The sequence below is a fragment of the Megascapheus bottae genome, chromosome 10 (assembly GCF_031878675.1).
Source record: "Megascapheus bottae isolate mThoBot1 chromosome 10, mThoBot2.hap1, whole genome shotgun sequence".
NCBI lineage: Eukaryota > Metazoa > Chordata > Mammalia > Rodentia > Geomyidae > Megascapheus > Megascapheus bottae.
In genome coordinates this window covers 36140155-36211489 of record NC_143518.1, presented here as the reverse complement: position 1 = coordinate 36211489, position 71335 = coordinate 36140155, and the positions used below count along the sequence as shown (strand labels likewise).

Sequence of the window (71335 nt, the reverse complement as noted above, 5' to 3'; positions counted from 1 at the left end):
ACACATCAAGTTCAACATGTCCAAAGTTGGATGTATTTGCTCTCCCAGGCCCTTCTGGAGAATCTACTTCTCTCCTTGTTCTCTTTGTCTCATCAAATGGCAATCCTGCCTGCTCAGAAAGCCAGTAGCCATTCCACCCTACCCTTTCCCTTCCATTTCATAGCCGGGTTCTACCAAGTCTTACCCATTCAATGTCATTCGTATGTCTCAGATTCATTCCCTCTCTCCCTTTCCATCTCCTAATATAAGCCAATGCCAGATGGCCCTTACCTTTAAATCCATTTACATTTGTCTCTTTCCTGGCTTCCCCCAAGCCCTTTTCCAAATTCCAACTGGAATAATCTTTCTAAACTATAAACCTAAGTTTTGCCATCCTGCCTCCCCCCACACACATATAAAGCTTTCACTGGCTGATATTTGTTCTTAGGATAAAATACGAACTCCGTTAAAAGGTTAATCGACCCCTCTGTGTCCCCTCTCCTTACCCCCACACCCAGCCCCCAGTCTGACTGTCAACATTAGGCTCCGTTCTCAGAATCTGCCTGGTATGTCTCTGTTTTCGTCTCCTGCTACTCCTTCCAGAAGATCCTCCAGTGCTTTGTGGAACAGTGTCTTCCTTGTATTGGGGTGACTGAATCGATGCCTGCCTCCCACACTGTATAGCAAGCCCAGGAAGGAGCAAGATCTGCTAAACAAGACAAAGTTGGTCTCTGCATCCATACCTTACAGATCTATAACCACCAATCTACTTCTTATGTATATAATTTTAGATAAGCCTGGAATTTTGTTTCTCTTCTTTTATGTCTGGTCTGTGGCTGTTGCTTATGGACAACAAATATATTTAAAACAAGAGAGACACGGTATGTGACCAGAAGACCAAAATCAGTTCAGAAAGGAACACTGTTTTGATGTTATCGCTTTGATCCACAAACAGAGAAGGAAATTACCTAGCTCAGGTGTGGTGGTGCATGCTTGTAATCACAGATAATTGAGAGGTGGTGGCAGAAGAATGGGGAAGGAAGATTATCTGGAAAACAAACTAAAAAGCAAGAGGACTGTAGGTATAACACAAGTGGTAAGGGGCTTGGTGAAGCCCTTTAAATTCTCAGGACCAATCCCCCACTCCCACCAAAAAAGGGATAAGGATGTGGGAAAAAAATGAAACTCACAATTCTTAAGGGAAATGTAGGCAAGGACAAAAGGCTTTCCAAGAAGATTTTACATTTTGCATGGGGGGGAAAAAAAAACCTTGTCTGGTAAATATAGATATGCTTTCCAGCAGGTGGCGCCCTGAACCCATTAATGTATAACCAGCAGCAATGGCCTAAAAACACATCAATATTTTAAGGATTAAAGCCATCTCCCTTTTCTGATATTTATATCCTAACCATCAGCACAGAAGATTGTAAAATGCACCTATATGCATGTACACAGGTGCATTCCTCCACTACGTAATCCATCTACAAGCCAGACACACCAGCATGCATGTGTTGAGTGTGTAAAATAAATGTGTATCTCAGAGCGACCTGCCTCTTCTCCTCCTGGGTCTTCAACATAGCCAATAAATACTCTACCTCTCTCCACTGTTTTCACTCTCTCACTTTCCATACAAATGAATGCACATTTCTGCACTCTTAAACATCCAGCCCTTCTCCCCACAACCCAGCCATCTATTTTGAAAGGAGTAACCAGAAGAAAAGTTGCCACAACCACCATCATCAGATGAAATATTGTCATTGTCCAGATAAGAACTTTCATTCCTCCCACACGGATAAGAAGAAATAAACCACTAGTACTCAAATCCCATGCTTTCATCTGTATGTTCTATCCAATGCCCCTTCTCAGAAACCTATGCTATCATGTATTCTGTGTGGGAGAGGGGGTTGTTTTTTTCATTTTGATTTTTGGGAGCGGTCTCCTTCTCCTCCAGAATAATCAAACTGTCAATCTCTCCATGACTGAATTCCCAAATGTCCTTCAAATACATTCCTGACCCTCCCGCTAAAAATCGAATCAAATAGGTGGAGCTCCTCCAGATGCAACATGCTGGCTGTGAGTTTATCCTTACTAAAACTGGCTTTGTTTTTTTTTTAACTATTCTGTTTATGATATTTAGTTTGGGAAATGTCCTCTAATAGTTAAAAATAAGAAAAGTAAAAGATATCCTTGTCAGATCCCTCGTACCCTCCAGCTCAACACCTCCTGGTCCCTTCTCAGGGGAACTTCTGAACGTTGCTTGCATGCATTCCCTTATTTTCCTGACCTCCTGCTCCCCACACCCCCACTTCCCATCTCATTTTTACCCTGAAGCTCCACAGGCGTGACAACAGCTCCATCATCAACCTCTATGTAAGTTAGTCAGAAGGACGTAGTCTCATAATCAGCCTTTTTTACTTCCATAGTATGTGATGCTCTATCAACCTCCCTTCCCCAGAAGATTATAATTATAAATTATAATATTCTGGCTCCCTTCCTACCTTCCCCCCAGTCCTTTTCTAACTCCTCCCTACTCCACTAGAGCTGAAAGCCCTGTTAGCTCATTCTTTGGCCCTTCTTCTTCTCTCCCTCCACTTTTCCTTGGGTGACCTCATCTGTAATGTTGGCTTCAAATTCTTCCAAAATGCAGATGAGTCTCAAAATTAGAGTAATTCAGATGCTGGCCCCAGCTTTCTGTTACTTAACAGTATGGTGAATATCCCCAAAGCACCTCAGTACTGAATCTACCATTATCTTCCTCAAATCGGCCATCTTTTATTATTTTCCAACTCTGCACATGGCATACAAACCAGCATCTTAGCCCCATCCTTGCTGAGCCTTTCTCCTTTGTATCATGTCCAGCCTATCAACAAATTCTCCATATAGCATCTCTCAAATACTTTTAGAACAATCTGCTCCTCTTTATATCCCACTACTAGCCACTGCCACCATTATCACCTTAGTCCATCCTAATGTGGCCTCTGACAACTCCTGGTGGCGACTTCTGACTCAGCTCCAGCATCTTTCCTGGCAGCCTTCCACGCTGCTCTCTGAGTAGCAGCCACAGTACTCTTTCTAAAATGCCTATCTGATCATGTACTTTGGCTTAAATCCCTCCATAGTTTCCTGGTTTCCCTTTTGGGGAGATAAAAGCAAATACCCTTGGAGGGACTCAAAGGCCTTCTGGATCTTTCTATCTGCTTCTCCACCCACCTTCATATCATATCATCTTCCTCTTATTCTTCATAGTCCAAACAAGCTTGCTTTTCAATTCATTGTCTGTGGCATTGCTCCTCCTACCACAAGAACTTGGTGGATACTGAGCCGTGTTCTTAGCCCATCCTTGAGACACTTTTATTAATGCCCTGGGAAGTCACTGTGGGGTAGACTCTCTCAGAAAAGCCATTTTGGGAGAAAAGAGCATTTGGATGAGACATTTATCATACAATGTTGTTGCAACTATCGATGGCAAGATCCTAAGAAAAGTATCTTTTTAAAGCCTGTCTGTCTGTCTGTCTGTCTCTCTGTCTGTCATCTATCTATAAGAGACAGGGTCTCACTACTACAATGAATTCTCCACTGCGTTCTCCTCCCTCCCCGCCTTAATTTTAAATGCAAGCAAACGGAACATTTCACTAGCAGGTGGCATCCATTGTAATGACAATAAAGAAATAACTCATTCCCAGAAAAAGAAAGTGTTCCAGGGACAATGACTCAATCGGTAAGTGGACACAGTTACCAGGCTGGTGGTGGAGGCCCTGCCCTGGGAACCACAGAGCCTCACAGGTCCCCACAAACCTTCCTGCATCTTCCAGTCTACCATCTAGGGGCATCCCAAATCCATCCAGATACCTCTTTTCCTCTGCTGAAGTCATCAACCTAGGTGGGCGGTCTCATAAGCCTGTGGGGAAAGCCTGGCCTATTAGCTTCATGTCAGTGGGCACCAGGCGGCTGGCACTGCCCCTCACATGTGGTTTGAAACACCGGGAGAAACATATGTGTGGCTACGATGCTTGGGGATTGGTGCTTATTGAAGAGAGCCAGGACACCTAGGACTTTGGCGTCCTACAACATACAAAAGCATCTCGCACCAACAGCAGCCTGTGGCTTGCATTTCTTTGGAATGACCTCTTAAATAGGTATTTGTTGGTATATGAGCTTGGGGTCATAAAGACAGAATTCCTTGCATGATTTATAACTTCCTAAATTCTGCAGGGATGTAAAGTCATGCCAAATACTGCACCTTTTGCAAGTTTCACTCTTGTTTTGCTTGGCAGTTTGGGAAATGGCCATGCTGGTGAATGGCGCCCCCCATGGTACTGGAGGTGGCATCGCAGCAGCCTCCACTTGCCTTAGTAGCCTTGGTGCTCGGGGGCGATTCCTCATAAAATGCTAGTGAAATTAACATCTCAAAACACACATTATTGGGCCAAGCTCCACAGCACACACCTAATTATGAGGGAGGCAGAAAGAGGAAAGTGGCAATTTGAGGGTAGCCAAGTCAAAAAGTTAGAGCGAGAGGAAAAACAAAAACAACTAAAGCATGCTGGGATGCACCAGAAATCTCAGCTAGGAAGAAAGCTGGCTCTGAGCAAAAACACCAAACCTATCTGTGAAACAACCACAGTAAGAAGGGATGAGGGTATGCCTCAAGGGCATACCTTTGAACTTGCAAGGCCCTGAATTCAAAGCACAGTATCACCTTTTCCATCTAAATCTCTTTTGTCCTCCCTCTCCTGCTCCTGCTCCCTTCTCCCTCTTTCCTCCCTCTTCTATCGCCCCTCTCCCCCACACACACTATTCATGTAGATATATTTCCTTTCTTACAATACCACTACAACAGCAAGTATATTTATTTGTCTTCATTCCATGGGTAGAAAGCCTATGTTGCCTCTGAGTTTTACTGCAGGTAGCAGTAGAGGCATGGGGAGATGGGAGACTTAATCAGGCAGAGTCCATTATGACAGGGTTGAGAATACTGGCCTCAGGGACAAGCCCAGGACTAAACTTAACTCTGAACTTGACTCTGCCTGTCGTCTCTTCCACCTCTCCATCTCTCCACACCACACTGACTTCCAGGTGAAAGGCTCTCCCCTCAAGGCCACGCTTTTGAAGATTTCATCCACCTCTTCCTCATCTAAGTCTTCACTCCCGGAGATGTTGCCTCCTCCAGGAAGTTCTCCCCACCCACCACTCTAGGCTGCACATTTCCACCCCTTCCTTCTATCTACATCTAAAATTCCATTGTAAAATGCATGTATGCATCTGCCGTGCGTGTGCTTGGGCCATAGGAATGTTCACTGGGCAAGGGAGCTGGGGCCACTTCAGAGCAAGGGCCTGGAATAACAGACAATAGCACTTGGTGGATATTTGTTAAGTGAATGATTTAATGCATGAAGGTACTGCTTGTGTTCCCTGCTCCCTAAGAGTTATGAGGAATCTTCTTCTCTCTCCTATCTACATAATTTATAGCCAATCTAAGTCAGCATTAATTCTTTCAAATATATCCATCAAATGCCTACCATATTTCAGGCACTGAGAATACACTAATAAATAAGACATCTGCCCACATACAGTACTTTACAATTAAGGATCAGCTTCAGTACCTCTGGAACATCTAAGTCCTCTGGTAAAGTGACTTTATTTTTTAATCTATTTCACTGTATTCTGAGTATCTTTAAAATATAATAATTGTGGTATTCATAAATGAGGAATTATACTTCATGCATTAAGGGAAAACTGTTATCACATAGAGCATTTTTTTTTAAACTAATGTGAGTGATCCTTCCCCCTCCCCCGTTCCAATGGAATTCTTCCTTTAGCCCTGGAGACATTATCCTTTAGAGATGGATGCACGAAGGCCAGACCTGGGAGATGTATCTTTGTGGAAGCTTCTCATTTTCTTAAATGCGGTGGCCTGAAGACCTCTCCACCCAGCCAGCTGAGATAAAAACCCCTCTCTGAGATACAGAGGGACAATCTGTCCTCGGAAGAACCTGCCAGCTAGAAACATCCAATCTATCTTCTTTCTTAGGTGTCCCAGGTCAGCGCAAGCATCAGCTTCTGGCACTCACCAGCCCGGAGGTTCCAGGCAGGCGCTGAGAGTTCAGACCCTCTCATTTCTCCACAATCTGGCCAGAAAACTTTCCCAAAGGCTGAGAAGACAAAAGCAATGTGAAAACCAACCAACATATAGCTGTGCAATAGACTTTCCCAAGCATTTGCACATTTGCAGGACAGTGTACTCTTGTGTCTACAAATAAACAAAGTAAAGTTGAGAGGTTTAGCTGCAGCTCACTCTGAAGTCCTCTCATTCCAGGTGAGGAAGTGAGAATGACAGGCTGCAACCAGGCTCTGGAAACCATGTGCAGCTTTTAATCTCATGGATATAGAACTTAACTTATACTGGCCACATATCCCCTCTCTGCTCCTGCTCCCATCCTATCCTCATGACTCTCTGAAGTCTGATCATTATTTCTAGAAAGCATGTAGACATGAGTGAACCTTCAATTGAACAGATTGTAGAACTGACCTTAAACAACGTACATAAAAATAATCTTCCTTTACAACTCTTAAAGTTGAACAGCCCAATTACAGTAGCATGAGATAGGGAGCAAAAAGGAGCAGTGCAACATTAAGTTTATGGTTGAAAAACCTGACACATCCCTTCCTTCCCTAAACTTGAATACTAACACACACACACACACACACACACACACACACACACACACACACACACACACTTCCCTACTTTTAGGCCAGGCTTACATCAAGAATAGAACAAGTTAATAATATACGAGATGCTCCAGGAAGGAGATTTCTAGAATTTCTGGTCTACACTGGGCTTCCCAAGGTCATATCCACGGGACTGGTGGGTGATGGTTAATATCTGACCTTCACTAAAGTAACTCAGGAAGGAGTTAATTCTTGGTTCTTACTGCAAGATGTTTGAGTTTTACTAAGTAAGACACTGCCAGAGAATTTCAGGAGTTTTAACTTCCTCTAAACAGGTCAATGTCAAAGGAGAAAGCAGCCTCCACTAGGAGTCCTTTCTCTGTCTCATCACCTCCCCACCCCCTGGCTTGGTTTAGATAAACCCTAACGTGTATCCTCCCATCTTAGCTCTGCCTCCTAGGAGGACAAGTGCAGGAAGGGCTATGTCCTCTGGTTTTCCATTGATAGCCCCATGTGGGATCATGGAAGGGATACTGATACCCTCCAGCAGTCAAGAAAAGGTGTCATCTTAGGTGTCCTGGGTTCATCCCAGGTGGAGGTTAGTTCTTGGCAAGGGCAGCTCCTTCTAGCTAATAGGCCAGAGGCAGCAGTGTATGAGGAAGAGATCCAGCCCTGCTCAGAATAGAAACCCAAGCTACCTCCAAACCTGACCAACTCCCAATCAGGCTGAATGTAGCCCTTTCCCTGAGACTGAGAAAGACAGCAGGAATGTATTCAAGATGAAAGGAGAAAAGAAAGCAGCTTATAGGAAAGTGAGAATGATTTTTAAAATGCCATTCATATGCAACTCTCCCTGCTTGCCCTGTGAGACAAAGGGCGCTGCAAACTTCACAATAAAAAGCCTTTAAATAGGAGACCATTAACCTTCTGGGGACAAATGCATCCAACTTCATGCTGCCAATTAGTGTGTTGCTGGATGTTTATTCCACTGAGACAAAGAGCAATGATTGCATGTCACCTTACAGATGAGATCGTGAGTGATGAGCTTTAGCCCACAGAGCCCTGGGAATGCAAAAGAAGCACTGATAAAGACATCACAAGCAATTATTCCCTGGAAGACCCGAACCATCTTGTAACCCCAGAGAACAGCTTGGACCAGGTGGGTTATTTCCTTAAAGCCCAGCTGGACCTTTCTCCCTTTATATAAAAGTTAATCTGCCCTTTCGTGTTCTCAGAGGTAAAAAATTAGAACCACGTTTATTTCAAAGCCTGTGACCCAGCACCTTTGTGGCTATGTGACAATTACCCCATCCTGAGGCAAAAGATTCAAAGGCTGTGTCCACAGAGAGATGCAGCATATATCTTGGTCTCTACTACACAATGGAAATCAGTTACAAGAGGAATACAGAAAGAACAGGGACAGGAGGGAGTGAAAAGGAAAGGGCTGTGATTCCCAAGCAAGAAGCTGTCCTTTCAATCTCCTGAGCCTCCAGGGAGGAATAAATATAATCATCAACCTAGCCTGACAGCATGCAGACTAAAAGAGAAATCTGCCAAGTGACCATCTCTGCCGGGACTCGAACCCGGAACCTCTGGATTAGAAGTCCAGCGCGCTCGTCCATTGCGCCACAGAGACCTCACCGCACACACAGCATCAGCACCAGAACTGAAAAAGCACATACCTTCTGCATCACCGAGCCATCTCAGCATCCTGCTCTCTGAGCGGTGGGGGGACAGGGACAGCTGGAAAATCTGGAGTGGAGATCCACCAGTGAGCTCTAGCAAAGCTTTTCTCTATACGGTGGGGTTCTGAGGATTCTCAGAGGATTGGAGGAATGTGACAGTACTCATTTTCCTATTCCCAGAATCCCCAATCGAGGAGGACGGAACTGGAGCCTGGAAGCTCCTTTCCTCTCCATCCCTAAGGGAGGACAGGGAAAGTCTCTGTATTCTCATGCTAATGAAGCACGGTAGTTCCAGCCTGGCTGTGGAGCTGGGCGAGCCAGCCAAAAGGCTGGAGCCACCACTGCCTCCACCCCTATTCCCTCGCTGTGGTTTCATCCCAGTCCAGCTATTCTCGCACAGGGGCTGGGCAAAGCTGGAGGATTCAGGGGAAAAACCTCCCTGGATCTCAGAGACAAAAGACACTGCTTCTGCAAAGAAGCAATAAACAGCAGCCGAGAAGGGTTAGAAAGCTAGGCTACAGGAGACTGGTCTGGTTCTGGGCTTTACACTGCATCTGACAAGCCCAGATAAATACTGAGAGGAGTCTGCAGTGAGCTGCCTCCAGCATCTTCAATAGAATTAAGGATGGAAGTAAAGACGGGACCGTATAATTTGTGTGAGTGTGTGTGCTCACAGTGTGTGTGCACATATAGGAAGGGAGAGTGAAGGTGAGAGCTCTCTGATGAAATACAGGTGGGCTTCACATGGCTCTCCCTCCCCTCCCCCATCCTCCACCAGCCCTAAGTATCTTCCAGTCTTTTCTCCCAGGCCCTCCTCATTTAAAACAGAATTTCTCTGCTATCTGGACTTGCTAGTGGCCAGCGAGTAAGCTAAACTGACCACTCCTCTCTACAAACCACATGTAAAAGACTGCTTAGGTATATAAAAGCATTTCTTATTTTTAAAGGTCTCCCAGAAAACACAATTCCATAGCCACTGTTTAGAATTTCCTCTCTGCCAGTTCTTCTGAAGGTTTACTCCAAGTGCTTCTCACCTCCCCGCCAGCTCATTTTCTTCTATTGGTCCTCAGACTCATTGGAATGATTTGCCTTCATGACCATAGGTTCACTGGAGAGGCTTGACTTGGTGTTCACTTCCCCACTCCCCTTGAAAACCGTTCTAATACAGACAGGGAGCTGACTCAGACTCTCCTTCTGGCTCCCTCTGGTATGTTTCCATAACACACAGTTCTGGACAGGGGCTGCAGATTCCAACACAGCCCCAAGATAGTTTTAGCCTAGGAGATCAGATGACAGACAGACATGCAGACAAATGTCTTCCTGTAGGGTGGCCATGCTTAGGTTGGAATAACTTTAAGGACTCTTCTAACTCTAGGACTGTGCTTAGTTGTCTCATTTCCTGCCCATTTCTAGGGCACAAGAATAAGACCTGGCAGAGGATATAGGGTAGCAATTCAGCCAGGGCAAGGATGGAAACAAAAGTCCTATTCAATCACCTGGGGAAAAGCAGCTACTCCCTCTCCAGGGAAACCTACTTGTTACACAGGACTAGAGACAGGAGTTCAGAAAAGTGACATTCATTGTCTAGGTCATAAACCTAAAGTTGTGAAGCACAGAGCAGTTCATTCTTAGCATAGGTACTGGGGACAGCTTCAAGAACCTGACCCATAGAGAGGAGATTGCTTGCACATATGAAAATAGAATAATATTGTTGAAAATGCTCTGGGAAGTTTGTAGGGAATAAGGGAGACTGTCAGAGGGGGGGGGAGATTGATTGGAATATATTACCTGCATACACAAGAATGCCACAAGATCCTAATAACTAATGTATGCTACAAATAAAAACAATAACAGCAGCAATAATGTATCTGACCCTCAAATGCTAGCTAGAGATGATATGAGTCTCAGTAACTCCCAACAAGATGTTAGTTTAAGCACAGGCCCAAGGCCACATGTCTATAGAGAAAAACTCAGTTCCATAGGCCAGCAAGGAGCCATTCAGGCAAGTAACTCTGGGGATGCCTCCTTCTGAACATGGTATTCCCTGTTACATCCTCCCTACATGTACCCCACAATCTCTGATCTTCACAAGGATAGGATTCCACAGCCTAGAAATCTATCAGTCCCCTAGTTCTGTAGAACCTGAAGGTGGAGTCTTGGTTCTCCATCTCCCTTCAGGAGCTATGTTTCATGATTGCAATGTGCTCAGTAGGTGCTGGGGTGTTCACAATGACTCCATATAAATAATGGCATGGTCCCGCCCTCAAAGATCCTGTGGGTAAATTCTGAAGGAGAAATTCTCCGCAATGAGCATATGGGAGAAGGAAGACTCAATTTATTGTCCCTCAAAGAAGGTGTCAAGTTGCCAAGTCTACCCAAAACCCATAACTCTGGAAGCACAAAGAACCAGTAAGCTTCTGTAGCAGGTTGTATGACTTATGAGCTCTGAGATACTGAGAAAATTTGCTTTTCTGATCTTGTATTTCCTCATTATAAAGGCAAGGCAATAACATCCTATTGGTAATGATAAACCAAGGTTTTATGATGGAAAGCATTTGTTCCTCTTCCTTCCTATAGTCTATAAGCTGTGATTCTCACCTCTATTGGAAGATCCTTCCTTTAACCTATCCTTCAGTACCCCACCAAAATCTCTCTCTTTTACTCATTCATTCTCACTGCCAATGAGTCCATTCCTGATCATCTATATTGGCAAAAAAATATTCTTGACTGTCTGACATCTCGTGTTTTCTTTTCTCACTCATAAATCAAATCTGCTTCTTGAGAGAATGAATACTGTCTCTTAAACCAGGCTTCGATTTAAAACTAAGGAGAGAAACAATCAAATAAAGCTTTAACTGAATAATAAGGATAAGCCATTCAAAATGATTGAAGACTACTTCTTCCCCTTCCTTTAAATGAGGTACATGCTATTCGGGTTTATGGAAACCCTTAAGAAGATTAGTATATTATCTTTTCCAAAAAAAAAAAAAAGGTGTACCGATTCAATTCTCCAAAGATGTATGACTCAAACATTACTCATGCCTCTAATTGGATACCACTCCGTGACCCTACAGACAAGCTGGTGATGCTCATACATTATCTCATTCATAAAGTGTTGCTGGGATACATAATATAAATGCCAAAAAGAAATCATTTTCCCTTTGGTTCAGGAAAAAAACACAATTAAATTGAACAGCCTGTGGGGGTCTCATAGCCTTCCTAAAAGCACCTCTGTCAATGGCTCCCTAGATATTAAATGCTAAGGGATGTTCCTGAAGTAAAATAGGGCATTAGATATGTGCAAAGCCCAGCCCTTAGACTCTATACTTCAACTCCCAGTCTCTCCAATGTTCCCACGCTGGGGGTGACTATTTGGCCCCCAAACCTCTAACAAGTAGTTTCTGAGTCTCATCTCATGTCCCTACCCACTTTGGTGTCTTCTTACTCTCACTCCTAGGAACAAGGCCCATTTCTCCTGGGATCACTTCCTGGGAAAGCTGAGAAAAGATGTTGTGGGTTTGTTTTTTCATCATCAAGCTTTACACCCTGTAGAAGTTCAGCCCATACTTGCTACCCTTTGTGGAAGGGTGACATGGACAGCTGAACAACACACAGGCCCTCTCATCCTTTTCAAGATCTTTGGTCCTTGTGAAATCCTGTTTCATGCTCACTCACCTGTTCCTCTCACCATGAATAATTTATATTACTAAAGCCTCCTAATCCTCTCCTTTTCCTCATGAGTTTGACTGCAGGCAGTCCATTCCCTCCCTCCATCCTTTCTTATTCTCCATGAAGAGGTGAGATAATCCAGGGAATTATTAAACTTGATCATCATACTAAAGAAAGAGAAATAAAAGGAAATGTTTCCTCCAATCATCTTATTCAACGTTCAAAACCCATTCTAAGGTCTAGTCCAATCCAATTGAGTTCCAGAGGCCTTCCAGTCTGCCCCAAAGTAGCCCCAGCCCGACTAATCTGAACACAGGAAAGGGAATCTCCCTAAGGAAGTCTAAGGAGTGAGAACCTAGTCAAGGGCCTCAATCTAAGAGAAAACATCTCCAAAGATACAATGTTTCTTTTTGATGAAGGAGAAGGAAGCCAGCAGTGTTTGATAAATGGAAGGGCTGTGGCTGCCATGTTCCACCAGATCCTTCTAAGAATTTGGGAGGAAACGTTCTCATGCCTCACTTAGACCCTCCAACAAATGACTGAAGAGCTTGTACAGTCTCTGGCTCCATCCCTCTCTCATCTTTAGGATGAGGGCATTCTGTGCCTTTGTCTAACTCCACTCCTCCATCTTCATATGTGTTCAGGTCCTCAGTCCTGACAGTTTCTTTCAATTCCCATCAGTGTTTCCTTCTTCCATGGAATTCATAATCTTTAGTCATTTCTCCTCTGTCCACATTGACTACCCCAACTTTTTTTTAATATATATATATATATATATTTCAGTTGTGTGGCTTAAGCTCAGAGCCTAGGCGCTGTCTCTGAGCTCTTTTTACCCAAGGTTAGCACTCTACCGGTTTGAGCCACAGCACCACTTCCAGTTTTCTGGTGGTTAATTGGAGATTAGACTCTAACAGACTTTTCTGCAATCTTCAGGTCTCAGTCTCCTAAGTAGCTAGGATTATGGATGTAAGCTACCACCACCACCGGGCCAAACATGTCTCTTAGTTCAGATTCTTCTCACCTTTCTCCATATTCTGTTTCTGGCATTCCCTAATTATTTCATTGTCTAGTCACTGTCTATAGGGTTTGTTTTCTTAGTCCCATTCCTCTGTCCTCATGTCCCAACAACACATACTCTTCCAAACTCACGGTGATTTACCCCAGACTCAGCCCATTGCCCCCCTCTATTTTTGGGGGTATTTTCTGTCTCCATTAAGCACCTTCCATCCTGAAGGTTTCCCTTGAGCTTCCCAAGCTTCCAATCCCTTTCTGTATACACTCTGCTTCTTAGCCCCCAAGTTATCAAATTATTGTTGGTATTGACCTTTCATCCTCAGGCCCTTTTTACTTCCTCCAAATTCCACCCCCAATACTTTACTCAACCGCCATCCTTTCATTTCAAGGCTGCTCCCCTTCTACCACCCGCCCCCCCTTTGTAGTCTTGTTCTTCTGCATCTCCTTCTACCCCATCTGTAAGGTACCCCATTCCTGAGAGGCTGGCTGGTTTTTCCTCTCTTCTTCCTGTTCACCTCCTGATGCCCTGGGCTCTACCTGGGCTCTGTAACACACTTGTGTCTGTTTTGCTTCTTGACTAGCTAACTCTGCTTGCCACAGGCTTTAAAACTGGGAGGCCCTGGACACAGCCTTGCTAATCCCCTCTGGCATTGAGTTACCACAGGGATAGACTGGAAACCAGATTCCTTGAGCTTCAATGTTACTATGGGACCTAGCTCCTTAAAGGGCCAGATGCTGTCAGCCAGAGATTAGACGCCCCTTAAAAAGTCAGTAGTTTTCAGTCCTTGGCCAAGAGAATCAAAATCACTGGTGGTGACCAATAGTGAGAATAAACTGATTGTTCTATCCTTGCCTACTCCTGTCCCAAGTTCCATTCTTCCTGGAAGCATCCCTGAGGAAATAGAGAAATAGATCCACTGTGACAAGAGAAGGAAAGGGGTTTTTTTTTTTGGTTCGTTTTTTTTGTTTTTTTGTTTTTCCTATCTGCTTAGTTAAAAAGAGAAAGTACATTGAGATAGCAGTTTTACTACCTGAGACTAAAGTTGTCCTTACACAGGAAGGTTATGGCTGGCGAATTACAGAAGGGTTTATACCCAGTTTATCCTTATATGATTCACTAGTGACGCAGAGGCCGCTCTCCAGACAATGTCCCTAGACAGCATTCAGTCCCAGGACTGAAGACAGGGGCCAGAAGAGGCAGAGCCTGCCTGTAGATTCTCCTCCTTTCAAAAGACAGAGATGCATTTGAAATAGGGAAGAAAAGGAGAAAAACAAGATGACTGGGAGGGGAGGGAAAAAGGGACAAAAACGTGAGAAGGGGTATCAGCATTGGAGAAGTAATGTACCTACTACCTGATGAATGTAACTGTAACACCGCTATACCTTACCCCGACAATAAAAGACAATAATAAATGAAGGGAAGAAAAGATTTTAAAAGAGAGAGATGAATTCTTAAGGTCCTTTTTTGTGTTGCCCATCTATAGTTAAGACCATATTAATGGTGGTAATAGTCATGATAAAGTGTACTCTGAATTCTTTCATCTAATTTTACCTTCAGTACTCTCCTAGCTTGTGAAATGAGCAGTAGCATTGACCTCCATCTACTATGCATACATACATTCAGGTCAAAGGTCTTGGTAGGTAGTTTACTCAAAGGCGGTGTGCTCATCTGTGGGAGGGCTGGGGCCTCTCTATCTGCTCCAGGCAGCCATCACTGGATGCTCCACTAGAATTGTTCCAGGGAAGGAAGATTGTAAGAGATTTCCCACTAAAGTCCTTGTCTTAAGTTTGTACCTGGAGAGTGGAGATGGGACAGGAGGGCCAGGCAGGCCTGGGGAAGAGAGTGAAACGCTGCAGTGCTTAGAACAAGCAGCAGCCAGTAAGTAATGTCTGTGTGGCCTCTTCCTCACAGGTCCCCTCTAGACCCTACTCTCGGCTCAGTTAGCCTAAGCTAAAATGTAAGAAACTGAGGTCCACACGAAAGAAGCAACTCGCTCACAATCCGTCCGCGAGTCATTTGTAAAGCCATCCTCAGCTCCAGTTTCTCGGCCTCCTAGGTAGTGCTCTTTTGATTCAGTGTCACTGAATTCCTCCTAAATCCCCAAGATACTCAAAGAAGGGGGAGAAGGGGAGGGGGAGGATGAGTGAAATGCTTTCTGTTCAGTCTTAACTGATGAACCAGAAAATTAAAAGGATTGAATACCTCTCTCTTCCTGAAATCACAGAAAGCTCAAAATGGAAAGAAAAAGAGTTTTAAATACTGAAGTCTCTCTTAACCCTGTGCATCAGCTTTATTTTTTTTAAACATGTCTTATTACTTTTATAATAAATTTTAGGAAAAACTAGTTTGGAGATTAAATTGAAAATGCCAAGTCGCTGGATGTTTATTTCCCATAGTTTCTGTAGACTGTAATTTTTGTCAGCTCTCTCCACTTGTAATTAAGCAGATTAGTAAACTCAGGCCCATGGAAATTAAATTACTTATCCAATATTATAAAAACACACTGTTACAGCCTAGTTGGGAAACTATGAACTTTTAAGATAGTGTGAACAGGGTATGAGTCCCAGCTCATGCCAGGGGACCTTTGAACACCTAATTAACCCTCACTGACATTCAGATTACTCACTTGATTTTCAGAAATAGTAATCTACCTTAGAAGGTCATTCAAAGGAACAAATGTGGTAAAGGATAGACAAATCCTTACCCGACTAGTACCTGACAGTCTGGGTTTTACCCTCAGGATCCTTCTTCTTCCCCTCCCTTGCTCTTCTGTTGACTTCAGCTCCAGCTAGAGAGTCCTCATTCCAGTTATTAATGCTTTCCTAATAGTCCAGTCCAATAGTCCTATTTCAGCTACCTCTAGCATGACCCACCTGTGACCACAGCTTCATTCTTAAAAATACTCACTGCTCTGGTTTCTGTCACACCTGCTTGCTTGTGTCTTTCTGGGTTCTTATTTCTCAGCTGCTTCTCTTTTCAGTCTTTCACCAGCCCCTCCACTTTCTGCTTAACTCTTGATTTTCCAAAGGGGCTGTGCTGGAAGTCATGGTGTTAGCAGATTGTTACAGTATTCAACGAAGAGAAAAGGACAGGACACAAGGGGCATAACAGAGGCTCTCATTCTGATAAGACTATGTATTCCTTTTCCTGAGATTTCTGTGTCCGGTAGACTACAGATGTATGTATATATACGAGCATGGATGTTATTCCATATTCAGTCACTGGAACAAAACATCTGAGATCATTTATAAAGAAAAAGAATGTCTTTTGACTCACAGTTTTAGGGGTTCTGATCCAAGATCAGAAAGACTTGTTGCTTTAGACTTTTAGTGGGAGGGGTAGATAGCAATGGAGAGGAGCAAAACTACTTAACACCATGAGACCAGAAGCAAAGTTGAAGGAGAGATTCTGGGATCCCACAATTTCCTTCAAGGACATCTCCCCTCCAGTGACCTGACCACTTCCAGTCAGTCAGACCCTACCTCCCGAAGTTCTTATCATCTCCTATATCTGGGAACAGGGCCTGGAGCTCGTGTTCCTCTGGGGGACATTCAGTGCCCAAAGAACATGCATGTTCTAGGGCATACTGAAAAAAACCATACCTTTTGTGGAGTGACTTGTATTCAAAAACACTGCCCTAGAGTGTGCCTCAGGTCTCCTCTTTCTTAAATTCTCCTATATAACCTTAAATGGCTCATTACACATGCTCTCAACTAATTGCTGAAAGCATCAATGCCTATACCCCAAAACCACGCGTGGCACCTGAAATCTACCATCTCTACATAACTCGCTGGTACCTCAAAAGCAAACAACTCTGAGCTTACATGTCCCCATCAACCTGCTCTTCATAGTCCACTAACTTATTTCATAGTAGCACCATCCATCTAATAGTTACCCATTTATTCTCATAACTCTGTAAATACCTACTACTGACCAAGATATGCACTAGACATTGATGGTAGCTCATACCGATCTCATGTCTCGTCTTGATAAAGTCATAGCCAGAAGCATAAAAAAAATCATACAACAAAATTGTTTGACTATAGACACAGTCAGCATACTACAAAAACAAAAGGTAAGGAGGCAGATAATCTAGCCAGAGAGTCCTGCATGTTCATTCGAGCTGCACACCTAAATAGAGGTTTAAAATAACAGCTGATAACTTGTGCAAATAATGAAAAACAAAACCAAAAAAAAACCCACCTCAAAATAAAAAAGGCAGGAGTTGGGAAAGAGACTCTGGGTATGTGTGGGTTGTGTAGTCAGGAGAGGGCAAGATCGAGGAGAACCTAGGAGGAGAGGACTATAGTCAAACATCAGCTGGTAAGAAACTCCAAGAGTGGATAGGCTGCCAAAGTCCAAAGGCAGGAAGTGACAGAGTAAGTGGCTGTAAAGATCAGATAATGAAGCTTTTTCTGTGACACGCTAAAGATTTTAATCCTGCAGAAGAAGCAGAGGTAGTGTATAGGGCTTTAAGCCAGGGAGAATGATAATCTTATTTGTATTTTAGATAGAGCACTCCAGCTGCTGTGTGTTGGTTGGATAACTTCAAGAGAGCACAGACAGGGGTGTTTTGGAGTAGCCAAAGAAAATGAGTTAGGTGGCTTGTGTCTGTAATACTAGCTACTCAAAAGGCCTAGATCTGAGTGAGGATCATGTGGTCCAAAGCCAGCCTGGGAAGGAAATACCATGAGACTTCAGTGAACCACCAAAAAAGCTGGACATGGAGCTGAGCTGTGGCTCAAGTGGTAGGGTGCTAGCCTTAAGCAAAAAAAAACAACCAAACAAACAAAACACCAACAATTCAGGGACAGTACCCAGGCCACAAGTTTGAGCCAGGAGGTCTCAACCTCAGTAGCCAGACTAGCTGCAATAAAAAGTGAAAGGAGATTGATTTGATCAATGTAGTACTGGGGAGACAAAATTGTCCTTCTAGTCACTGAAAGCTAGCATCCTGGATTTTAATACGACTTCTCCCTTTGTTCTTATCCTACAAGTATAATCAGCTACTCTGGTCGATCCACCACTTTAAGAAGTCCTCGGATCTCCTCCTCACTTTCCTTTCCCATGGCTTTTGTCAAGTTGGGATAGTTTACTCTCAATCGTCAGCACTATTTAAATATTTTAGTAACCCCTCACTTAGCAACCATCGCATCTGCCACATGGCCAACAAACCAGCTCTCGAAAGCAAAGCTCAGTTTGTTTCACTTACCTTTTTAACTTTATTTACTGGTGTCCCTAAGGTGGCCCCTCAGCTCCTGATAGGCAAGGTCAAAATATTTAGCTTCTTTTTCTTTTTTTTTTTTTTTTTACCTGAGGGAGGAAAAAGATTCCAGTTTCATATCCCCATGCTTTGGTATGCAGTGATAGTTTCCCTCCTTCTAGATTGTCCTTCTCTTCTCCCTACTTCACATCTGACCAAAAGGCCAACTGTTCCTTGTCCTTGAAGGCTCAGTCACCTCATTTTCTCTGCTCTTCATTGATGCCCTACCACAATCCCAAGCAGACTGGCTCACACCCAACTTCCTATCATGGCTCTTCTCCATGCATTTGGCTACTAGAGCCCTGGCAATTCATGTGCACAGGTCTGCCGCCTACCAAGAGGTGAGCAACTTGACTTCTTTCCACCCTTGACAGTCTGAGCAGTGCCTGGCACACATGGTGCTTTACTTTAGAAATGGATAATCCAGCAACACTCCTGGACCAGGCCTCCATCTTCAACTGCACATCATTCCCCAATACCACAGTTCTGATTTCTTACAATGGAATATTAGAGGAGAAGTCTGCTTAAGACTTCTCATGACATAAGCAGAACATACACCTTTCTCCGGTTTGTTCTCACAGTCTCCTGAATATTTCCTGCTAGGTGATGTAAACTTAAACTGTCAACTCTATATAATTTAAAACAAAACTAATTATTGTGGCTTGAATGTTTATGTCCTCCCTAAATTCATATGTTAAAATGCTAATCCCCAATGTGACAGCATTTGAGGCTGTAATTAGGTCATGAGAGCAGAGCCCACAGAAATCCCTATAAGAAGAATCCCAAGAGAAACCATCTTTCTCCATTCTGAGAGGCCACAGGAAGAAGGTCCACACCAGAAACTTAATTACCCAGCACCTTGATTGTGGTGAAGCAGCCTCCAAAACTCTGAAAAATAAATGCCTGGTATTCCAGCTACTCATTCTATGGCATTCTGTTACAGGATACTGACTACACAACACTAATGTCCTTCTGTTCGAAAATGCTACATCCCCAGTGGTGTCCTGTGACTCTCATACTCCTCTCCAGAATTTAGCATCTTTTAAGTCATGCAAATGCCAGAGCTAAGAGCTGGCTTCTCTTTTTCCCTTTTTGATTTCCATAACCATCACCAACCATAGCACTGCCTTATTCTTAAGGCCACGGCCCTAACTCAGAACTGTTTTATCTTGTCCATGGCTTCGCACAATCACCTTTTAATTGATCTTCTTAGGATAAGCTTTCAAATCTAAAGTCTTTAAGCATTCAATGCATAAGCACACAATATTGTAAGAAGATCAATAATATAATATAAATAATTACATCCCTCCCTATGCCGCCTTAATCCTTCTTCTTCACTCTTAATAACAATTATTATTAGAAATAATCATTTTTTCAAATTTAGTTTGGTTCTGGATAATAAGACTACCAATCGAGTACCTACTGTGTGCCAGAAACTATTCATACAACTTTACATAGTTGTTTACTTAATCTTTACATCCTACAAATATAAGGCATATATCCAATTAGTTTCCAGGAAAAATAAAATACTGAGAAGGTAGGATAGCCATCTTGCCTAAGGTCACACAGTCACACAAGAAATAGTTCTTCATTTATTTAACTATACATTCAAACATGTATGAAATATAACATGCTCTTTAGGTATTTTTCATTTTACAGGAAAGTGATAACTATATATATATATATATATATTTCTTTGTATTTCAACAATACATCTTGAATATAGTTCCACGTTGGTTCATATAAATTTACCTTAATCTGTTTAACTGTAATGTGTTATTACAAAGAATGACAGAGCTTTATTCATTTCACCAGTTCATTATTGATGGATATTTGGGTGGTTTACAATATCTCACTACTGTAAAAGATGATGCAATGTACACATCTGTGCATGAATCACGGACTCCTGTGTGAACAGATCTACAGCACCATTTATGGAAATAGCACCTCTGGTATTTCTATCTTTAATTTGGATGCATCCTGCCAAATTTTCTCAAAAAAATACACCTTTCTGGATTTACATTCTCACTCACAATATGTGAAGATATTTATTTCCCCAAACACTTGCCAACACTGACTATTATCCATCATTTTAATTTTGCACAATTTGATAGGTCACTTCATTGCTTTTAAACCACTTAGGATGTCTTTGGCGATTTCGATTTACATTTCTCAAATTCCCAAATGTGTTTAATCATCTTTTCAGGTATTAATTTGAACAACTGTATTTTTTTCTAAGAACTTCTATTCCTATCTTTTGGCCCATTTTCTATTGGATTGTTAGTCTTTCTATGTCTCCTTGTTGTATATTTGCTTATGATCAACTGTTACACCTTTGTATGTGTGTTGTAAATCTAAATTCTCCAGTCGGTAACTTACTTGTACATTTTATTTGCAGTGTCTATGATGATATGCATGGAAGAAACCTTGCAGCAAGGTCTTATTAGACCTTCCATTTATAGAATGTGGGGTTTGTGTCTCTCAGACTCTGTCCTCTATATTTTTATTAAGTATTTATACAAAGAGGTCTCAATTCCGTCAGTCAGATTATGAGTACAATGCATCTTGACCAATGTCATCCCTCCCCTTGTTCTTCATCTTCCCCCCATCCTTACCCTCAAGTTATGCAGTTCAATTTTTGTATGATGCATAATGAATATACTGACTGCATTTACTTGCTCTTCTCCATTCTACTCTTGCCCCATTCTTCTTTTGTTTTGCCTTTCCCCCCTTCCCATCTTGCAAGTTTTGCTTTCTGAATATATTTCTACAATTTAAGAGATGTTTTGGTGTTGGTTATAAAATTTAGCATGAGTTCACATATTGCTGTATATAGCATATGGAGGGCTAGACCTAGGAGAATTCCACTGACAAGTTGGTATGTAATTACTCCACTGACATGAAACAGTCCAACTTTCAGTTTCTGACTATAAACATATTATATAATGAAGCCTGTAGCATGCTTCCAAGTTGGTTTGTAATCATACTGGGTCTTTTCAGTTTTTTAATGAGTGTAATTTTAAATTAGCTAAGCATAGGTCAAAAACTCTCTTAACCCTTAATCCTATGGCTAGTCTCATTCTTTCTCTTCCAAGAGAATGTTTAAATACACTGACCAACTTCCATAAAATAGCTTACTGAACTTTAGTGTATCATTGTGCTGAACTTACAATTAATAATTAACACATCTTTACCATTGTGAATATGTGTATTAATATTTAAGTGACAGTTCATTCATACAACATACTGCTACAATTTTTTTTTGCCAGTCCTGGGGCTTGAACTTAGGGCCTGAACACTGTCCTTGGGCTTTCCTCAAGGTTAGCCTCCAGCACTTGAGCCACAGCACCACTTCCAGCTTTTTCTATATATGTGGTATCAAGGAACTAAACATGGGTCTTTGTGCATGCTAGGCAAGCACTCTAACCACTAGGCCAAATGCCCGACCCTACAAAATTTTTTCATCTGATGTTAAGTTAAAGATACAGGTCTTCTCGAGGAAAAAGCAGATACACTGAAAGCTTTACAAGAAGGAATAGGAGATACACTAGGTCTCCTTGGCACAGGTTGAAACTTTCTTAATAAGAACCAAAAAACACAAGAAATCAGAGAAAGTCTGGATGAGTGGGACTTCATTAAACTGCAGAGCTTCTGTATGGCAAAGGACATAGCTAGCAAATTAACTAGAAAGCCTATAGAGTGGGAGAAGATCTTCAGTAACCATACAACAGACAAAGGCCTCATATCTAAAATAAATCAACAGCTCAAAAAATTGAATCACTCCAAACCTAATCTCCAAAGAAACAACCACCCCATTAAAAGATGGGCCAAAGACTTAAAGAGAGTCTTCTCTGAAGAAGAAATAAGAATGGCCTATAGACACATGAAAAAATGCTCGACATCTCTGGCCATAAAAGAAATGCAAATCAAAACAACTCTAAGATTCCACCTCACTCCAGTTAGAATGGCCAGGATCAAATAACAACAGATGCTGGAGGTGATGTGGCCAAGAGGGATCACTACTACATTGTTGGTGGGAATGCAATCCCGTTCAACCACTATGGAAAGCAGTATGGCAGTTTCTCAAAAGACTAAACACAGAACTCCCCTATGACCCAGAAATTCCACTACTTGGCATTTACCCAATTGTCCAGAAACAAGGACATACTAAATCCCCTAGCACAACGATGTTTATTGCAGCACTATTTACCATAGCAAAGATATGGAACCAGCCCAGATGTCCCTCAGTTGATGAGTGGATCAGCAAGATGTGGTATTTATACACAATGGAATTCTATACTGCTGTCAGAAAGAATGACATCACCCCATTTGTAAGGAAATGGAAAGACTTAGAAAAAATCATATTAAGTGAAGTAAGCCAGACTCAAAGGAACATAGGCTCAATGGTTTCCCTCATTTGTCATAATCAGTAGAAACCTTGGGCTCTCCTAGCACAGATTTCCAATAGAACAAAACCCAGATATATAAGGCCATATAGAATGATGCTAAATGAAAGGACCTCCAGGATACAGAAACAAAAGCCATATAATGAGTGATTATTGTACTTAATGTACTATGTTATCTCTCATCTCTTTTTCTGTCCCTTGGTTGTTTCATATTGTTACAGTATTTCACCTGGTTATCTGATATATTGTATATATGCGTATTTGGTTATTTGAATTTGGACAGGGAAGGAAGGAAAACAAGATGAGGGGCCGGGGAGAGGGAAATGGGGACCAAGACCTGAGAAAGGGTATCAATGTATGTGAAGTAATGCACCTTCTATCTGGTGAATATAATGTAACCCTCCTATTAATTACAATAAAAATATATGGAAAAAAAATACAGGTCTTCAAGAGTTTATCCTTTGGTCTGCCAAATGTCTGAGAAAGTGTTGCATTACAACAAAGCCGCCACACTGAGGGGGCCGAGGATCAGGAATGATGACAGGTCAGGGTGGCCACACGAGGGTAGCAGAGAGCAGGCTACATATGTGAGACCCGAGGAAAAGTGAAGACATGCTGAAAATCTGTAAACACACAAAATACTTTACAGGAATCTACAACACATTTAGAGACATAACCCTCACACCTCAGCTCCAAGATAAAGAGGACGCAGAGAAGGGTATCTAACCTATATTGAGTTTTATGCTAGGAGTTTGACATAAATACTATCGCTTAGCAATCTTTGCAACAAAGCTATAAAATAGGTATGAATCAAGCCTAATGTCTAACAAATAAAAAGACTCATTATAAATAAGGTACTGGTACTAGTAGGCATGCCTAAAGTGGTAAGCATAAGACCCTGACGAAGGAAGGAAGGAAGGGAGGGAGAGAGGGAGGGAGGGAGGGAGGGAGGGAAAGAAGGGAGGAAGGAAAAAATCCAGGATATCAGATTTAAGAGTTCATTTCCTCTTTGTTTTTTTCTACAGCTGGCATTTAAGCCTCAGGTGAGTCTAACTCATGCTTTCTCATCCCTCTTCGCTGTCTTCCTATGTGTCATAAGTGTCTCCTTGCAGCTGGAGCCAGAACCTGATTAGCTTTCTTCAAGGAGGACAGTCACTCATCTCTAAACTTAGAAAACTAGCCATGAATTTAGTGAGAAAACTCTAAGCATATTTCCTCCCGTCGCTGACTTCACCATAGGAATGGCAGCAACAGTCGTCAGTCTGACAGGTGCACATGGGCACACCAGGAAACAAGAACCCCCCAGAAGTCGGTGGAAACCTGTGATGGGTGACACCTGCCAAGGGAATACTACTGTAGTGGCAGGTAATGAGCTCTGAAATCTTATTGCTTAAACAGATCTTAGGACAAAAACAGGCATTTAGCATGCATCCCAAAGAAGACAGTTTAAAAATAAAGAATTGCAAGGAACATACAAGAGGGCCTGGAAGGCCTCCTCCTATTCAACCCTACAATCATCAGTTGTGGCCTTACTCACCTACTGGGAATTGTCCTGAACCCACCAATCTAAGAGAAAGAGATCAAACCACAGGTTCTAGAAGGATCAAAGAACTAGCAGCAAGTTAAGAACTGGGACAGTTCACCTAACATTCAAGAGGTTGAGGAGCAATTTAATAACATTTCAAAGCCTCTAGAGGGACATTCCACAGTGACTAGTAAAAAGAATGAGATATCTTTTTTCATAAACCAGAGAGGAAGGCTTTAGCTGGCAGAGCCAGGTTTACTTCAGACCTAAGACACAATCCTTGAATATAAAACCCGTCCATGAAAAGTCAAAGCATTTAAACACTCTTGTCCAAATGATCACATACTCTGTTTTCACAGCATCCATTCAGCCAACATTTACTAAGCACCGCTGTCCGTTATTGTTGCCATGACAATCTCCTTTAAGTTTCTGACAACACAACTTGGATCACAATGGACAAGTTTTCTTCTCTCATGGAATTTACATCTTGGGAAAAGGAGTACTGACAATAGGAAAACAAGATATGTTTTCTTTAAATAAGGAAAGAGGGCAAGTGATTGCAAGAGGATGGGAAAGAGTGGGAGAAACTTTCCAGTGCAGAAAGATCAGCAAAGGTGCAAAGGTGGGGGATGAGCGTGAACTTGGTGTCTGGAGATACGAAAGGGCAGAATGTGGTCATGAGGTTACATGAAGCGAGAGACCTTAGCAAGAGCTAATTTGTGCAGGACTTTGCAAGGTCAACAATCACTGTGGAGGAAAACAAGAAAAAATATTTCTTTAAAGACTCACTGGTGCTTTTTTTTTTTTACTCTGAAATTTTAATGCCACTTCTAATGAGGTATTTTTATGGTTCTCTCAGGAATCAATAATTTCTTTGTCAGGTGATTCCAGCTGCAGCCAGTCTTTTCTTAGGGTTGTCAGGGTATAGGAATCACCTAGGAGCCTTTATTGGCACAAAGGTCATTAGCCTATGGATCAAGAATGTCCTAGAAACCTGCATTATTTTTTGTTCCAGTCCTGGGGTGTGAACTCAGAGCCTGGGGCATGAACCTGAACCTCTTTCTGCTCAAGGCTAGTGTTCTACCACTTGAGTCACAGCACCATTTCTGGCCTTTTCTGTTTACGTGGTATTGAGGAATTGAACCCAGGGCTTCATGCATGCTAGGCAAGCACTCTACTACTAGGCCATGCTCTCAGCCTCATCCGAATTATTTTTAAAAACTGTCTCCAGGAGTTGCTTTGGATCAGATGTGGAGGGGTGTATGCTGGTTTACTGGAATGACCAGAGACTGTAGAGACCACAGATACCCCAACTGATAGGTGACTCTTACAAAGCTACCAAATGTGTTGAGCCACATATTCTACCTTGCATAGGACTATATTCAAGTCATAGGGCTGAGCACCAAGACTAAATAACGTAGCATATGTAAAGTGTCAGAGTAGGCATCCCAGATGTTGAATGAATAAATATATGCATACGTATAGGAGACTTATACGTGAGTGAAAAGCTAAATACATCATTCATCCTTTGTAATGCCTGCAATGTTCCTTACTACATATTAAAAAAATAATAAAAGCTCAAAATCTTAGGGAGTGAAGGTAGAATCCTGGACCACCAACCAACCACCCTCCTTCTCTCTCTCCTACTTAGGCTTTCTGCTCACTCCTCCCATTCAATTGGACAAGTTATTCCAACTCATCACCTCCTACTCCCCACCTCCACTGTCCCCTAAAACAGAAAATAACTCCCTTTCTTTCTACTCTAGTCTGTCTTGGAGATGACCCCAGCTGGTTGTCAGGGAGATGGTCTTAAGTAACAGGTGATACTGAGTGAATGCTGTTTCTGCCAAGAATTGTCTAAGGTGAACCAAACATCCCAGTTTGTCTGGGATCCTTCCCAAATTTTAGCAATAAAAAAGTTCTGGAAAATATGTTAAACTCTCCTGGCAAATTGGGAGAGTTGATCAGAACCCCTTACTCTACAAAACTTAAAATGGTGTGCATCAGTGCTCATGTGCCTATGGCCCATCTCTCTACTGTGTATTGGTATCTGGAAGCAGTGATAGGATTTTGGCTGTTATCTCTACCTTCCTCACTGGATCTAAGACAAGACCACCCTCTGTGGGTCACATTCAATGTTATAACACTGAATTTGTGGCGCCCCAAAGAGTGAAGTTTCTGCACCAAATGATGTGCATCTTCCTATCTGTCCATCCACCACTGCCAGACTTATCACACTAAAATGCAAATCTCTGCTTATACCCTTCCATGACTCCTGCCTGCAGAACAAAGAGGCATCTCTAGCATGAATTCCTTTCACAGTCTAACCACAGCGATGCTGTTATCTGCTTTACTGGTTTCACATATACTGTTCCCTCTTCATAACATCTTTCATCCTTTTTTACACCTAGCCAACTCCTCGTCTTAAGATTTTTCCATAAATTTAATCCCTATCTTTTTGCTGCTCCACTGTGCCTTACATAGAAATCTCAGTGTAGAATTTTCATGTAATATAGTAATTATGTGTTTATAGGCCTATCAGCCACCACTTGACTATGAGTTCTTTTGAAGGTAAGTTTCATTACTTATGTATCTTTGTATTCTCAAGTGATTAAGACCAGACATTGACATTTTGTAACATCACTTTTAACATTTACTCCCACTTTATGATTCTAAAAGCAAACCATTACTGTTAGACTGGTTGCAATTATCAAGTATTTGCATCCTTGTATATGATCCTATCTCTTGTTCTGACATTATTCCTCACAGATAAAGTAAGGTTCAAAAGTGGACTGGGAATTGGGAATGGGCTAAGAGAATCCATCGAGCATTTTATTTTATGATAAAAAATAAAATCTGAGAGTTTATTGAGTTTTTATAAGCTGCAGCAAAACAATGGGATCACAACAACTAGCCAATTTCAAGTAGCATGTTGCATGGCACAGAGGAATTCGATAAACTATAAGCAAATCAAGGAATAATTGGCAAGTTTTGTCTTGAACTTAATTTTTTGTGCTTTTTTACATACATTATGCTTGTTTACCAGCTATGTTTATAAAATGATAAAATTTTTGCTTGATTTAGTTTATTCAGCACAGAAATGTTCCAGAATTGTTCTTTGGGATATGCCCTAAGAACCAATTTGTAAGTTGACCTATTAGCCACTTAGTACTTTCCAACCAAATCTTATTTTTTGTACTCACCATGTGCCACTAATTTATCCCTCAAGTATAGATCCCAAAGACAGTCAGCTACTTTCAAAATTAAAAATCTGGGCCGGGAGTTGGGCCTAGTGGTAGAGAGCTTGCCTAGCATGCACGAAGACCTGGACTCAATTCCTTGGTACCAGATACATAGGAAAAAAGGCAGAAGTGGTGCTGTGACTCAGGTGGTAGAGTTCTATCCTTGAGAAAGGCCAAGAACAGGGCTCAGTCCCTGAGCTCAAGGCCCAGGACTGGCGAAAAAGACAAAATAAAATAAAAATAAAAGGCTATATTCAAAAGATGACCATTTTCCCCAATTGTCATTATACAAAAGAAAGTGGCATTCTTTAGAACCAAGTCCCAAAACAATGAGTTTACTAAGTGGGCAAAAGTGTTTGCATACACACCCATTAAAATCAGTTGTGCAATTATTGACATACCAATATCTATGTGATCACGTGTGTGCATACCTGCAGAGACTATGTCATAAATATGTGGAAGTATTCATGTATGAGTTTATAGAAAGCATTAGTTGATCAAGGTATACTATTGATGTATTACTCTAGCTTAATTCAGAATTAACTGCGAATCAGCTATGTTTTAGTTTCTCCACTAAGCATAGGAAAGGAAGCTTAGAAAACATCATTCCTGCCTCAAAGAATGTAAATTTAGAGAGGGAGCTCATGGACAAATCATTGCAACTTTGTGGGGAAAAAAAAAGTGTTGAGGTATATATTTAGTGCAAGTGGAACCTTCTAGCAAGAGATGATTACCTCCAGAGGTGGTAACACCTAATCAAAGCTTGTATGGATAAATACAAGCACAGTTCTCACCAAGTTTAATGAAATGGGCAATCCGGGTATAGGAAATGGTATGTGCAAAGACACTGAGGCATGAAACAACATACTGAGTTTTGGGAAATTGAAAGCCAATTGGTAGCACCTGAGCGCAGAATACAAGGTGAGCAACATTCAGGTATTTCATTGGTGTGGCTAGATTCCCATGCAACTGCAAATGTGCATTTCTGTTTGTAGATGATTATATGTGTCTACTGTCTTTCCATAATACATCAATCAGTCGGTAGCTGTAGCAAGAATGACACACATACTTATTACATGATTTTATTTTTGCTTGAATTTATCACACACAAAAAGATTTTCCCCCAGTCTCTGCTCATATTTGTTCTATTTCCCTATTACTCTCTCACCTCTTACTTCTCTCTGCAATCTACTTAACCGGATCCCTTCTGCCTGGCATTGTCTCCTCCCATATTGATCTGAGTCCATCTACAGAGCCTCATAGGTCATCCTTTTATCTAATATCAAGCAACTCCCCTTCTCACCTTCAGAACCCAACCCAAATGACCTCTTCCTGGAGAGGTGAAGAACTGAACTGTTGAAGCCTGGAACTCTCATTCCTCCGAAACTGGTCTTCTCCTTGAGCCTCACTCTCCTCATCTTTAAGTGGGGGTAATGCACCCTGCACAGGGAGCCTGTGAAGATTAAAATGTGCAGAAAACACAAAGCCCTTAGCAGAGACTGTCCCTGAATAGTTATTGCTAATTATAAATTCAAAGCGTGGACCGATTGCCATGCCTAAGTCATATACATACATAGGGTGATTTAATTTGGTAGCTATTTACCTTGACTTCATCTGCTTTTCTGGAAAGCTGTGGGAGGTGGTGCTGCCACACTGCACCGCTCCAATCACAATGATACCCCCTGGGGTCGTGCAATATGGCTACTCTGGGAAGGAGAGAAGGCTTTGCTTTGCAGTTCCTGTCTTCCTATAGTTTGAATATTTTAAGTTTATAATACATTACTTTAATGTTTTGAAGTGTCAGTGGGCGTCTCTGGTCAGGAAGATCTGGAGATTTTTGTTTGTTTTACCTGTTTTATGCCACTGTATTTTTTGGTGTGTGTGTGTGTGTGTGTGTGTGTGTGTGTGTGTGTGTGTACTTTATTTTTTTGTCTTTTTAAAGAAAACCAAACCAATAATAATAATCTGCTCTCAAACTTAGGACTTTAGAAGTTATTCCAGTCAGTATTAAGATTTTGGAATAAAATACTAAATAAAATGCAAAATGTGAGATGAGATGTGCAAAAACGAAAAAAGCACTTGTGAGAAGTTCAGGTGAGTGAGTACAAACTTACAGGTCAAGTCAATATGGGTTCAGATCCACTTTTTGCGAATTACTCAATTGTAGTGTAACTTTATTCCTCTGTATGTATTGGTCAGTGAACTAAGAGTCTCAGCTCCATAAGTGTTCCCTTTGGTATTTATAAGGTACTGTGCATAGAAAGTACCCAGAACAAGTATCCAGCCACAAGATGAGTTCTCAACAAATGCAACTTGTGGCCATGTGCTATTGTGTGCAAGTTACTGGTTTAAAACTGGCAATAATATTGGAGTTGGTATAAGGTTTGGTAGTTAGAATCTATAATAGATTAAAGTTAGGATTGAAATTAGAATTCAATTGAGGTTAGAATTAAAATACGTACTGAGGCTATTATTAAGGATGGCGTTCATTAAAGCTGGCTAATAGAAGTAGGCAGCAGTATGAAGAATGCTGGTTTAGTTGGGTGGAAAATTGAAGAAGAAGCAAAGTGGAAACTTGTGTAGAATTTTTTGAAAAACATAAAGTCCTACAGATGAGAAGTGTCCCAGTATAAGGCAGGCAGGGTCTAAAGGGGGGTCTGAGTCTCCCGAGGTTTTGCTCTACAGGTGCACTCAACCCCCTCCCAAATGCATATGTAAAATTCACCTCACACAGGCTGAGTGCCTTCTCTCCCCTCTCAGCAGAAGCTGCGTGGGGAAAGGAATGCCCAGGGCCCACACAGCTGTGTCTAGCCCAGCACCAGTGCCAGCACCACATTCCACACCCCCAGCTACCCAGGCTGTTGCTGAGTGGACAGGGGGGCATCCAGGAGGCCCAATCAGCTTCTCTCCACTCCCCTTCCCAGCTTCCCTTCCCCCATGGCTACCAAAGCTGCCTGTTCCTCTGTAATCCCACCAATAACCTACTCCAAACTTGGGGCAAATCTTTGGGAGATGCATATGCTATGCCCTAGTATTTAGACAGGGAAAGTAGCCGTTGATAATCAGAAGGATCCCTTCAGTCAGTCTTGATTGGTGAAACTCTATTCCTAACTATATAGTTGAGCCTGAACAGTGTGGGAGGGGTAGAGGACTTTAGATGAGTATCAGTGAGGAGTCATTCCAAACAGGCTATCCGCATTTGGTACGAGAAACATCTTCAGTCTCTGGAGATCTGCAAGGAGTGAGGAATTCCTCAAACTGCACTTTACTCAAAAATACTTGAAATGATTGTCCTTTGTATCCTTCCAAAGGGGCGATATCTGCCCCACCCATCTACTTCTGGTAAAGCAGAAAGTCACCTCACATTGGAACTTTGCTTTCCTCATCTGTTCAATGGGGTCTATTATTAGTTAGATAATCCTGAAAGCCCTTTACAAATCTAATAATCTTTTATTCTATAATTCTAAAATCCAATGACTGTTGCCTATTCCCAGGACCTAAATTGCTGCCAAAGTGATGCTGATGATGCAGAAGAGGGAAGAGGAGCCAGTAGGAAAAGAGCATTCAATCCACAGTCTCATTTGTTAGCCTTAATACTTTCCAAAACATCTTCCCTCGCTTTCCACCCTTGATAATCTTTCCAAACAGTGACATTACAGGGTGGGGCCAGACCAAACAATCCTCACTGAATTAAAGGGGGACAGACAGAAGAGGATCATTGGGGAACAGCAGATGGAAGGAATGATTAATTAGAGGATTTTGGGACTTAATCCCACATCCTGTCCAACAACTCAACCATCCCCACTCACATGCCTCCCATAACCTATCCTCTCCTAATCCCACTCAGATGATTTCTAAGGGAGTTCAGCGATTAGCTCCAAGCATAATGCTCTTTATCCACCAAGAGTGGTTAACTAGAAGAGCCCGATCCTTTTTCCTGAAGGGGATTCTAGAAAACAACAGCCACAACCACAATGACAACACTGCTTCCTTACCTTCTGTCAGCATGATTAACCTCAAGTAAAACTGGTAATACTTGTGTCAGAAATCTTTCCTTCATCTTTCTTTTGCCCCTACTTTCCAGTATAGTTTCTCTCCTTTACATCCAAATCTTTGTAACCTTTACTTCATGATCCCAATACTCCCCTCCAGTATCCCTTCTCAGAGATTTCAAGATGGCAAGGAACCCCAGAGAGCTAACCCAGATGAGTCAAATCAGGCAACTCAGACAGCCAAAGAGGGCCAAGAAATAATAATGACGCAAGCCCTCAAGAAATGTACAAGAGGTAGTCAGAGTTCTCCAGAAATCATAAACTCTAGAAACAGAAACAGAACAGTAAGGGAATATCCTGACTATTCTGAAGGATGTAACGGAAGAATATGTTCTCACTGTCTTCATCGTTATTATTCTTATCATGAATTCTTGGTTATATAGAATTTTCTACATCTTTTTTCTTTGAAGTCCTCAGTAATGGAGACATGGTCTCTACCATGAGAGAAAAGAAACCTGTCCTCAAGAAGACAAGAATATGCAAACTTTAAGAATTAGCATAGAGAGGCACAGTCACCAGCACAGGAAGGGGGCTGGCCCAGGTATTATGAGACTGTCACCCAAATTCCCCATCTAGGACCAAACATGAGCCTCAAAGGATTGCATGACCCTGTAAAACATTAGTGTTTCATATCCTAGGCTGACACTGGTCTTCTACCCCTAACTCTCATGATATTTGGGATAGCTCAGTTGCACCCCTATAATTAAAGGGCTCAATTAAATATTTTCTAAAGATCTTCATATGTTGACATCTCTAATATTCTGGAATTCTAAAACTTAGAAACTTATTCCCTAAAGTTAAGTTTCAAGAAAACGAACTCAGATCCCTTTCCAAGACTACCAAACAGAACTCTTCCTGCTGACATTCAATCATAAAGAACAGCAAACACTAGGGACCTAGCACTCTTGAGCCAAGAGCAAGTGCAAACACCCCTGGCCTCTCTAGGCCATCTTCTGTCTTAGCCTCAGGGATAAGAGCTGCATTAGTCACAGACGCATTAAGAGTCTGTGGGTCTGACATTTCCCTAGGCATCTTCACCAAAACTTGAGAAGAAAAGACAAGATCATCTGGAAGTCTAAGAAGTGTGTGTGTGTGTGTGTGTGTGTGTGTGTGCGCGCGCGCGCGCGCGCGCGTGTGCGCGCACATATTGGGGAGGGGGAGGAAAGGAATATAAGGGAGAGTTAGTGAAAAGGAAACTAAGTTGCTTTATAGGCTGCTTGTTGAGTGGGCAAGAGTCTGAGATTTAGAGGATTCAGTGACAGGGGGGATTTCTTCTCATGTCTGCTGGAAGATGCTTTTCTAGGGAGAACGTCTTGCAAATTGTTGCTGGACAGATCCCTGGAGTAAGAGGGACTAGGTACATTCCTGTGTCAGGAAAATGGTGAGGGTAACTAGTTACCCACTGGGGAAATACCCCTGGGCCCATTATTGTTGGTGGAAGGGGGACACGAGTTTTTTTTGGGGGGGGGAGATCCCCAGTTGCCTAAGGAGAAGGCGGGGCTGGGAGATCTCGGGCTAGCAGACACACCCTTGCCCGGGCCTGCAGTGGCCGCTCGCGCCAGCTGGCCCACCGCCCTGCCCAAATGCCTCCCTTCACCCCAAGCCTAAAGAGGGGTGCGCGCGGGGTCCCGCGGCTGAGCCAGCTCCCTCCCTGAGCTCCACCCCGAGCCGGCGCTGGCGGAGCTCCCGGGGGAGAAGACGGACGGCACCACGAACGCGCGGAGGGGGTGTGGGAGGCGGGGGGGAGTGGGGAATGCGGCAGCCTGTCCCCCCCGCGACCAGCCCAGCCCCCCGTCACCCCCCCTCCGCCTCCAACCGAATGGTTTGCTCCGAGCGCCCTATTTAATCCCCGCGACTGCAGCAGCTCCGGCTCCCTCCCGGTCCCCGCCTCGGCCCCGGGCTCGGAAGCGGCTCGGGGGGCGCCCTTTTGGACAGCGACCGCGTCTCCCCCCGCCCCCCTCCCGTCTCCCCAGCCCCAACCCCTGGAGACCCAGGGTCGCCAGCGCCCAGCCAGGGAGCCGGCCGGGAAGCGCGATGGGGGCTCCCTCCGCCCTGCCCCTGCTCCTGCTCCTCGCCAGCCGCTGGGCGCCCGGCGGGGCCAACCTCTCCCAGGACGGTGAGTGCCGGCGGGCGGGCGGGGCGGCGCCGGGGCGGCGGGGCGGGCGCGGGGGCGAGCGGGGGCTTTGTTTGGAACGGGGGGAATCGAGTCTCCAGCCGCTGTAAACCCCTGGTGTCTGTCTCCTGAGGACCGTGGGGTGTGCCGGGGTGTGCACCCTCCGGTGTGCACCGTCGGGTGTGCGCGCGCTTGCGCGTGCGTCTGTGTGTGTGTGTGTGTGTGTGTGTGTGTGTGTGCGCGCGCGCGCGCGCACCCGCGGTCTGGATCTCACCGGGTTGATGTCTATTATGAACAGTCGCCGGGGTTCGGATGTGTTGATGTCCCTATGTGAGTGCGTGCGTGCGTGCGTGCCCGTGTGCATGTGCGTGTGTGTGTGTGTGTGCGCGCGTCTGTGTTGGTGTCTGGCTCGCCGTTTCCGTGTCAGTGTGTGTGTGTGTGTGTGTGTGTGTGTGTGTGTGTGTGTGTGTGTGTGTGTCGGGTGTGCTGGGGGCGGAGTGAGATGTGTGGTTGTTCCAGTCAGGGCGTGTGTCGGCTGTGTGTGTGTGTCTGTCTGTCTGTCTGTCTGTAGGGGTTGGGTAGCCAGCACGGTCCCCTAAACTGCTGTATGCAAACATTTCTGCTCCCCCGCCCGCCCGTCCTCCACCCGCGCGCGGCGGAGCCCCGAGTGGGCAGGGAGGGGAGCTTGGGTGAGGCTGTTGAGGGGGGCGTGGGCAAAGAAGGGTTCCTCCTTGGAGCAAAACAACAACACAGGGCGGAGGGGGGGGGTCCAGTTTAGCTGTACCCCCTATAGGTGGCAGAGTCTAAGAGAAACCCAGACGGGCGAGGGAGGGGTTCAGGTTGGGCAGAAAGAAAGATTGAGATATGTGAGGAGGGGGACACGCAGGCAACCTCGAGCTTTCCGAGGCTGAACATTCATTTCTCCAGATTTGGGGTGGGGTAGCACACCTTAACCCCCTTGGCTCCCAGTCTGCAACTCAGCCCTGCGTGGGATCGTATGGGCAGGGGCGGGGAGTGGGGAGCAGGGAGGCGGGGCGGGGTGAGGGGACTTGGGGAGGCGCCCCTCCCGCCCCAGGCCAGGCTATGTAGGTCAGCGCTGAGGAGGCACCTTCGCCTTCTCTAAGGCTGCCCGCCGGCAGTAGGGTGGCATATGGGGCGACTGTAGGGGAGACCAGGAAGGGAGCCCTAGCTCGGAGCTGCAGGTCCCCAAAGGAAGGAAGGCTGTCTGCGAAGGGACTGAAGGAATGCATCCTCCTCCAAGTCCTCCCCACTCCCTCCTCCTCCTTCGGAGGTGGGCTGGGTGGGGGAGGGGACGCAGAAACAGGACCTCAGCGGAGCAAAAAAGAAAAAAAAAGAGGGAAGTGGGGAGAGCTAGAAGGAGTGAGGTTGCTATGCCCGGCCAGATGCCAACAACAACAACAAAAAAACCCAGAAAGGACCGCAGGGGAGGAGAAAGGGGAGGCGGCTCCTGGGCGAGGGACCCAGTGGCCAGCAGGGCTGGGCACCGGGCAGGGCGGGGTGGAGAGGGAGGGCTTGGAACAGAGGAGGATGATGTAGAGCGTTTCGATGGAGGAAAGCAGGCAAGAAGCCAGGGTACTGGGAGAATTAGAGCTCCACCTTGCCTGACCTCCTCCCCAGGCCCTCTCTCTACCTTGATAAAGGAACTTCCCTCCTGGGGTCCCTAAGGGGGCCCCCCGGGGATCCCCTTGTTACAGTTGGCTGGAAGACTCCTTCCACTCTGGACTCATCACACTCCCAAAGGGGATTTTCTGCTCATCATCACCACAGAGACAGGGGCCCCTCCTCTCCCCTGTATGGAATCCCCTTCCCCAGAGGAACTTGCTGATGACCCCACTCTCAGAGGTGAGCCAGTCCCAGGGGAAGAGCCGAGTGCCAAGCCAAGACTGGCTGCTGGGTGCCTCAATAATAACCCTCCCAGGAGGCCCTGGCAGTCAGCCTTAGCCCCTAGGCTTCCCATCCTGTCAGCTGAGTTGAAGAGTCAAGTGTCACCCAAACTACAACTGTTCAGCAAGGAAAACTAATGGCATCAGGGTGAGACCTCAGAAGAGGAAAAACGATGTCACCCCAGCAAGCTTCCAGCTCTCTCCTATGCTAGGATGTCAACATGAGAGGCTACAGTAAATCTGTGTCCTAATCAAGTCTTCCTTCCCTGGTGGCCCTGGTCTTTCTTGGTGCTCAACTCCAGTCAGGCTGAGAGGAGAGAGAAAGAGAACTGCTCTGCTCTCTTGTGTAGAACACACCTTGAGGGAAAGAGTAGAAGGCCATCACTTCTAAATGGGGAATATAAGACACTTGGTAAGGAAGAAGGAGATGGGAGTTAGAGTTCCCTTTACAAAGAATCATTCTCCCATGGAGCCTCTTATCCACAGAGTGGACATCAGTCTACTGTGCAGTGGCTCCGAATGGACTGACATAGAAGATATAACACCACAAGGGCTTTTATGTCAAATGTGTTTTGTTCTTGATTTCTGGATCAGAAAAGGCCAGCTTTGGACGTAGGCACATAGATTTAGTGTTCAGGAAGGGCATTCTGAGGGTGTATTCCTACCAGGATCATGCACAAGTGTGCCTCTTACCCCTGAGCTGGACTGTGGCCCGTGGGCAGGGAGCTAGGTAGTGCTTCTTTCATTGGTAATGTTTGTGATGCGAAGGTTGAAAGACCAATGACCCTAATACACCGATGCTTGAATAGTCCTAGGTATTGGGGTAAGGCACCCCTTTCCACGTAGAAAAGGAAAAACAAGCTCCGTGTACTGCTACAGTTTCTAGCTCCCCTGAGGACAGCATGCATTTGTTTTTTTAAGCTTCATAAGGCTGAATGAGGATTGAGAAGCTGGAAAAGGGCAAACCATTGCTATCTGAACCTGGCCTTCAGTGCTGTGGCTACAAGCCCTGAAATCTGCCACCTGTCCACCCTTTTATTTCTCCACGGGAACTGGCAGAAGTTAGCAACGCTGTCTTCGAAGGATAAAAGGCCTAAGAACTTAGTTCAGCCTGTGGTCATCCCTCTGATGAGCAGCTTGACATGTGACATTATGACCACCCTCTTTTGTGCTCTTCCATCAAGTTATTTCTAGCACTCTGGGATTTGACCCACTGGAGAAACAGATAGATGGATAGTCTTAGTTTGCTTCAGACTAGGTTACAGCCATCTAACCTTGCACCTTCTTTTTTACTATCCCCTACATGGTATCTGTTCCTTCCCAATGACCTTCTGTCCACTGCTATCCATTCTGCAGCCCCTTGGCTAGATGCCCAGTATAGAGATCATGCCCAATGTGCCAGAGAAGTTGAGCAGGCATTCTCTACAGTGCTGCCATGGAAGTGTCTGGCAGATCCACCACCTCCCGTTTCTGTTCCTTGGTACAGCTTTAACTGTTCTATTCACCCTGTTCCTGTTCTCTTCCTAGTTTGCAGCTATAACTCTTGGAAAGGATATGTTCTCCCTTAAGATTGTGCACATTCTGGCACAAGGAAGTCGAGACACAAATTTTTACAAGAAAGAGCCGTGGGAATAGTAGAGTTTAGTTATTTCCATGAAGAACCAGTTTGTCTGATGTGGGGCCCAATCTAAAGGCATGTCAAATGCCTACGCAGGGGCTGGGAGTTTGGCCTAGTGGCAAAGTGCTTGCCTAGCATGCACAAAGACATGGGTTCGATTCCTCGGTACCACAAACATAGAAAAAAAAAGCAGAAGTGGTGCTGAGGCTCAAGTGGTAGAGCTCTAGCCTTGATAAAGCCCAAGGACAATGCTCAGGACCTGAGTTCGAGTCCCACGACTGACAAAAAAAGGCCCAGTCAGCAGTTATGCCAAATGTTCCTTATTAAACTCCCCTTTCCACCCCTCATCCCTGCCCCTGGATCTGGGAGCATTGTTGGTTTTAATTATTTCCTTTGAACTCCTTTATCATATAAGTAAAATAGATCCCAGGAGAATTCTCTTATTCTTCCTATAATCCTTCCCTATAATCCTTCAGCTTCAACCTAAATTCTCCTGCACAGTCCAAAAATCCTGCATCTTAGATGAGTTGAATGAGCCATCTCACTGCCCTTAGGCTTTCTCTCTGTCCAACTGAGGAAGAAAGAAAGCCTAAATCTCATTTCAAGAGTGTCTTGCTAGAGATATTCAGGATTCACTTGGAGTGGATGACTCACAGTTCTGCAGCCATCAAATTCCACAGATGGCATCTTTTTGATGTTCTGGTCACTTTGAAATGGCAGAGTGGGTAGTTGTGCCATTGTTCTGTAAATCCTTAGATTTGATTTTAGTACTCGTTGCTATTACTACACTTTCTCGTATAGTCCAAATAACATGTAAGATGGGATAAAATTTTATTTTTTTCTTAGGTCACAAGTTGAGAAATCTTCACAGTTGTCACCAGAGAAATGAAATTCTTGGGGCTATGCATCATCACGTTCTTTACTCTCTTCTATCCTAGTGAAACTCTATTGGTTTAACAATACTTTTTGTCATTTAATTCTTTTTGGGGGGGGAGGGTATGGGGCTTGAATTTGCCCTGGGTGCTATCCCTGACGTCTTCAGCTCAAGGTTACCACCCTACCCCTGGACCTGGCATTGTCTCTGAGCTCTTCAACTCAAGGCAACTACCCTACCCTTTTTTTTTTTTGCCAGTCCTGGGCTTGGGCTCAGGGGCTGAGCACTGTCCTTGGACTTTCTCAAGGCTAGAGCTCTACCACTTGAGCCTCAGCACCACTTCTGGCTTTTTTCTATGTATGTGGTACCGAGGAATTAAACCCGGGTCTTCGTGCATGCTAGGCAAGCACTCTACCCCTAGGTCAAACTTCCGGCCCCCTACCCTACCCTTGAGCCAAGCCCCACTTCCCTTTTTCTAGAAATTAATTGGAGATAAAAGTCTCAGGTTCTTTTGTGCCGGGCTGGCTTTGAGCCCTGATCCTCAGATCTCAGCCTCCTGAGTAACTAGGATTACAGATGTGAGCCACCATGCCCAAATTGTCATTTAATTCTCAGTAATAAAACCTTGTCTAAGGATGGCTAATGTGGGTTCCAGATTCTTCCTGTTGCAAGATTCTTCCTGTGGCCTGGCCAGCCACTACTGGCCACTGAATTAAAAACCCCAGGGTACTAGAAAATTTGAATAGATAATGTATCTAGAGATACATTATGTATCTATAATATATCTATTATCATCTATTATCTCTCTATCTATTATCTATCTATCTATCTATCTATCTATCTATCTATCTATCTATCTGCAACTCCCAGCCTTATACCTTCTTCCTTTACTTTTGATGTTAAGTTTCCTGTTTAGCAGCGGGCTATGAGCCAATATACTAGAACACTGTTTCCTGTACAGGGTCATGTCCTAGAGGTTCACCCATAAGCTCTGAGGATAGCAACCCCATGGGAACGCTTATAAAACAGAGTGGGAAGGAGAGAGAAAGTTGGGAGAAGGGTGAGAAGGAGAGAGAGAAGAAAGGTAGGAGAGAGAAGGAAGGGAAAAAAAGAAAGAGGGAGGGAGAGATAGAAGATCACAAAAATACTTTGGGTGGGGGAGCCACTAAGAAAAGATTCAAGTCTCTAAGAAGAAAGACAATTTAAGGATAGTTTGTCATTACAAAAGAGAAAAGAACAAGACTATCGGACCTATGACTGCTTGTAGGATCAGTGGTAATGCTGGGTCTTTTCAATGCTCAGAAATCTTGTAACTATGCAAGTACAAACCCAATCCGGTTTTCTTATACCTGACAAGGAAATTCACTTGGTCTATCACTGAAAACCCAAGCTCTCAAGAGTTGTAAATGCATGAAGCTGTTGAGTTTTTGCACAGGAGAGGCTGTGAAACGTTACGTATTCATTGAAGCAGCAAGTAATGAAGAAAGAATCATGTTGGGAAAGAATCATTTTCCTAAGCATGAAAGATAGTGATAGAATTACCCAACTAATGTAAAGGGCTTGAAGGCCTGAGGATAATACCCTTCTGAGGTATCATCTCTACCTCTTCCCGAGGTATGGCCAAGTATGGGTTATTTATTACAAGTTTTGGTGTACCAGAGAACCTATCTAGTGATAAAACACATTTTGGCTTCTAGAGATCTAGTATGCCTAAGATGGGGCCCAGGCTCTTCATGTTGTTTCCTCTAACAGCAGATAAGGGTACTTTTATTCTTAATAAGTTGTACCAGGTAAAAACCTTCTCCACTTAGTGATGGAGCTAGTTTAGAAACCTGGGTATAACAATTGTAGAGACACAAACAAACCCTGGTGGTGCTCGTCAGTTTTTAGCACAATCTTTTGGGCATGTATCTGACCAGTTAGGCAGAGTCTCTCAGGAGGTCTGCAGTGATGACTGTGACATGATCACACCTTGTGCATTGCTTTAAGCTTGGTGTTCATGAGAGCTGGCTGCTTGAACCTATGATTCCACTTCCTCTGCTCTTTGTTAGGACTACCTGTGCTTTGAGCTCTCCATGGTGCTAGTCCCTGACAGGGACGCTCCAGGCTCTTCTTGTTGCTCTCCATGGTCCTGCTTCACCTCCAAGCTTCATAATCTCTTTACTCTCTACAGTGCAGCCCTCAGAACAGGGCTGAAAATTCCCTCCCCTGATGCATAGCATGCAAGCACACGCATGCGCACACATGGTCTCTAATCTACTACAAGGGAAAACACACCCTGAGATATAAATCTGATGAGTCCTCATGGCTTTATAATCCATGGTAGGAAGGTGACAGAAGAACAATTCTTGGAGGATGTGGGGGGGGGAGGGGTGAAAGAAGTGCATCTAGAGATGCTAAAGAAATTGGGATCTACAGTGGCCTTGAATGGCCTCATGTTTTACTATGTCTGGCTTCACAGACAGAAAAAATGAGCTACACATAGTCCTGTAGTAGATTGAGATGTGTACAGATTGTTCATACATGATATGCCACAGATGTAGAATGTAAGCTGATTCCTATGCAGTTCATAAACATGCAACCTCAATAGCACTCTGGCTTGACAGCGCATTTAACTTCTGTCATGGTGCACCTTTTCCTTTTGCTTTCAACCTTAGCAAGTACAAAGACAACATATAATAATGGGTAACCTGAATAGATAAACAGGAATCCAATATTTGTGAGACATAGAAAACCAATAGTAGAACCCAGATCATTTCCTCACCTTTATAGATAACTTAGGCAGAACCAAATTCTCTTGAATATAACTTGCCCATTCCAGAGACCAGGTCCTTAGCATATCTCAGTAGACGCATCTTATTTTTCAGTTACTACTTTTACTCTGCTCCTAACACTCTGCTAATAATACGGATGACATCTAGTATGGTAAAGCTCGAAGAACATTCGTTCTTAGTCTAGTCAGTCTTAGACCAACCAGCCTGCTCCTCACATCATACCAGACTCCACAAACTCTTTTCCTTAAAGTGCAAAGTACCTCATGTCAATTCCTGAATAACAGTTCATTTAATAGCTACACTTATGTATGACCTAGAGCAGTGTAGGTGGAAGGCAGGCTTCCCTAACAAGTTTCTCTTTCATTTCCTCATTTGAAACAAGGAGAAGCTTCATTCCTCAAGGACAGGTAAATGAGGGTGATTTATCTCTCTGAGCAAACCTTCTGCAAGATTGAATTGGGGTTAGAGGGACAGCTGGTGTATCTCCCATCTTCTCATCTTGCTAAGCCCCCTGTCCTGGTGAAGAGCAGACATTTTTCAGGAAGAGTACAAACATCCCGGCTGTTTTCAATGCCTCTAGCATCACACTCTGTGAATTTTCACCTGTGGGGTTTTTTTAAACCATATATTCTCTCTCCACTTTTTGCTCCAGGAAAATAAGAAAAGTTGCATATATATTTTTAAAGCAAAACTTCGTATTCTCTCATGATTTATTTCCCTTCATCTAGCTAGACTTACATTAATTGTATATTGATTGCTAATTATAAGCCCATTTTAGCTTATTTACTTCTAGCTTAGGGTTAAGAAGGTTAGATGCATCACTTTGCCTGGGGGAAAAGGAAAAAAAAAGAAAATACTGTCTTGGCCATTCATCTCTAAGCTAGTGTTAGTTGGGTCTTCTCTTTCTTCATATGGTACTGAATTTGGCAAAGTAGACTGAGAAATCAGGCTCTCCAGTAGGGAGTTCATTAGCATATGCAGGTCCTTTCTTTTCTTTTTTTTTTGCCAGTCCTGGGCTTGAGCTCAGGGCCTGAGCACTGTCCTTGGACTTTCTCAAGGCTAGAGCTCTACCACTTGAGCCTCAGCACCACTTCTGGCTTTTTTCTATGTATGTGGTACCAAGGAATCGAACCCGGGTCTTCATGCATGCTAGGCAAGCACTTTAACCACTAGGCCAAACTCCCGGCCCCTATGCAGGTCCTTTCTGCAGAGACTTATTGGTCATCTTCTATCCCCTGACTCTCTGCTTCCAGTTCTGATTCAAGAACCCATCCAAATACTTAGAGAGGATAAAAAAGGTCCTGAAAATGAACTAGATTATTACGTCTCTGACTTAAATACTCGTTACTTCTTACTAGACTTAATAAGTACATCAATGACAGGTAACCAGATTTCTTGTGTTCAGTTTTAAAGCGCTTGGGACTGAGTTCCTCCATGATTATAAAATAAGGGGCCAGTTTTACCATCTGTTCCAAACCATTTGTCATCCAGAAAATGCAGGGAATTATAGTGGGACAGTAGCATTCACAAGTTCTAACTTGCTCTTGTACTTTATAAGGATGAAATCTTTTCAAACACATTGTATATTTTGCCTTCAATCTCTATCCTATAATCTCACCCAAATATAAAATAATACAGCATTGCTAATCCCCAAGCTTCCCATATTTTCCTTTATCCTCAGCTGCTGCAGTATGCCAGCTCTTTTCTGGTTTCCAAGCCTTGGAGTCCAATGTCAGTGACAGATGGACTGAGCCTCAGCCCTGGGGAGGAGAGAATTCTGGCCCTCTCCTGGGGGAGCTTGAGCAGAAGAAAGAGTCTAAATTCTGCTTTGGGGAGAACCTCTTAGTTTATACCATATGGTTTTCTGGAAGTAAGAGGGTTCTGATTAACATGGGCATGTGAAAAGAACTCTGGATCTGGGTCATAATAAAGCTGTGCGTTTATGTTGGAAGAAATAAAAGCAGGGCTATGAATAATGAAAATCATAGTTGTGTGTGTGTGTGTGTGTGTGTGTGTGTGATGAAGGGCACATGGTGAAGGAGAGAAGAAGGGTAACCAGGTTGGAATATGCATGCATCTTTGGGAACAGAAACGAGTGTGTACCCACATCAAAGATGAGACATTCAATGAAGGCTTAAGAAGAGAGGAAGAGATCTTTCTGTCAAAACAGTATTATTTGCCATTTGGGGGATTGTGAGATCTGTAGTCTTGGAAGAAGGTGTCTGTTTCATGGGAGAGTTAAATTCCCAAGAAGGTACAAAGTAAGACTAATGTGAATAATGTTGCCACTCTTTTAAAACACAGATTTTTTTTTCTAAAGCAAGAAGAATGAAGGGGAGAGACTAAAATCTCAGTGAGGCTTGAGGGAATCAGGAAAACTACGGTCGTGTGGGTGTTCAGAGCAGAACATATTCTTCTTCATGTAATGCTCTTCAGCATTGCCCTGAACCTGTCATCCACACCTTGATTCTGATCATCCAGTGAAGGGAAACAGTAAAAACAAGTCAGGAAAATCAGATCCAGCCTGTCTTCTAACAAATTAAACTTTCTCACAGCAATGTAATCCCACCACACCAAGCCATCAACCAGAAAGATCTAAAGTACAGCAAAAAGAGCAAAGGAGATGAGATGAAGCCCATTTAGAATGGGAAACCGTCCATACATTCAATCTGGTACTCACATGCTGAGATGAGGACAAGTTAGCAAAAAGCAAGGTGCAGGGACCTGGGCAGAGATCTTGCAGCCTTGGAAAATCTGTTCTTTATTTCTCCCTGAATTTCTGAGCTGTTCTTCCCCGATTGCCAGTTAGCTCTTACCCTTCCAATGAGCTTAATTAATTTCACATCTAACTCTGTTAGGTTTACTTTTCCAAGTACTTTCTTCAGATGGGATCTTTTCCCCAATGGTTATAGTGGGAATGTTCTTAAAGCGGCAAGATTAACGTTAAGGGTATAAAATCCTCCCAATTTAGTTTAAGAGGACAACTAAGTATTCAGACAAAGCCTATCCTCCACTGATACTCTGTTGTAGTAAAATGCAGAGCCCAAGGCAGACCTGCTCTGATCTCTGAAGTACCTGATCATAGTGAAAAGAGAATGTGAAGATGGGGTGAACAGATAATCCCAAAATGTCTCAAGGTCATTATCATCCCAGTAAGAGTTAGTATGTGCGCAGAACTTGTTCATCAAAAGGTGTCACTTAATCAGCCCTTTGGATTGTGCCTCCTCCACCCTCGCAGCTTTTAATACAGAACACTAGATGTTTGTGGAGAGCACATAGCCCTGTCCCAGAAGGAAAGAGCTGAGGCAAGGAAGGAACTACTTGGGGTCAGATCCCCTCTGTTTTGTGTTTCAGCTGCAGTTTTCCTTGCCACAACTCAGTATTGGCTACAGAGGGGCTTGTTTTGGTTGGGGGCCAGCCCAGGGCTCCCTCCCAGTGCTAATGCACTGAGAACACTGACTCAATAGCAAATCAAAGCAACAGCTGTCCCCACCTCCTTCTCTGCCACCCACTTCCTAGTCTCTGCTCCTCAGAATCTTAAGGCAGTCTCTGAACCCCCCTCTCCCTCCTTCCCTGGCCTACCACAAGCCCACTTCTGCCTTCGGAGATTTTTTTTTTCTTTCTAGCTCAAGAATAAGACAGAATCTTTGTTATTTCTCTCATCTCATTTAGACCCTGTCTCCTACTTCAAAATCAGGTTAGCATTCCCAGGGCTCTTTAGGGGGTATGCTCCAGGAGGAACACTCATGAGCATACATGTACCCATGCATGCACGCACACACATGTGCGCTCACACAAGTGTATGTGCACACACACACGCACAGGCACATAGATCCTGTCCTCACAGTCATTCATTTTAGCCCATAAGGACATGACAGTAGTTTCTGTCCTTCAGTCTCTCCTTTTGTGAGAACTAGAATCTGCATGAACGATGATTTATGAAGTTGTGCTACCTGAACCATCTTTAGGGCCGCCTTCCCCGTAATTTCACCACAACCTCTCCAACTTCTCTTCGTGTTTAGTAGACTTGTTTCACTTGAGATGGAAAATTAAACACAACGAAAACTTTGCCTTGCAAGTGGCTAATCCCACAAAGAGCACTATGAAATTATATTAGCTCTCACTAACTGCCCAAGGTCACTACACTGAAGTCCTAAACCTCTCTCTCAGTTAAAGAAGAGAATTTATCTGGACTATGTGACCTGGTGGTTTGGTTCCCAACATTGGGGGGAAAAGCTAAACAAAACAAAACGCGCAAATAAAATGAATCCAGGAAAGTGTTGGGCTGACTGCTACTTGAGATTGTGTAAACTCTGAAGGTCTACATCTGCAAGAATTATAGACACAAAGCCTATTTGGGACAAATGAGGCAGAACCCAAAGGAGAGGAATTATTGAACTTTGGCACCAGAGAAGCAGAAAGGACATTATTTCCATTCTGGCTGGTAGGATCAAAGATCTTTGGAATAACCACCTCTGTCCATTAGGGGTCAGTAGAAAATGACCAAGCTACAAAGTCACTGCAGGTAGTATATAAAACATATTTCTTCAGAACACCATAGTCACTATAGCATGGGATACATTTTTCTTAACATTTGCAAGTGAACAATGTTTCTGAATGACTTTTTTTTTTAAGTAAGACCCAAGTTAAAACCAAGGTAAGCTTTCTTTGTAATAACCACATCTTCAAATCCACCCCCAGGCAACCTATATGGAAGTTGTCTGTCAGGTACATTGTAAAACTTGCCTGGACCCAGACTGACTCCTCCTAAACAGAACTCCTGAATAATCTAAAAATATGAGACATCCTGAATCTCTGGTCCAGGCTTTACCAAGATAAGAGGTTAATTAGCATCACTGGAATTTCCTATTGTGAAGACTGAACTCCCCACCCCTGCTGACCCTCTCTTTCCACATATCTTCTGCATGCCTCCTTGGAGAGCAAAGCAAAGCCCGAGAGGGTAGTGACTGCAGGCCCGAGAGGCTGCTTGACAAACAAGACTCTGGAAGCAAACAGCAGACAGGAGACAGAAACAACAGAGGGAGGAATGAGAAGGAGTAAGGTCTGTCTGGGTAGCCCAAACAGGGGGAAAAATTGTGGCTAGGGAAAGGGCTAGGATCACAGAGGCAGAGATGAGACTTGGTTGTGCTTTGAGGCTGTGAAATGAACGTGAGTTCAAGACAGGACATCCCAACTTGTGCAAGGGCAGAGTCTCATCCCCCACCACGAGGAGCACCCGATTGAAGGAAATGCACCTGAAAAGACCAATGGGCACAGATGACAGAATTGCCTGCACTGCTGATGGCCCCGATACCCCTCTGGTTGTGCTGCAATACTGCAGATATTAGGGAGTGGGAAATTCAAAGGAGAAGAAACAAAGTCGGAGAAGTATGGAAGATAGAAAGTTGGAGAGTGTTTTGGTATTCCACCCATTAGAGTCCTAGATGAGACAACTATGGAGTGGTCTCAGTAAATGTGACACAATGGTGCCTGCCAAAGAGCAGCTCTAGGAAGTGAAGTGTAAACAGAGCCCTTTGTGATCTGAACTTTTTTTTTTCTTTTGCTCTAAAGTCAAAGCGACTCCCCCAAATCGGAGTTATTATCTAAAACAGGATTCTGATGGAACGGGTCCAATTTCCTCCAACTGCACAATCAGACATTCACTGTCAAAGCAAACTATGGTTCCGAACATAAAGCAAAGCTCCAGGGGCTGAGTTCTGAGGCTCAGTGTGCCACGGTCATTGTCTTCTGTGAGTGACCCAAGTGTACATAAGGATTCCCGAAGAACTTTGAGTCAGGGAGATGTTACAGTGAGAAGATCTGGTCCTGGAGCCTAGCAATGAGCTCCCTAATGTTGGGTACACCATTCTAAAAGTGGGTCCCTTTAGTATTTTGGGCCACAGCCTCCAGTATGTTTTCCCCTTGGAGATAACACTCCTCCACCCACCTGTCATGGTAGTCGTGAGGAATAACAAGTAGGCTTGGATGAACAATATTTTTAACTCTGGAGTCAGAGAAATGCTGAGTCACCACCACCACCACCACCACCACCACCACCACCATCATCATCAAAATCATCATCACTATCATCATCATCATCATCATCATCATCATCATCATCGCCAACACCATTATCATCACCATCATCATTAACTCTTATGCTGGTTTTCTCCACAGTCAGGCAAGTGGAGTTCTGAACAGCAGCAGTGGTAAGAACAGCAGCAATTCTGCATGAGAGCCCCAACCCTTTGTTCCGTCTATGTACCTGTGACCCTGTTGACAGACAGACCTATGACCCGACCATTATAAGACTGCAAAGCAGCTGGGTGCCATGGCTCACACCTGTAATTCTACCTACTCGGGAGGCTGAAATCTGAGGATCTCAGCTCAAAGCCAGCCCGGGCACTAAAGAATGAAAGACTCTTATCTCCAATTAACCATCAGAAAACTGGAAGTGGGGCTGTGGCTCAAGGAGTAGGGTGGTAGCCTTGAGCTGAAGAGTGCAGGGAAAGCACCCAGGCCCAGAGTCCAAGCCCCATGGCCGACAAAAAGAAAATACATAAACCAGGCAATCATAGATTTCCCTACAAAAGTCACTTAAATTACAGATATAATAGATTGTTATTCATTTGAGTCACTCCCTTACTTATTCAATAAATATTTATTGAGCACTTACTAAGTGTGAGGCCCTGTGTTTGCAATGAGCACTGAGCTGTAGGTGCCAATGCATGCTTTCAAGAGGCGCAGTGGTGAGTCTCCAAGTCCTGCCTCTGCTCCTCTTAATGTGAACAATCAATCTGAAGGAAATCGGTGTGTGAAAGGAATGCTGGGGTCTTTATCCTCTGATATCTTTATCCTAAAGATACCACAACTCATGGGTAAAGAAAACAAGAATTTGGCAATCCCCAGAGTGATTGAAAATCAATAAGAAGATAACCTTTTGCTTTTTAAGCCCAGTTGCTAGAAGGTTAGGGTAACATGAAGTGATTCTGTTCGTTTTTAAATAAGCATATCTGTCACTTGGTTAACTATAGAGTCCCACATTGTAAGGCACTTAGGGGTACACAAAATAGGCCCCGAAGTATAGATAAAAACACATTCAGAAATCCAATTAAAAATACAATTTAGTTGGTCCACATCATAGCCCCTTCATCAGCACAATCACCCATTTCTAACTTGCTACTCTGTTATTTTCATCATTCTGCAGGTGAATATCATTTGGCATGTTGTTTGGATTAGCCAACCCTGCCCAGTCAGCCAAAGCAAGAAGAAATCTATCTATGCATGCCCCACAGCCACACAACACAAAATATATACTCCTGAAACCAAGGGTAGTAGTGTAGTAAAAAAAAAAAGATGTTGAAAATCTGGGCTTTGTGCTCACAGAAGCCAAAGTGTAAATTGTGTCTTGTCCCAGACATATGAAACTTGTCATATGGACAAGTTCCTTAATTGAGCCTGGGCCTATGTATCACCATGCCTAATGAAAGCTTGTCTGTGATGATGCATATGGAATATTCAACTTGGATTTTACATATAGAAAGTTAATAACTGTCAAGTCCCTCTAATTTGTAGAGTTCTTTCTTTTCTTTTCTTTTCTTCCTTCCTTCCTTCCTTCCTTCCTTCCTTCCTTCCTTCCTTCCTTCCTTCCTTTCTTTTTGCCTGTCCTGGGCTTGAGCTGAGGGCCTGAGCACTGTCCTTGGACTTTCTCAAGGCTAGAGCTCTACCACTTGAGCCACAGCACCACTTCCAGCTTTTTTCTATATATGTGGTACTGAGGAATCAAACCAGGTCTTTGTGCATGCTAGGCATGCACTCTACCACTAGGCCAAACTCCTGGCCCTGCGTTGTAGATTTCTTGTAGACCATCTATCTGTCTATAAGTGGTCTGCCATCTTTTTGGTCTATTGGGTCCTGTCTTTGGGGGTTTGTTCTCTCCTCCATATTGGCAGATTTATTTTTTTAACAGATGATGCTCAGTGTCTAATTCACTTAATATTTATTAAGCACTTTGTATGGTGCTATGCCGTATTAGGGGCAGTATTATATACAACAACAAAGCAGAAAGCTGGGCATGGTGGCTCACACTTGTAATCCTAGCTACTCAGGAGGCTGAGATCTGAGGATCACGGTTCAAAGTTGCCCAGGCACTAAAGAACACAAGACTCTTTTCTCCAATTAATCACTAAAACCCAGGAAGTGGGGCTGTGGCTCCAGGGGTAGGGCAGTAGCCTTGAGTTGAAGAGCTCAGGGACAGCACCCAGGCCCAGGCCCCATGACCCACAATAAAATAAAATAATCAAAGCAGATATCAATCCTGTATATGCATCTTTACAATTTAGGAGGAAAGAAACACTTGTAGTGCAAAATGGAAAGTGGCACGTGAAACTTGGAGGGAGAGGAAGGACTTGTATGTCTAGGACCACCCAGGAAGACTTCTTCAACAAGGTGCCATAAAAGGAGATATTAAGGACAGATGTTATTGACACCTGTGAAGATGGATGGACAGAATTATTAACTGTTATTATAGAAAAGGGAAGGGAGGGCTGGTATGTTGGCATACATTTATCTATCATTCTGGCTACTTGTGAGGTTAGGAATTGGAAGGATTATGATTTAAGTCAGTACAGGCAAGAAAAGAAAAGAAAAGACCTTATGAAAAGTATTTAAAGTAATAAAGGGCCAGGTATATGGCTGAGGTGATAGAGCACTTGCCCGTAAGTGTAATGCACAGAGTTCAAATACCCCAGTACTTCCCCCCCCCCAAAAATGAGAATGGACAGAGGAAAGCAAGGGGTTGATAGAGGGTACTTAATAGTTCATCTGTCTGGAATATAGGATGGGAGGAAAAATGCAGCAAATTGTTCTTGAAAGGTAGGTTGGCATCCAATCACACAGGACCTTGAAGGCCAGGCAGACAATTCTGGATATTATCTGCAGACACTGAATGGTTTCTAAGCAAATCCACTGAGCTCAACAGGTCTGACGCTCCACCTGAGTTAACAAGGGCCTTCTCTCACCAATGGCTACTGTCTCAGTGCCTTGTTAGCATTGCCAGTAGCTCCTTCCAAGGACTTTATGCCAGATTCTTGTGAATTCCACTTCAAAATGGCCCTATCTGAAATTCCCAAGTTTTCTCCCTTTCTTGTTTGAGCTGCTGGAGGAAAATTAGACTGATATCATAAATGACTGACACAATGTGAATCCCCCAAAGGTACAAGCCTTTCATCAAGCAGCTATAATTTCTACCCGTTATCATGCCCTGTGGATAGTATTATAACCACTCTGTCTGTTCCCAAGGGAGTAGCCCTTCAGAATTTATCACTACAGGTGTACAATTGTATTTTTTAAAAAAAGAAAGCAAGGAAATTCTCAGGCACATAAACAGATAGTTCTCAAGAGGAGAGCATAAGATCCTAAGTACAATTTCAAATTAAAGGAAGAAATATTACCCCCAGAGGGGAAAATAATCCCAGCCACTTCTTAAAACATATCTTAAAACACTGCAAATCAGAATGAATTCTCCACCAGTCTACAGAAGACAACAGATCATGCATGTCCCAAATATTTATTGGAGGTTAACTGCTACCAGACTCCTCGTCTGAACAATTGTTTGAGTTAAATGATGTACCTTACCATCTCCCTTATTTGTCCTATGCAAAAAAAAAAATGACAGCAGAATGCAGAAGGAGAGGGAGGAGGAAAGAAAAAGGAGAGAATCAACTGAGAAGGGATGCAGCAAAAATCACAGGAAAGTAACACCAGAGCCCATTTTGTTGGACAGAAGACAGGCTCTGCCTGACTAACAACAATATAGCACACAGGGCCAAATGTAGCTGAGCGAATTACCGAAGCTAATTACATGCAAAGAGAGCCCACTCTGGGCTAGGTAGTAAAAACACACAAAGATGACAAAGGTGAAAGGGTAAAGGCTTGCTCTCCAGCCAGCTCAAAATTTAGATGAAGAAACTAATAACCAGAGGGAAAAAAATCACAAGGCAGTGTGCTGACATGCTTCAAGAGACAGAGAGCACTGGTGACAAAGCTTTGAGAGCACTCCCCAGAGACAGCAAAGATTCTTGGGAGGTGTGCCATGTGGAGATCTTAGGCCAACCAGTCTGCCTCTCTAAACCCTCATCTTAGAAGGTGATTACAGGTGGAGCTTTATATCTCACATTAAATGTTGAACTCTACTCTGCAGACTGAAAGTCCTGGGCCAAGGAGGCTATCTCAGCTGCCCATATGAGCACAAGCCACTTTTGAAGTGCTCATTTTGTGTGCTGGGTACCAATGGCCCCAGACCGAGCATGGACCCTTCGCCCAATGTTCTCTCTGTCCCTCCACCACCCTGTGCTTACACAGAACCACACAACCAATTCCCACTCCTCCATTCCTCACACCCACAAGCGCACAATCTGAAAAAGATTAAGAAACACTCACCAAGTTCTGGTGGTCCCCATTCTTGATGTCCACAGAAGGCTGCAGGGCCAGCTCAGCAGTCAGGGACAGCATTCCCACTGGCCTTCACATGTCTGGTCTTTTCTTTCTTTCTCTCGGCCTCCTTTTTATCAGCCTACCTTCATCCACCTTTCCTGGTCCCACTCCTCTGTTATCTCTCTGCTGAGTACAGGGTTTCCCGGCTTCTCTCTGCTTCACTCTCTAGCCCCCAATTGGGCAGAACAGAGTAATTTCCCAAATCTCCCAGGGGGAGCAGTGGAAAGGAGGAGGGCTGCTAGTATGGCAGAGAGGCCGGCTATTACATCTGTGTCTTTTGCTAGGATTCTGACTCCCCCATCCTTTCCCCCTTCTCCTCCTTCTCTTTCTCTCTTCTTCTACTTCTTTCTCTCACCCCTTTATTTTTTTTAATGTTAGCTACAGCAATTCCCTCATCAGTCCTGACCAGCATCGTTCTCTGCTCCTTCCCCCAAGATAGGCGGCTCATTCCCTCTTCTTTTTAGCAGTCTCCATTGATCCACCTGCCCCCTCTCTCTCATCTAGGGCCTCCCTTCTTCTTCTCCCCAGCCCCTTCCTCCTCCCCGGCTCTTTCTCTCCTACTTCCTGGGCTCGGGAGCACGCAGGGCCCAATGCAGAAGTTCAGTGGAGACCCCTGGGCTGGGAAACTTGCCGCTCCAGGTTCGGCTTAGCAGAGCTGACCTCACTGAATTGAGCCACGCGATTGGCTACTGCTGGGCTCTCGGCGGGAGATCCTGGAAAGATTTGCATAGCTCTTTTCTTTGTCCTTCCGCCTCCTCAGATTGGGTTGGGGAAATAGGCTCCTGACCAGTCCTGCACTTTTGCAAGGGAGTTTAAGTGGCTACCCTGTGGGCAGAGAGCGAGGACTCAGGCCCCCAGATGAAGAGGAAAGGAGTTTTGCTTTGCTGCGAGCAGTGAGCAGAGGGGTATGCCACCTAGTGAGAAACCTTTCAAAATCTGAGCATCCCAAGAAAAGTACCATTTAGGAAGGTGAGGCCTTGATCTCTCTGCCATGCCTAGGAACAAATATGAGCTTGAATCTGGAATCAGATGTTTACTTTCTAGACTTGTATGACCTCAGGCCAGTCCTTTCATGCTGCTTCCCTCTGCCAAACAGGGATGGTAACGTTAGAACACTTGTTTTTTTATAGATTGAGTAAAGAAGGATTACATGGGGCGAAATCTGCAATTATTAAACCTAAAGGTACTGTAGTGTAGTGGATACTAGGGAATAACGGAAGGGATGTGCTGGGGGAATTTTGGCAAAAGAATGAAGAATCTTTGGTTTCCTTTGATTTGTCTGCAGTCACTTTTGGTCTTTCTGGTCTTCATTGTCCTCATCTGAGAAATGGGAGATTTGGATCGTCGGATCTCTGCTATCTCTTTGGCTCTAATATTATGTGATTGCGAAAGCTTAGCATCCTTTACCTTTATCAGGACTCTAGTTAATGCCTCCCCCTTTCTCTTAGGTATCCTGGCGAATCTAACTTTCCATAGGGGTCTAGCCTGTCCCCTTTCCTTCTTCCCCCCCACAATGGAAGTGTAGACCCAACTGTAGTAGGGTCTGCAGGGCTCCTCCTTGATGGAGATTCTCTCCCCAGGCTACTGGCAGGAGCAGGATTTGGAGCTGGGAACTCTGGCTCCACTCGACGAGTCCATCAGCTCCACAGTCTGGAGCAGCCCTGACATGCTGGCCAGTCAAGGTGAGAACCAGGCCACTCATCTGTGTCCTCAGATCCTCCACCCATCCTCCCGTCATTGCCCACTCATGCTGCCTCCACCCACGTCCTCACTCCACTCATCATCACTGGGATTTTCTCCTCCTCATTTGACATTTAGCTCTTACTAGTACCCCACCAATTTCCCTGGCACCTACACACCTTCCTTCTTCTTCTCTCTCTCTCTGGTACAGAGACCTCTGTAACCCTACACCTCTTGCCAAAAATAAAATGCTTCCAGGGGAAGAACAAAGACATGGGTTGGGGGAAAGACTTGCTGAAGGAAGAATTCTTCAAAAGGAGTCAGGGACATAGGAGCTGTTGGTCAGGGATTGGCATATGGCTCTGGTAATTGAAAGACTTCCCAAACCTTTCATCGAAACATTTTAAGAAAATATCACATCCCCAATTTTTCTCAGCCAGTTCACTTGACTGGCTGGTTAATCTCCAGATAGTGGTGTTTAATTCTCAAAAGTTACCCAAATTCTGGGAGACATGTTCCCCTGAAAAATACCAGTGCTTGGAGAAACAAAAGAAGGGAATTCCTATCCTAATAAGAATTAGTGGAATGGTCTCAGTCATTCACCTCTACCACCTCACTGCCTACATCTTTAAAATGAAGCCATTTGGATTCCACCAGCCCGAGGGTCTCCTGCAGTTCTAGCTTATACCATTCCACAGCAGAGCTAACAATGAGGCTTTGAACTCCAATTTGGAAACAAGCACCCTGAATGTTGAACGCTCCAGCACATGCACCTCGGGGCCTCCTCTCTGATAGAGGAACTAGGGGTATATTTCAGGGAAATGGAATTCTAGTGACAGAAAGAAGCAGACAGGACAGGGATGAGGTCAGTGCCCAGAGGAGCACGAGATTGGCTTTAAAGTGTCCAATAAGGGAAAGACCAGGAGAGTAAGTTTCTGACTTTTCTTATTCAGACATGAACAGTGCTGGTGAAGTAATTCACTGCAGTAGAGCAGCCTGCAGATTTGCAGAATCAGGATGGAAGGTGTTTATTTTAGATTAGTTTCTGTGGAGGTCAGTGCTGGTGGGTCACTGAAGTCAGTCTGAAGATGAAGGAATCAATATTGGGAGTCAGGATCCATGTTGTGGGGAGCTGGAGCAATACTACATGGCGGGGGCACAGGTGTCACAGTCTGAAGGGCTCAAAGCCAGACCTGTGGAGAAAGCACATTTGGGATTCTGGTGGCTTATCCTGATACCTCATGAGTCCTTTTTGGTTTTGCTTGATTTGACCGAGAGAAGGGTTAGAAAACATGCTTCCAGCACAATAATAATAATAAAATGCACAAATCTTTCTCTCTTTTAAGTGGTATCAGGCTAGTGATTTGGGTCTGTGTGCTGGGAGGTGGGAGGTACTCACTCTAAGGAATTATGGTAAGGGACTCAATGCTTGGAGGGAAGGTCTTGTTAGAAGAACTTAAATGCGTGTCAAAATGCTTTAATTGAAAACAAAAACAAACCATTTTGTTTTGTTTTGCTGTTTTATTAGCTATGTCTTGTATAAAGGAATGTACAACCTAAGGGCTGCTTTGGCCTTTTCGTCTCAGTTTAGCTTAGGGATGATTAGTCAACAATTGCTTCTCCAAGTTTTTTGCATATACATATACATATGTATGTATATGTATATATGTAGATGGCGGCAGAAGAGTAAAATATAGGATGCTAGATTCGAACGTGTGTTCTCAAGGATCCATCTCAGACAGAGACACATGCGAAGCAGTGTGTACAGATTTGGGGTGCTTTTTTTTCCCTCTCAACATTCGTGGCCCTGGTCAGTTCATTCAGCAAACATGCAACAAATGAATGTTTTTATTATTATTTTTTTAAATGTGTATTCAAAAGAAGAGAAAATGAAGTCTGTCTTCCTGTCTTCCTTCCACCACCACCCACTATCACCACCACACCCAGCACCATCCTCCCTGTTCCTTCCCCATCCAGTCCTAAGAGTACACAGAGACCCAAGCCTTGGATCGTCTGAATTAGATGAGATGGGCTTTGGCCTAGAAATGGGTAGACATTTTCAGCACTGCCCAGAAAACTAACCCTACTCTACTCCTGCAGATAGTCAGCCCTGGACCTCTGATGAAACAGTGGTGGCCGGTGGCACAGTGGTGCTCAAGTGCCAAGTGAAAGACCACGAGGATTCCTCCCTGCAGTGGTCCAACCCTGCACAGCAGACACTCTACTTTGGGGAGAAGAGAGGTAGTGGCTCACCATTTACCTTCTTCTTGGGAACCATGAGCTGGAGGGGGTGGGGCTGCCAGAATCAAGGGGAACAAATGACCTCTGTGGTCCAGAGGCCGAAGAGGACGCAATGAGCCACAGGCTCCTCAGCTGGTTCCGGAGAATCTTTTAGTCCTACAGCTTGCACTTAGGCCCTGAATAATCTGATAGGACGCTGGAGTAGCTTACATCCTTGCGGAAGTCCTCACAGGCAGGTGATGTCCTACTGCTCAGGTAGTTTACAAGAACGTATCCATGATCCATTACTTTAGCCCTTCTCTGTTATTGCTATTGATCATGAACCAGAAAAATCATGGAATGACCTAATAATTGCTCAAAACCTGGAGCAGTGTTTTGCCACCCACCCTGGACCCTTTCCTCACCTCCTCCCCCCACTCTCGAAGACATTTGGCTTGGGATTAGAAATGAAACATGAAAACTGCCAACAGAAACCTAGCTTCCAATTCTCTCTAATTTCCCCCAGCCCTTCGAGACAATCGGATTCAGCTGGTTAGTTCTACGCCTCACGAGCTCAGCATTAGCATCAGCAACGTGGCCCTGGCAGATGAGGGGGAATACACCTGCTCCATCTTCACAATGCCTGTGCGGACCGCCAAGTCCCTTGTCACTGTACTTGGTGAGGCTCCCAAACCTTCACACCACACGCCTTTGCAAACAAAAACCTTCCTAGTTGGCCTCTGAAGCTTCACACAGAGCCAGGCAAGCCTGCAAGATTTGGGTGGGGGTGGGGGAGAAGTTGGGTCAGTGTTTTCCTTGTTGTGGGATCAAAAGTCAAAGAGAGCTGAGTTTGAATCTTCCCGGTTCTACTTCCTGGTGGATCTGGGAGCGATCCTTTACTTTGTTTGAGCCTAAGCTTTCTAATATAAGGAAGAATGACAATATTCAGTGTACTTAACTCCCAAAACCATGTGAGGAGAAACATGGCATTTGTCCTCAATGTGTAATTACATCTTCCACGACAAGGTTCTCGTGTTGCCTAGACACTTACATTTTCATTTTGCATTTCAACTTCCTTCTTTGCTTTCTCAAGCCTCTGACTATTTCTAGCCACCCAGGTTTTTATCTGGGATGCCCAGTCAGGTCTCAGGGAAAGTAGATCTCTCCACTCTCATACCTTTTTCCTTTGGTCTTCCCTTCTGTTCCTCAAGAAGGAGATCAAAGAGAAAGCTGCTTCTCTAGTTTTCCAACCAGGACAAAACCCAGGTATCCCAATGCTTAGAGAGTCATCTCCACAGAGCGGGCTGAAACATGGCTCATGGTGCCTCTCCTTTCTCTCCTGGCCACCCACCCGCTGTCCATGGCAGGAATCCCACAGAAACCCATCATCACTGGCTACAAGTCATCACTACGAGAAAAGGAGACGACCACTCTCCACTGTCAGTCTTCTGGGAGCAAACCTGCGGCCCAGCTCACGTGGAGGAAAGGCGACCAGGAACTCCACGGTGAGGACTTCTTGCCCCAGGTCACAGGAGGAGATGGTTCTAGGAAAAGGGGGTTGCATGGTATAGAAGGAGAACGTGAATGACTGAGACTTTGTGTACACTGGTATGTGCCAGGACCTACATTCTTGTATGTACAAATCCATTTCACAATTTTCTAAATTTGTTGAGGTTGAAATTTACCATCTGTGTCTACAGTGGGGCCCACACAATCTCTGCATGTGAGGACTCACTGTGTGTGTGTGTGTGTGTGTGTGTGTGTGTGTGTGTGTGTGTGTGTGTGTGTGTTTCTGACTGTTTCTGCACCACAGGAGAACCAACCCGGATACAGGAAGATCCCAATGGGAAAACCTTCACTGTGAGCAGTTCGGTGACATTCCAGGTTACCCGAGAGGATGATGGAGCAAACATTGTGTGCTCTGTGAACCACGAATCTCTAAAAGGAACTGACAGATCCACGGCTCAGCGCATTGAAGTTTTATGTATGTCCTGGGCTTGGGGATGAAAAGGATAAGATATGTGATGGGGAGTGGGGAAAAGAAAAATGCAAGTGACTGCACATGAAGCAGTGCACAAAGATAAGTGAGCAGGATAAAAGTGAGACTTAGGGCTAATCTAAATCAGCATCTGGTTGTATTGTTCTAAGCCACTGTCTCAATGCAGCCTCCTGAGCAGCCTTTGATATTAATGTCAGATGACATTGTTTCCTTGCAGAATGCATCTATATGTGTTAAGGTTTTCCTTTATTCTCTTTGCTTTTCTTTCCCTTATATTTATTTTACTTTTCTCCTCTTTGCTTTCTCTTCTCTTTGCTTTCCTTTTCTTCTCTCTTCTCTTTTCTGCTCCTCTTTTTTCCCTGATGAAAATATGACCTCCACCTCTGTTTCAGAGCTCAAATATGCTTAGACTGAACATTCAAATAGATGTTTTGTGCTCCGTTCTCTCTAAGCAGACATTTTACTACCATGCCCCCAGACCATCTTCAACTCTCCAAGCAGTAAATGTTATAGGTTTGGAGGCCCATACAGCCTCAGTCTCAACTATTTAACTCTGTGTGTGTTTTAGGAGAGCAGTCAGAGACAATATATGTAAACAAATGAGCTGGGATGTGTTCCAATAAAACTTTATTTACACAAGCTTATATCTGATACAATTTGACTCAAGGGATGAGTGTAGCAACTCCTGGGCTAGGCCAGTGGATTGCAGTTAGATTGTAAATTATAGTGGTAAGTGTAGCAAATTCAGAGTCCCAGGATATCATTTCTAGTCTGTATTCCACCAGTGACTTGCTGTGTGATGTGAAGGGAATCAATTTCTCCCACTGAGCTTGAGTCCTTTATTAGTGAAACGAGACAGATGAACATGAAACTCACTGAGGCTTCCTCTCAGTCTATGACCTCAGGACGTCTACATGGAAGGATGCATTTCCTCTGACATCATCTCCTCTTCCGAGTCTTTCCACTACTGGGCTTTCCTTTATGTGTCCAAGATCCATGATGGTATTTTTAAAAGATTATTTATTTACTCACTTACTTACTTTTGTGCTGGCCTTAGGGCTTGAACTCAGGACCTGGGCACTCTCCCTGACATTTTGTGCTGAAGCTGCCCTCCACCACTTCAGCCATAGCTCCACTTCTGGCTTTTTTTTTTCTTCTTTTGGTGCTTAATTGGAGATAAGAATCTCATAGACTTTCCTGCTAGGGCTGGCTTTGAACCACAGATCCTGAGATCTCAGCCTCCTGAGTAGTTAGGATTACAGGCGTGTGTTACCGGTGATCAGCTCCATGATTTTCCATAAAATTCTCACTTGAATATCCACTATCATGATCACTGTTTCCAGCCTTTCTTTTCAACCTTTGTCCCTGCCTTCAACATAAACAAACCAAAACAGCAACACATTTCTGACGGAAGTTGGTAAACTTTGCAGTATTTCATCTAGTACAATCTGGAAATTTTGAAAAAGTACCCTTCTGGGTGAGGGAACCAAAGGGAAAAAAAAGAATAAAGCCCAGAGACAGAGGCTAGAATTAGAAAATAACAAATTTGTTGCCTGAATTTGTCAAAGGATTGGGCGGTTTTCAAAAATAACTACTTTTTATTCTCCTTTGTATGGAAGACCCAGGCGAATCACCATTCCCAACTCTAATGCTCTTTAATCAATGTCTAGGCCTGTTATTCACATTTGAACATGGGGTAGATTTGGGCAGTCCCACGCTCCATTTTGTAGCCAGTCAACCTAGGAGCAGACAGCCTACATTCTAGCCACAAAGCCAGCGCTGCTAGCTGTGCTACCTTGACTAAAGCATTGAATCTCTGTGATTTCAACGTACTTCACTGAGTTGTCCCCAGGATAAATGTAACGATCTACATAAAAGACTCTCTCTGTATACTTCCAAGTTTTCTATGGCTATAAGGTGCTTCTCTAATGAAGTGGTCTGAGCCTGAGACCTCCGGCTTTGGTTGATTGCTTCTGAGGCCTAGCTCATGACTAGGGCTAAAGAAGCCACTTCCTTGTCAGAGTCCCAAAGTGTCCTCTGGCAGGCACCAAACAAACTGGCAATTACTCTCCAGAGTCCCTTTTGGCCTAGCTGTGATCAGCAGTCAGTCAACAGTCCGTGAGTCCAGGCACTGTGTTAGGGATTTCTATGGCTGAGGAGACCCAGAATAGCCATTTTCTCACCTGGCCTGACTCTGTTCTGTGTGATTTGACTGCAATGCGTTCATTAGCTGTTGTTAAGGTTGGCTCTATCCTGAGGGGCAGCACAGCCTCTTTATCTGCTATTCTAAACCAACATCTGGTTATATTGTTCTAAGCCACCATCTGGACCTAGCCCTTTGGCACTGATGGCAAATGCCATTCTTCCTTGCTCAGAGCCCATCTATATTGTGTCAGGGCTTATTTATTTTATGTTATTTTTCTTTTATTTTTTTCAGCCAGTATATGATGTCCCTCCCCCCACTTCTCTTGCCATTTCAAAGCTCTCATTTCATGTTTGCCCTAACCATTCAAAGGACTGTTTTGTGTTCAAGAGTTGCTTCCAGTTGTAAGCTCCCTTGCAGAGTAGACAGACCTGAGAGGTTGTGAACTCAGTAAGTGCCAAATTCAGGTTTCTTTGTTCCATTAAAAAAAATCTGTATTAAGCGCTGTCTGTGTGCCAGGTCATTTGCCAGGCCTGGGGAAACCACTTCTTAGCTCTGTTGAGCCAGTCTGTGGGCCCTACCAAGGACACATTTCCCAGAATCCTATTACTAAGAGGCTACAATACAACCATTTGCTTCCACATTCAGTAACACCCACCATCGTTGCTTTCCAGAGGTGAAAGGGAGGGAGAGGAAGGAACATGTTTGTTCAGAGTTTGAGCTCCTGAGACATTTCGGAATAGAACTGCAGGCTGTAACTTGGTGATTTCAAGATGTTACGGATCCCTTAAGCATTGTCCTGATGCCATTTTCTTTTCCACAGACACACCAACTGCCATGATCCGGCCAGACCCGCCACATCCCCGTGAAGGTCAGAAGCTGATGCTACACTGTGAAGGCCGTGGCAATCCGATGTAAGAAGAGCCACTTGCTGGCCTCTAGAGCACCTTCGGTGGTGCTCTCAGATTGTCGTCTTCACTGAGCGTCTGCTCTGTGCTGGCTTTCGTTCCTGTCTCCTCTGTGCTGGCTGAGTTGAACTTCCCACTCCCACTGTGTCCAGCCATGCCCGGCCTTCCTTTCTTCTGCAAAGCAGCAGAAGTGGGTGGGGCACTCCCCAGCTTAACCCCTTCTGCTGCCCTAAGGTAGAAAGCTAAAGCAAGACAGAGAGTAAGAAATCTCTTAGTGTTCCTTCCGGCTCTCCTGAACACTTCTCACCTCTGGCTCCCTTATACTTGTTGAGGCTTCTCAGCAATTGATTTTCTTATTCCTAGTTTTGTTTTGTGTCTTATTTTCATCTCCTAGCTCTCTGTCCTACACTTTCCTGACGGCTTCTGATTTTTCTACCTCAACAGCCCCCAGCAGTACCTATGGGTGAAGGAGGGCAGTGAACCACCCTTGAAGATGACCCAGGAAAGTGCCCTCCTCTTCCCCTTCCTTAACAAGAGTGACAGCGGCACCTATGGCTGCACAGCCATCAGTAACATGGGAAGCTACACGGCCTACTTCACCCTCAATGTCAACGGTGAGCCTCCCAGGGCCTCCTGGTGCAGCAGCGCCCTCCTCCATCCATCTGTCTCACACCCTCTCTCCATTTCCTACCATGACTGGGTGTGGGGCATAGGGAGAGTGCCCACTATGGGAAGCCAGGGCACGAAGGTCTACACCTCCTCTAGGACATGTAATAATGGAAAGTCAATAGAACGGCACTCCCGTTGCCTTTGTTTACAAGCAGCGCCAAATTTTGTCCACAGCACTTACCTGACAGGGATATTAACAAGCGTTTAGAGGCTCTGGACCATCGTGAGGATGGTGTACAGGCACTTCCCTCGCTGAAGGGCTGTTCCTCCTCCAGGGACTCCATATGGCACTCAGGCTGCCACCGTCAGTTTCTTTTCTGAAGACCTTCTACACACTGTACCAGGCTCTAGCTTGCACTTTGCTGAGACATGAACATAGCCTCTTCTGAGTTGTTCCTTTCTGAGGAAGCAAAAGATGCTCCTCAGAAGTTCTCAAAGCCAGCACCACCACACTGAGCTTGTGGAGCGGTCACAGGCCAGCACAAAAGGCCCCTGTTGTTGTTGTTGTTGTTTTTATTTTTATTTTTTGCCAGTCCTGGGCTTGAACTCAGGGCCTGAGCACTGTCCTTAGGTTTTCTCAAGGCTAGAGCTCTACCACCTGAGCCTCAGCACCACTTTTGGATTTTTTTTTCTAGATATGTGGTATCAAGGAATAGAACCTGGGCCTTCCTCCATGCTAGGCAAGCACTCTACCACTAGGCCAATCCTCCCCCCAAATACACACTTTTTTGGGGGGTCATTCTTGTTTAAAAAGCCCAATTATACTAGGGTCCTGCCACAAAGGGGAATTACCTTGTCACAGAACTTCAAGGGCTTCCTTACTTGAAATGACCTTCATGGCAGTGTATTGGAGTAAAGGAAATAGCCAGGCTTTGAGGATAAGAGGCCTGACCGCTTAGGACCAGAACATTAGATTGGCAGTTCTGACTCTAGGATCCAACCTCAGCATGTGGGAGCCATCTTGGCACAATAAACAAGGCTATTGTAAGATGCCAGGAGCAATGACAAAGCACTGAGGTCTACTTTCAGCCCCCAGATCTTTCTAGGCTAACTCTGATGATGGTTGGCAATGAGAGAAAGTTCTTGTGCCCTGTGGTTGGCATTTTGCTCCTCTCTCCTCTGCTCAGTGCTAAAAAGCCAAGTAGAGGAGTCCTGTTTGTGTTGTCTGCCAATGCTGACCTCTAGTGGTGGAAGATGCTACTGCATCCTATTCCAGGAACATCGTAGGCGAAAACCTGCCCAGAATAAAATTAAAAGAACTTCCACCTAAAGATTAGGGTTTGTAATTGATGAACCCAGAGGTCATTTTGGCAGTGGAAGACTGTGACATTCTAAGGGATTTCCATTTCCTTAGCCTGTGCAATAATTATGTAGGTTTAATTTTCAGAGTGGACCCTGTCTTAAATACTCCCCAGGAGGGAGACAGATGGGGGGCTGGGGGGGGGGGGGCAGTGAACTTACTGGGATTCCTCCAAGGTCTGCCATCAGATCTACCCATTCCTTTGTTGGAGTGACAGGGACAACCTCTGCCTCCTTCCCAAGCAAAGCAGAGCATAAACAAAAATATCAAAGCACAAATGTTTTCTTTTCAAATAAGGCGTAGAGAAGCAAGGAACTAAAAAGCTGGCCCAGTCCAGCCTAAGGAAACATAAGGTAGGAAGGAAAAAAAATTACAGAAGGAGTCAATGAGGCATCAAGACTCAAGCTGAGTCCAAGGAAAAGCTGTAGCTCTCCCATGGGGTGGGAGAGTTACATCTGTAGAGTTCATGTGATTTTGGAGATCATCAGAACTGTATCCTGGGCCTATATACTTGTTCTCAGCCATCTGGACCCCTGACTATTGTTGGAACTCTCCTTGTCACATCTGGGCTAAATTGTGCTGTGGGTTTTATTCACTATTGCTAAGGCAGACAGGTGCTATATACCCAAAGACAACAACCAACATGGGAGAAAGCATGCCAGTCTGTGTACACAAACCTTTAGTTGTTATCAAAGACCAGGCCTCCTTGTTGGGACAGGCTAGAGGATTTTTTTAAAAATCTACTATGAATCTTCCCAACCATGAGAAAATACTGGAATAAAAAGAAAAAGCGCTCAAGACAGTGTAGGCAGGCAAGGGAATTAAAGGAGGAAAAAAAAACTGGGATCAGGGATATATAGAAAGAAAAAATTGTTTTATGAGGCCCAAGAAGTTGAGTAAAGTAGAGATACTAAGCACTCAAGGACAGGACTGGGAGGAGGCTCTCTTAGGTTCAGTCTACAGAAGGTAGAGATTTCCCAGTTTCTACATCCCATTCTCACTTTGTTCTCAGAGCTGCTAACACAGGGCATTGCACTCTAGCCTTTTTTTGGGGGGGAGGGGGTAAGGTATTATCCAAGTGTTTAATTATGGCCTCATTGGCTTTTCTCAACTCCTCTATCTGCTCTTAAGGCAATTAATAAGTAAACTGAGACATCTTCTAGGGGAACAAGCTCAGAATACCCAATAGAGGAGAGAGTAAGAGGGTGGATGAGATAGGAAAGGAACATTCTGATCATCCACAAGTAAAAGGGGAGGAGGTGGAGGGCAGAGGCATTAAATAATGGCTTTAGATCAAAGTCAAACTCTGTGCAAAGTGGACAGTTGAGTGTGAGCAGATTTGTTTATGATGCCTGAATATATCAATTCATCTGAACAATTACCGTGTGCTGGTACAGAGCACAGTCTACTAGGGACACATTCCCTTTGCAGAGTACTGCTGCCCTATTTCCCTGTGATAGCGCCTGTCCTGTGCTGTGTGACACCATCCAGGGCCAAGTCAGAATTCTAGATGAGGGCTCTCCCCAGATCTGACTGCGTGTCTTCCTCCTCTTCCAGATCCCAGCCCGGTGCCCTCGTTCTCCAGCACCTACCACGCCATCATCGGTGGAATTGTGGCTTTCGTTGTCTTCCTGCTACTCATCCTGCTCATCTTCCTTGGCCACTACTTGATCCGACACAAAGGTCAGAGGCATCAAGCGGGTGGGTAGAATGATCAGTCAGGGGAAGAGGCAGGTAGAAAGAAGGCTTGCGTGAAAGGCCTCCAAAGACTTAGTCTTCCCCATGGGTGGGGGTAGAGAGACACAGAGACACAGAGAGAGACAGAGAAACACACACACACACACACACACACACACACACACACACACACACTCTTCAGTGTCAACCCTGTAGTCATGGAATACCATCAACCCCACAGCCAAGCCTGCTCACTCGGTGATCATCCAAATAAAATCAGGTCTTCCCACTCATTCAGCTGCTGGGCGCTGCTCTGCCTTCAGGTCTATGTCATAAAACAGAAAGCTCCCCAACGTGCGTCTCCAGCCCATTGCTTCCTGTACTATGGTTCCTTCTGTCTGTTTAGCCTGTTTTATTCTTTTCTTTGGTCTCTCTACTTCTCACCCCTGTACCATCTCTCTTTATCTCTCTCTCTCTCATTTGTGTCTAACCTCCCTCTCTGGGTCTGTGCTGCTTCTCTCATTCCTTCCCCAAAGGTGTCTTTCTCCGTGGGTGCTTCCACCTAGCTGTTCCGGCTGATCTCAGCTGCAGTGCACGAGCCTGTGCATGTGTTCACGCCCCTCTCCTCCCCTCCCCTCCATGCCCTATTGTGCATGTGATGGTGAGGAGGGCAGGATTCCTTCTGCAGGGCGGGGTGGTCAGGGGAGAGAGTCTGGCAGCAGAATGCAAATTAGGTAGGGTGGGGTGCAAGAGCAGATCTGAAGGGAGTCAGGTGTGAGGGGCAGTTGGGGAGCAAGGTGGGGTGGATTTCATGGGGAAAGGCTGCTTCTGAAAGATGGAACCTCTGTCCCTCCACAGGAACCTACCTGACACATGAGGCCAAGGGCTCGGACGACGCCCCCGACGCCGACACGGCCATCATCAACGCAGAAGGCGGGCAGTCAGGTGGAGATGACAAGAAGGAATATTTCATCTAGGGCGCTCACCCACCTCCTGCCGCCCCTACCCCCAGGGACCCCCTGGGGACTGCTGGGGTCATCACCAACCCGGACTTGTACAGAGCGGACCCCAGGGCCGCCCTCCTGCTTGCTCCCCAGCCCACCCAGCCCCCCCCTGTACAGAATGTCTGCTTTGGGTGCGGTTTTGTACTCGGTTTGGAATGGGGGGGGAGGAGGGCGGGGGGGAGGGGAGGGTTGCCCTCAGCCCTTTCCGTGGCTTCTCTGCGTTTGGGTTATTATTATTTTTGTAACAATCCCAAATCAAATCCGTCTCCAGGCTGGAGAGGCAGGGGCCCTGGGGTGAGGAAAGAAAAGAACCACCAGGAATTTAGACTGTGAGGAGGGACAGGCAGGCTGGGGGGGGGGGGAGGAGCATAAGGCAGGCTTGGCTTGCAGGTAGAGGCTCTCCCCAGCCTTTCTCCTAACCCTCAAGAGATGGGAAAGCTGCCCAGAGCCGTGCAGGAACCCAGGAACAAGAGCAGGGACCAGCCATGTACTGCAAGCCACACGCAGAGGCCAGGGGCTCACTCCCCCTGAACTCTGCTTCCCTCCCAGTGGGAAGAAGGGAGTGGAGGGGAGGCTCTGACAGGCCATGGAACCTGTGCAGTTCATGGCTCTAGAGGGCCCAAGGGCTTCACCGTGGAGAGGAACACGGGTTCCTCCCAGGAAGGGCCGATGTGGAGAGGAAGCAGGGTGGAGGTGGCTCCATGCACCGATTGTGTCCCTATGGTGAACGAAGGAGGACAGGCTGGTTGCACAACAGCTTCCCTGGGGGCCCAGAAGAGCTCAGCTGCCCTCCTAGTTCCAGCAGCTGTGGGAGAGTTTGCTCTGGGGCATCAACTGCTTCTGTTCTCCCGGCTGAGGGCCCCCCCCCACTCCTACCCAAGCCCCTGGACTGTTGCACGGCAACCACTCCTCTCATGGCATTGCTCAGCAACGATTCCCTCCACCTTGTGCCACCCTGTGCCCTTTCCCATTCCCTCCACCACCCTCCAGCCCTTCCTCCCTCAGCAGCCAGGCAGACATAACAACAAAAATACTAAACGGAGCTTCACTGCACTGAGCTGTTTCCTGCCCAAAACTAAGGGAATAATGTGAACTATGTGTGTGCGTGTGTGTGTGTCGGTGCGTATATGTGTGCATGTGTGTGAACCTGTGTGTGTACATCTATGTGAGTGAAAAATATAGGACGAGGATGATCAAGGGCCCAGAGGTCCTGGGGCAGATGGATGGGGCATGGGATATGCAAAAGAGGGCTGTGGAAGTGAGGCGTCCAAGTCAGAGTTTGACCTCACCTGGGATACTGCTCTGTCCTAGTCTCTTCCATGCCACTCCCCATGCCCACTTGATAACTACGTGGTGTGATTTTGCCCTGCTGTGCATTTCATAGCCTCGTAAACACACAGGTCAGCCGGCCCCTCCCTCTGCCTCCCATCCCCAAGCGTGGAGTCAGTGCGCCAGCCTTTGCTATGCAGCCCTCAGGCCTCTCCCTGGCACCAACTCTACAATTCCCATCACCTATGCCCAGAGAGTAGAAGGCTGGGTCCTGTCCATCTCTGCTTTCGGTTTTCTGTCTTCCTTCCTTCTTTTTTGGCCCAGCTGGTTGCTATGGAGATGAGGTGGTGGCTCACCCTCTCTTTCCCGGCCAGCTTGCCCTTACTCAGAGCCGGGATGCTCTGGGAATCCCCCTCCTCCAGCGTGTCCTCCCTGCTCTGACCACAGGCACATGTACGAAACGGGGCAGCTGCAGCCCAGCAGGGCTGCCCACTCCTTCAGTTCAGGTAATACCTTCATGAATCTTCCAGCCCCTGGCTTGGGCCGTGGACACTACAGACAGCCCCTCACCTAAGTCAGGGCCCCCCTCCTTTTACAGCTGCAAGGGAGCCTTGGGTTCCAGGCCTGTTTGGGGCTCCTTATCTCCCAGCACCCGCTTTTGGGAAAACAACTTTTCCTCTTTGAGCTGAACCACTCTGTCCATATTACACAGAAGCCATATTTGTACTGGGGGCGGGGGGGCCTGGGGCTGTTGTGCTGTGTGCGTCTGTCTGGGGGTAGGGGGTAGGGGGTAAGGGAAGGGAGCAGGGAGGGGATCATGTATCTTTATAATCTTTCTAACTCTCCTGTGCTAATCTCAGAGGGGGGCGACCCTCAATATATCTGGATTATCCGTGTGGTTCGGCTGCCTCCTTTCTGCTGCCCTCACCTGCTGCCAGCCTGCTTGGAGCTAAGGGGCCTCTCTGCTCTCCCTTGCCCTTGGCACTCAAGGGGCACTGTGTTCTTGCCATGCTTCACCCCCGAGAACAGCTGGATGGTGGGACCAGAGAGCTTGTTTGTAGTGGGGCATCCAGCCCCACGCTAAGATGGAGGTGGAAATGAGAAATCTGGTTCAACCAGCAGGGACAGCATGACCACCATTTGTCTGGCCAAATTCTTTCCCTCTTATTCGGAACCCTGACCTTGAGCTGATGTCTGGGAAGAGGAGGGAACAAGTTTCTTAAGGGTACCTATCCTTAACCTAAGTGCTTTGCCCCAGGTACTCCTAAGTGAATGGTAACACACTGGGCGCTATTCCACTCCATGGTTGCTTGAACCAATTCTTACTCTGTCTCACCGCACTGACTTAGACCCTCTGGTTCAACTTTTCTCAGACCCAGGCTATATCTCTCCCTAAGTGAGAAAATAAATAAAGAAGAGGCAGAGGGGCGGTGTGTGGGAAAGCAGCTGGGGGAGGGGGCTTCAAGAAGAAATGGCGAGCCCACCTGGGGGTTGATGCCCTATGTACTAGCTAGAGAAAAGAAACAGTTCCACCCACTAGAAGACCTTTTCCTATGACTAAGATGCCAGGCCAATAAAGTAGTCCTGAGCCTTTATGTCTCCCAACAGAAATATGAGTAGGGATCACCCCTTGGGCAGCAGTCCCATTCTAAAATATGCTTTCCCATTGCCCCCCAGAGTCTACTTTACATGTGTCAGACTATGTGTTCTGCCTGGTATGGGAGATACATTCGCTGAGTCCATAGGTAGTGAGGCAAATGCCTCTCCCTGAATGCAGCTTTGACAGCCTTTCCCCTCCCTCCCTCTTTCCGTCCCTCCCTCTCTCGCTGGCATCCCCATACCTCCAGATAACAATACACCCACCCAGGCACTGCCTAGCACTTAACACTCTCCTGTGCCAGTGCTGATATGCAGAACACGCACATCGAGGAACAGGTACCTTCTCCCTCTCACTCTGATACACACACAGCCTCCCCACAGCACACGTGCCCCTCACGCTGGGTAGATCCAACCATGAGCGCCAGGAACACTCTTGGCCACAAAATAGAGTGGCTTTGAACTCTGTCCCTGGATCCTGTTCAAAAGGATGGATAACGGTAAGAGTTGTCACCCACCCTTGCACTCCAATTTCCCAGTGCCTCTCTTATCTCGACCTCCCAACTCACCCCCTGGGTAACTTTTCCTTTCCTTGTGCTCCAATAATCTCCACTTGCTGGGAAGCCCCTGCTTTCTAATTTTCCATCTTCGGGGAAATGCCCATCCTTGCCTTTACCTAATCCCTTTCCGGAGACCAGGGAAATTCACCCTCCAAACAGGAAGTTCCTGGCCAGTGCCCTCAAGTCAACCTGAGACAGGCAGGCTGATGGTGTGGGAATAGAACTTCCTGAGGGGTGGGAGGGCCTCCCTGGCCCTGCCCAGAGCCTGAGAGCCTTCATTAGCCCCTGACACTTATCTTGGGGAGACAGCTGCTGTCAGCGTGTCTTGGCCACTCTCTCAGCCTGCCCAGATCCTGCTGCACCATGGGGAACTGTCTTTACCCGGTGAGTGTGGGAACAATGCAGTGCATTATCACCCCTGTCCCCTTTTGCTCCCATGACCCTTCCTGTTTGCTCTGCTGGTCTTCTTCTCCTATCCTGTCCAGTCCTTTGTTCTCCCTTTCAAACAACTTTTCCCCTCATCTCCTCCTTAGCCCAGTCTAGGGTTCCCTTCCTGCTAGTTTCTCCCCGGTGCCTCCTTAGTCTAACTCTGCCATTCTGCTTCTTCAGGCCTTTTGCAACACCTGTCCTGGCTTCTCCATGACTCTTACTACATGCCATCTCTTCAGCCTTTCTGCCCTGTCCTTCTCTACCTCCTTCCCCATATCACACTATCTTCTGCAGCTCCATTGTTCTCCCAACCCAAGCTTTCCCTGTGCCTTGCCCTCCCAACCAGTCTCCATCCAAGGAGGCGGCTCAGGGGCGTACTAGATTCTCTGCTCCTCCCCTCTGGGATTGTCCTCCAGGTGCAGCCCTCCATCTCAATGGACAAGAATATAAGCCCGTTTCCTTTGGAAGACTTCTTGAATTACTCCTATGACGAGAACAACTCTTACCAGTCCCTTGAAGACTACTCTACACTGGATTCTGCGGTCCCTTGCCGTTCCTGTACCCTGTTGGATGAGTCTTCACTGCCCTTCTTCATCCTCGCCAGTGCCCTGGGGGTGCTGGCCAGTGTTGCTGTCCTCTTTGCACTTCTGCGACCTCTCTTCCACTGGCAGCTCTGCCCTGGCCGGCCCATTCTAGCTCAGTTGGCAGTGGGCAGTGCCCTCTTCAGCATAGCAGTGCCTATTCTGGCACCAGGGCTAAATAGTGTCCACAGCACCGTTCTGTGCTACTTAGGCTCCTGGATCTGGTACAGCTCAGCCTTTGCCCAGGCACTGGTGATAGGGAGCTATGCCTGCCTGGGCCCCAAACTGGGTGCAAGCCAGATTCCAGCGCTCACACTGGGCCTCACTGTAGGGCTTTGGGGAGTGGCTGGCCTATTAGGGTTGCCAATAACCCTGGCCAGTGACATTTTCTGTTCCTTGGTATCCCGGAGGGGCCTGGGGATTTTGCAATCTGTACACGCTGTGATCTGTTTTGCCATCTTCACCTTGTTGCCTCTGTGTTTGTTGGGAGTCAAGGTGCTGAAGAAGGCACTGGGCAGAGGCCCAGGGCCCTGGCTCAACATCCTGTGGATCTGGTTCATTTTCTGGTGGCCTCATGGAGTGGTTCTAGGATTTGATGCCCTCGTGAGGTCCAGAGTCTTGCTGTTGCCAACCTGTTTGGCCCAGCAGATTCTAGACCTGATGCTGCACCTGGCAGAAGCCATGGCCATAGTGCACTGCGTGGCTGCGCCCCTGCTCCTGGCCCTGTATTGCCACCAGGCCACTCGAACTTCTTTGCCCTCCGTGTCTCTCCCTGCAAGAGGATCTCATCTGAATGCCTTAGGAAGCAAATGCTAGAGGTCTTCCTTCCTGTCCACCTGAATTAAAGCCTGTACTGCTTTTATGAAGTGGGTGCTTTATTATTTTGTCTAGCGATGGAGAGGAGAGGAAGGAGAATGGAGAGAGAAAGGCCTTTCATGGACTTTGCTGTGGGCATCTGTTTCTCTTACCTGACCCCGGGAGAAAGTGGACGATATATAAATAATGTCAGGGCACACAGATGTTCTCTAGAGGTGTCAGGTGACTGCTTGAGGGGAGAAGCTAACTCCTCTCCCCTCCCCATTCCAAAGAAAAAGATGTGGCTTAAACAGGTAAATTAAAGAAAAGAGGCTGTTGCAAAGAGCAAATGGGATAGGAAGAAGAACCAGAGACATAAAGCAAAGAAGGGTGATCGTTAACCCAAAGCAATAAATTTCTTCATCCTTATTTACCCACCCCCTCCCCCACATCTTCTATCTTCTATCTCTTCACTGGCTTTGCTTCAAGATCAGTGTCGCTGGGGAAGGAAGGTAGTCAATGCATCTTGGAGAACATTTCTTGGTCCAGGGGTACCTAGCAAGGTTATTTAAAAAGCCACTTCTTAGGAGTTACCTTGCAGGTTTATTCTTCAGCATGACCTTGTTTCCTCCTGTGCGTGTGTGTGTGTGTGTGTGTGTGTGTGTGTGTGTGTCTGCATATGTGTCACAATCTGTTAGAACCTATATTTAAAAAAATATTTTGTTGTTGGGGTGATATACAGAGGAGTTGCAGTTCCATTCATCAGGTAGTGATTGTTACCCCTTCCCATGTTTTTCCCCCACTTTCGAACCTACATTCAGGTTAGAGGCATGCATAGGACTATACATGAGCTTGCAACTCCGTCAGCACCTGTGTGTCTCAGTCATCTCTCCCAAGGTCTGTTCTTTTCCTCACTTAATCCTGTACCTATCTTTGTCCTCAGGGTATGGAATCAGGATTGATGACTCACTTCTTATCCACATAGGTTGTTTTTTTTTCCTCTAATTTTTATGCTCAGGCGTTTTTATATAAGATGGGTAGAGGCAAGAAGAGATCCAGAGGCTGTGAAGAGTAGAGAAACTTAAATGGGGAGGCCCTAAAAGGATTCATCTTAGGGTTCTCTGAATTTCTTTGTTCAAACCTCAGGCTTCAGTAGTAAGCTTTCCTTTCCCATACAAATCTTTCCACTTTCTTTATCATCATCTAGGCTCCCTGCTCTT

At 45.1% G+C, this 71335-nt stretch overlaps 2 protein-coding genes and 1 non-coding gene across 4 annotated transcripts; 2 read left to right on the top strand and 1 right to left on the bottom strand.

The window, feature by feature from the left end:
* Positions 1-8213: 8213 nt before the first annotated feature.
* On the bottom strand, positions 8214-8287 carry Trnar-ucu (transfer RNA arginine (anticodon UCU)). Its single transcript has one exon. It is a non-coding gene; the product is annotated as a tRNA-Arg (tRNA).
* A 25092-nt stretch (positions 8288-33379) lies between these two features.
* Cadm3 (cell adhesion molecule 3) lies at positions 33380-66249 on the top strand. 2 transcript variants are annotated; one of them, XM_090340683.1, is made up of 10 exons: positions 33380-33624; positions 52866-52967; positions 55066-55206; positions 55712-55864; positions 56553-56690; positions 56999-57169; positions 60151-60241; positions 60680-60849; positions 63762-63887; positions 64740-66249. In XM_090340683.1, the coding sequence occupies exons 1-10, from the start codon at positions 33543-33545 to the stop codon at positions 64856-64858; spliced, it is 1293 nt and encodes a 430-aa protein (XP_090196809.1). In that variant the 5' UTR covers positions 33380-33542; the 3' UTR covers positions 64859-66249. The 2 variants fall into 2 exon arrangements, with proteins under 2 accessions (XP_090196809.1, XP_090196810.1); XM_090340684.1 differs by lacking the exon at positions 52866-52967 and having other exon boundaries at positions 33381-33624.
* Positions 66250-66955: 706 nt separating this feature from the next.
* On the top strand, positions 66956-70182 carry Ackr1 (atypical chemokine receptor 1 (Duffy blood group)). Its single transcript, XM_090340682.1, has 2 exons — positions 66956-68694; positions 69156-70182. Exons 1-2 carry the CDS (start codon positions 68674-68676, stop codon positions 70134-70136), a joined length of 1002 nt encoding a protein of 333 aa, XP_090196808.1. The 5' UTR covers positions 66956-68673; the 3' UTR covers positions 70137-70182.
* Positions 70183-71335: the final 1153 nt, after the last annotated feature.

What these genes read in the sequence shown, in the direction of transcription:
- Cadm3 (XM_090340683.1), top strand. Translation starts at nt 33,543, where the DNA reads ATGGGGGCTCCCTCCGCCCTGCCCCTGCTCCTGCTCCTCGCCAGCCGC. An exon ending in CTACTTTGGGGAGAAGAGAG is followed by an intron (nt 55,207 to 55,711) that starts GTAGTGGCTCAC and finishes AATTTCCCCCAG; the next exon opens with CCCTTCGAGACAATCGGATT. An exon ending in TCAGCGCATTGAAGTTTTAT is followed by an intron (nt 57,170 to 60,150) that starts GTATGTCCTGGG and finishes TCTTTTCCACAG; the next exon opens with ACACACCAACTGCCATGATC.
- Ackr1 (XM_090340682.1), top strand. Translation starts at nt 68,674, where the DNA reads ATGGGGAACTGTCTTTACCCG. An exon ending in TGGGGAACTGTCTTTACCCG is followed by an intron (nt 68,695 to 69,155) that starts GTGAGTGTGGGA and finishes ATTGTCCTCCAG; the next exon opens with GTGCAGCCCTCCATCTCAAT.